The sequence below is a fragment of the Artibeus jamaicensis genome, unplaced genomic scaffold (genome assembly GCF_021234435.1).
Source record: "Artibeus jamaicensis isolate MK-2021 breed Jamaican fruit bat unplaced genomic scaffold, CSHL_Jam_final contig_76, whole genome shotgun sequence".
NCBI classification, from domain to species: Eukaryota; Metazoa; Chordata; class Mammalia; order Chiroptera; family Phyllostomidae; genus Artibeus; species Artibeus jamaicensis.
The window spans coordinates 23,664,227-23,718,380 of NW_026521954.1; the positions used below are offsets into that span (position 1 = coordinate 23,664,227).

Genomic DNA, 54,154 nt, shown 5'->3' on the forward strand with positions numbered 1-54,154 from the left:
TGTGGAGAGAGAACAATCCAGGACTTTCTCTGGTCATTTGAGGAAGGCAGCTTCCCATGTCTGAGCCGCCACCCTGCCTACAGGACCGAGGTGCGCAGCTGCCGTTCCCTGGCAGCCTTGTTCCAACACAGCCTTTCCCTCCCCAGCCCATGATCATCCCACTGGGGATGAATCTCTCAGGAGGTTTCAGTGACAGACTTGGTATGGTCCTTCACCAGTTACTTCCTTGAGAAGTTAAAGGAGAGGGGAGCTGAGGGGTCATGAAGCCCCTCCCTCAAGAAGTCCCCAAGGAGGAGGGGACTTCTTGAGTTCAGCATCCCAACTGGCCTGGTCAGAGAGAGGGTGCGGAGCACACATCAGAGGGCCTAGTCATCAGCACAGTAGGTCTTGTCAGTCTTCTCTGCCAGCCAAGGGACGGAAAGCATGGTGTCAGGCCAAACCACTGCATGGGACACCGGGCACCACGGTGTGGGTGTTTGTCATGCAGTCAGGGTACTCTTCCTGGGTGTCGCCAATGAGCAAGGTGCTCATTCCAGAGCCCGTACCCACACCCAGCACGTGGGTCAGCTCTCAGCCTCCTCCTTCCGCACCAGGTCCAGGGCTGAGTCAGCCACAGTAAGGGACGTCTGGGGAGAAGAACCACTTACAGATCGCCCGGTGAACCTAGCAATTGAAATGTGCCTGTGGGCCACCGGCCACGTTACCAAGGTTCCGTGTGTGCAAAACAGGCTTTGATAGAAGTGTTAGACAGTTAGGGTCATGGACGGTCATTGCTGGCTACCTAACTATTAGTCTTGAAACCAGAATTGTGTAGCTTCTCTCTATGCATTGAACCCTCAAAGACAGAGTTAAACTACAAGGTGGAGCCTGCTGCCTCATGAGTCGCTGCCGTTGGCACGGGAGGCATTTTGAACTTGAATATTGGGCGCCCTGCCCGCTGCTGTGTAACAGGTTTACTTCTGCTTCAGCCAAGGTACATTCTTAAAGCGTGGTCCCCCCCCCCCCCGTGACCTTTCTGCTTATGTCAAATCAAAGTCTCCGAGGCAAAAACTGGTACCTGAGACCACGTGATCACGTCACGTGATACAGGATTTTGTTAAGACCGAAGTTTACCCTCTTTGATGTGCAGGCCCTACCTTGGGAAGTGGAGGGAGGGAGGGGCCTGGGAGAGGTCCAGTTGCCCCTGCTCTGCAAGGGAGCCCTGCAGGAGTGGAAGCACCCAAGTCTGAAGGGGTTGGTGAGCTTGGTCGGGAAGCTGGGGTGAGATGACTACCGAGTATGGATTGCTCTGAGGAAGATAGTGCGAGGAAAGATGCCCCACTGAAGTCTCAGCGCTCACTCTCCTGGACAGAACCTATGCCTCCTTGTTTCCAGGCTGGCAGCTGGCTGGGGGCGTCCTCTGGCACCACCTGGCGGCCCTGAGGGATCATAGCAGCAGACGTGGAAGTTGAACGTTCCGGTTTCAACCCCACCCTGGAGATCCCGGGCACCCTGCAACCCTCGGGACCGTAATCTTTTCAAGGGAACACATCTTCGAGGGAAGCGGCACACGGACATCACCCCGTTAGAAGGGAAACGGGGGAACTAAACTTGAGTTGCAAGAACGAGGCAGGGTGGCCACGCAGAAGCAGCATGAGGCGGCAGGTTCGGCCATGGCTCCTCAGGCTAAGGGGGCAACACCTCGCGTACCCCGGCCACCTCTGGGGCTCCTCTTCCATGGGCTCGGGCCTCGGCCCCGAAAGGGGACGCAGAGTTCGAGTTCAGAGGGCAGCTGTGTGGAACTAAAAGCTCCGCAGTAAGGGGCCGGGCCGGCACCTGCAGAAATCCCACGTAGGGGGGAGCCGGCACTCCAGGGTGGAGCCCCCACCCGCTCCCCGCTTACTGAGAAGGCTCTGGAAGGTGGCCAGCACTGCCTTGCTGAGCAGGTTTCTCTGGGTAGATTCTGTGTTCAGTCCCTGCGTCTCACAGGGTCAACCCTGGAGGCTCTGCTCCCCTACTCCCAGCACTAGTGAGTCTGATCATGTCTGCGTTTCCCCACGGAGCGTGGCCCCAGCAAGAGGCGACTACCCGGAGGCACCACGGAGACGTGAGTCGGTGCAAGGGAGCCAGCTGGGCTCCTCTCTCGGCCACAGACCCCACTGTTGTGTCCTGGCCTCCCAGCCTCCCCAGACCCCAGTACAGAAGCTCTGCTCAGACGGCAGGTGCAGGCGGTGGCTTGATGCAGTAAGACCACGCTTCTTTTCAAACCCAGCTGAAGCCTTTAGTATAGATCGCCATCTTTTACCACCCCACCCCCCAAAAATTTTTTTTCATTTTGCAGGACAAAATCCCTGCCAGGGCGGAGTCAGCCTCCGAGGCTAGAGGCCCCCAGCAGTCGGAGCTCCGCCTGACAGTGTTGTGAGGGAGAACTGGGGCGTTAGACGGCGCTGGGCCAACCTGAATTGAACAGATAGCACAGGTAACTGGTGAGAAGGCCCAGTCTACCTCAATCCTGTGAGTCAGGTGTGCGCTGTGATCCAAAGCATCAGCTAATGACCACAGATAAGGGGGGGATCCAAAAATGGAACTGATAAAAAACTGTGTATTTATTCTCACATATTTAAACTTCAGTCACCTTGAAAGTACTCTCCTTTTGAGACAAAACACCTATCAAGATGTTGATTTCCACTACTCAAAAGTTTTTGAATTCGCTTTGATGCCTCTTTTAGTGCTTCTGCCATTTTTTGTTTCACGTCCTCCTCATCAGCAAAACATTTCCCTTTGAGGACTTTTCCATCTAGGAAAACAAAAGTTGCTCAAGGTGAGAGCCAGTAAATAGGGAGGGCGGGTCACAGGAGTCATGCCATTTTTGTTCCCAAACTGCTAAACACTCAGCGCAGTGTGGAAAGGTGCACTTGTAAACACCATCATGAAATGGGCAAACGCATTGAAGAGTCTTCAAAACAAGTTCCTGAAGCCAAACGCAGCCTCTCACACCACCACCAGCTGGACCACTGATACAGCTGGGTTTCTAGAACATTAACCTGATGGGGGAGCCTATCCTATAAGGGGCCTGCCCTCCAGAAGATAGTTCTGGTGTTTTGGGGGTCCCCTTTGCATATTTTTAGAGCCAAGCTATCCCCCTTAAGTCTCAAGCTTATTTCCCAGTACTAAAGTTCATGTACTATCCCAGCACTACAAACCCAGCTGAGTCCCATAACACAAAGCATAACATACCTCATTGGAGTCATTAACAAGCTAGCCACAGAAAAAGCTACCTAACTCAGACATGGCTCTAGGGAAGTAACTTGGGGACTCTAAGTCCTCTTCAACTTCGACTAGGGCTGAGAGGGTCGGAGAGTCAGCTGTGCTCTCCAAGTCTGGATGGTTTTATCAAGTGGGGATGATGCAAGACAAAGGCGCTGGAGGAGAGATCGTTCTGTAACATGGCTGCTGCTGCATCCGGGCCAGAACACCGTTGCTTGTGCAAGCCCCTCTTACAGACTGATCTTCACATTCCTTCTAACAGACCAGCACCCCTCCTCTTCCCACTAAGTCAGCTACTGACCTGGTCAGCACGTCATTTCCTGTACCTGGTAGCATCCAGGCACTGGGACTGCTGACGATCGCCCCGTGCCCCAATATCAGTCTTGGGTGTCTGCGGAGCACTGTGGGAGCCCCTTCCTCTTGCAGGCACCCGGGACATGCCCTGTTAAGTTTCCCTCAAGGACCAGTTGGTCACCAGACTGAGGGGCCTGTCTCTTGGGTCTTTCTCTGCCCTCCACATAAAAGATGATTTTCAGTCCTGGAGCCTTTCCCTGGGCCTGCGAGTAGGAACACCTGACAGGTGAGCCAGCCGGAGACAAAGAAATGGGCCTCGGGGAAGGAGGCATCTCTGGGAAAAGTCCGGGGTTGGACACCCACATCTTCATGGAGAGGGGTGGCCTGTATGTTGGATACAGGTGGGCTGCGGGAGTATGGGGAGACCCTCACAGCACCAGGTGGTGTCATGCTTTTGAGGGACAACGCATCACACACTGTCACAAAGAAGGGAAGTACACGGGCTGGCCCCGCTTGTGGGTGGTTCAGCCAGCCACCACCGCCCAGAATGAGACAGAAGCAGGGTCAGAAAATAAGAACTGAAATTTCAAGATGAAGTTAAAATGTCTAAAACCCTGTGAGCGTTGGGACTGGCTGAGAGAGCTGAGGAGCAAGACAAGCAGGAAATCTTAGCTTGTCACTTCGCCAGACTGGAAGGGCGCAAGGTGCCTCGACCTCAGGTCTGCATGCTGTGACCCAGCCAGGCTGGGCTGCAAAGCCATGGAATGCACCGGAGGGCGAAGATGCCAAGGGAGAGGACAGTGCAGTGACAGTGAGACGGTGACAACATCCGTGCTATTCAGTCCTGGGTGCAGAAAAAAGCAAAGCCTCAGTCCCTACACGAAGCGCCAGTCTTCACCGGCTAAACTAGTCAACGTAGCTGCCAGGTGTCAGCCCAAAGTCCCTTTGGACACAGAAACCTTTACCTTCGCACACGCACTTCCTTTCAAGTTTGTATTTGAGTCTTCTCTCCCGCAGAACAGGACCCACCCTCCTCACATGAGGGAGGGAGCCGTGGCCCGCAGCTCCATGTGCAACGCCAGTCCCTGCGCAGTGCCCAGCACTCATGAGGCGCTGCTCACTCATCTACAGAAACACAGGTCCCGTACAGCCGGCCGTAGCTGGGTTGTGCTGCTTCCCCAGCATACTAGAGCTGGAGAACACCAGGCCCTGGAGGGCTTCCCCTCGGTGTCTGCCCTCCCGGTGTGTGTACGGGGCACGCGGGGGTGCTTGGGGTCTCCTCCTCGGCCAGGTAAGCAGGACCGAGTGACAGTCCACATAACTGAGGTAGCACCCTGATAGGCTGGGCTTTTCACCCGTTGAAATTATGCGTTGAGAAACTTAACATTTAAGAATGCAAGTCCTTTAAAGTAGTTTACACTTCTGAATGTTAAAATTCCGTAGGTTTCCTATAATACAGCACAGTTTTTAAACAACTCATCAAAGTGACACTGGTTTGAATTCCACAGGACCCTGGACAATTAAAGGTTCCCTATAAGGTGAATTTATTCTCCACAGGCAAAATAGTGAAGTGTGTCTCAGATTTATTTTACTCTCTGGCTAATGTAGGCAAAACTAGTGGTAATTTACAGCATCTTCAAATAAGTAAACCCAACATATCCAAAATGTTAATCACCGCATGCATGATTCTGGGAGAGCAACAGTATTTATCACATTCAAAAAGAAGGGACATTTCACCAGTTATTGGGAGCCGATGTGACCCATTATTCCCCAGGGCACGTCTTCAAGGAGACATGCCAGGTTCCCCCTCAGTCCTGCTAAGCTGGTTTGAGTGGATTTCTACCTCCCAGAAGTACACGATCCAGGGTGAAAGTCAAGCAATGCAGTGGTGTCTGGCCCAGCGGTTTCAAGAAGGCTGATGAAATCGCACCAACTCTGACAATCAATCTCACTGAACGTGGCCAGTAAGGGGAGGAGATCGCCCCTGAGAGTGTGCAAGGCACTGTGGCGGAAAAGGACGGGCTTCCCTCCCACTCACTCTAGGGCCCGGGAACACTGTAGGTTTAGGGGGTTAACAGATTGCTAGCCCAACAGGTTAGTAAAGAGGCATGGGAATTCTATCCCACATAAAAAGATACATTGCACCCAGAGGCACATGTGCCTGGGTGGAAGCTACTGTAAAAGGAGGGGAACCTGTCTTCATTATTAATGTCAATACCACGTCAAACAAAATTGGTGCAAGTTCAAGTACACCATCATTTAATTGTTAAAATGTTTCAAACACTTGATACGAATTTCATAGTCCAAAGACTCCAAAAAGAAAAGTACATTTCTCACCTGCCTGAGCTGAGTCATTTCAAGCACCCTTTGTAATATTCCCTGTCTGGGTGGGGGAACAGGTGGGAGGATGTGAGCGGGAGGTGCCAGCCAACACAGGAGAAAATCGTGGTATTGTAGAACTGTTTTCTTCAAGTTTTCCAGGAGTTTTTGTTCTCTAGGCCCCTAGTGTGGGGGGCCACTTTCCTTGCAAGTTCCCCCATGTACCACGGATGAGGGTGAACATGACTGAGACATGATGTGATCTGCTTGGGGAGGAGAGGTAGCCAGTTTCCCAGAGGAAAAAGGCCTTGAGCAGTGGCCAGTTTCTCAGGGGAAAAAGGCATTGAGTCCCTTCCTCCAAGGACTCTTATTGGGTTGTAATTCACAGGAATACAGGTGGCAAGGATCAAACAGATAACATTTCGAAGAAATCTGAGGGCTTAAGTCTGAGTCAGTGTCTGTCAGGAAGAGAGTTGCAGAAACTTTGGGAGACATACTCATTTCCTCTGGGACCCTTATCATAGGAATGAAAGCACTCTTAGCAGAGCAGATTTCACAGGTTTATCAGCAAGTCTTTGTGATGCCAGATTTTCCCCCAGGACACGCTCTAGCAAGGCAAGGAGCTGCACCCCTCCCCAACAGGTATTCAGGCTTAAGGGGATGAGAGCCAGGAAGTGCTTCCCCCAGAGAACATGGGGACTCGGGCTATGTCAAAGCTGGGGGGGGTGGTGGCGAGAGTCCATTGCTCTTTGTTACAGCACCCCCGAGTCCTTCCATGAAGGCCTCCCAAATGATCGAGTCTGGCTTAGGTTGCCCCACCGCTGTGAGGGGTCTTACCCATCATTGACTTCCGACCAAGCTTTGGGGGCAGGGAGAGGAAACTGAGGCAGCATTTGCTGCCAGAGACAAGCTTTGTCTCCAGCGGTGCTTGAATTTTAGAGGTCACTCGTTCATCCTTAGCCACAGGGGGTGGAGTTACAATTCCTGAAACCAGGCCAAGAGGTCCACAACACCTGAGGTAGTGTGAGCTATAGAATGGCTGGCTGTCAGGAAGTTGCTTCCAGAGACTGAAGTTCAAAGTCTCGTCCAGTCCAATGACCAGCTGAAATTGTGTTTTGCAGATAAAAAGTTCCTGCGGCTTCCTTTTCCAGGTTATCTTCCAATTATATATAAGAAACCTTCTAGCACATCTTGGATTTCAACTGAGATGTCTTTCAAGCAGTCATATAAATTCTGGACTGTGGCATTGTTCTGCTCCTTTCCTGGCCACTTCTGCAGCATCTTACATGGACTAATAGTGTTGATGTTATCCCGAGAGGAAAGATACACTAACACCCAAGTCCAGCTTGGCAGTTGCAGTTTGTAGCCATTCCTTCCCAGCTTCCTGGCAAAGGTACTCAACTGAGCTCCTGTTAAAGGGGAGTTTGCTCCACCTGAAGCATCAGCCAGCTTCATCCTGGTCCCCTAGTCCCCCTCTGCAGGTAGGACGCTGTTCATGTAACATCACCTGTTGTCTCTTGTGCTTTTTGAAATGTTTTAACTGTTGTCATCGTGAACCCAGTCACATTCGCTGTTTCACTTTCTGTACAATCTCATTGGAATCCACTTCCACCAACAGTGGATTCCACTGTTTAATGTAAACTCTGTTGGTTGCTCCAATAAGCTTCGATATAACTTTTCGGGTTTACAAGTGGACCGTCCATCGATTCAATTTCCTCTGGGGTGATATTGGCTCTAGGTTCACCCAGCAGTCTGTATTTCTTCCCATTCTGCAATGCCTTCTAGCCAATAGGCGGCTTGTTGATTTTCACACATTTCTTAGGGGACTGCTTTACAGACGTGAAAATATCCTGGATGAAGGGGTTGTTACTGGTTACCACGTACACACAAAACAGCCAGGACGGATTCTGGTCGGTGACTCTGTACAGAATCACAGCCCAGTGCTGGTGTGTAACCTTCCTCCACTTTGAATAACGGCCCCCCACAGGGGATGGCTCACAGAACGCTCCCCAGCACATTCTAATGGGGCCCCAGAACTTCGAATGTCACATCAGCATCATGGTGACCCAGGAAGAAGAAATGGGGGAACTCAGTGGAGGTAAGAGGTCGGGTCACATCCACCAGGTCTGAATATTGGGTCCGGACAAAACGCAATACTTGATGTCAACTTTTCTGCTAGCCTCAAATGTCAGCCAGTTTCTGTACATTTGTAAATTCCCTGAATCCAGCGCCAGTAAAAACTGTCCCCTGGAAAGAAGTCTGGGGGCCACTTGCTCGCTGTTTATTTTTTCAGCAGTGCAGTGTTCACAGTGAGGTTCCATTCTAGTAAATTCCTGAGTGGAAGCGCCCTCGGCGGAAGGCTCTCCCGGTTCCCCCATCAATCACTTTCGGAGCTGTTCTTAGCACTGCCGTCCTCTCCTGATTCAGAATCCTTCGAAGTTTCTGGGTTGGAGCAGGGGCAGCCTTTTTCTCCTGAACAGGCCACGTGATCACCAGTCCCCAGGCCACCGGCAGCTGGGAGGGAGCACCAAGCACCCCAGGGACGGGCTCGCCCCTCAATCTGCAAGGCTGCACGAGGGCCTCTTGTAACCAAAGGGGGCCGACACTGCCTGGGGATGTGTTGGCTTCACTTCCCCAAGGTCAAGGATGATACTCAAAGTACCGTAATTGTGGAAAGATGTCAAAGCAGAGGATTTCATACAAAATCCCTTTTAAACTGGAGGTAGTGAAGTACACCAAAGAACATGAGAACAGAGCAGCGGAGACACACTTTGGACCACCTCCAACCGAAAAAATGACACAGGACCGGAGGAAACAGGAGGATCAACTGCAAAAAATGGACAAAATGAAACTGTTTTCGTGGGCGTGCTGCGAAAGGGCCACAGTTAGAAGCGGATCTGAAAGTGGATCCACGTCACAGGAACAATGGCTTTTCGGTGTCTACAGAAGTGATTGTATGTGAAGCCAATGTCTTGCTGCAGAGAAAGGCGTTGAGGACGCCACTGGGTCGCCATCGTGGTGCCACAGATTCATGAAAAGATGTGGCCTTGCTGCACACACCAAAGCTAGGGTTGCACAAAAGATGCCCGTGGAATATGAATCCAAGATTGTGTCTTTTCACAAATTTGTACTGGACGCAAGAAAGAAATAGATTTGAAATAAGCCAGATTGAGACGAAGTCCCGTTAACCTTTGATGTTCCACCAAACAAGACTGTTGATGTGCAAGGTGCCCAACCATAACCGTGACAACCTCGGGGCATGATAAAACCCATTACATGGTTGTGTGTCCTGCTGTGCAGATGGCACCAAACTGCCACCAATGCTGATTTTCAAGGGAAGAAACATGCTGAAAGAGGCAATCCCAAGGAGTTATTGTCCGTGTTCATGATGAAGGATGGATGGATGAAAATGGTATGAAGGTATGGATAGAAGAAGTGTGGTTCAAACATTCTGGGGGGCTTCTGAAAAAACCTGCTCTTAGTGCTTGACCAATTTAGGTCACACATCACTGAAGCCACAAAAAAAGATTTAAAAAGTAGAGAAAAACCATCTGGCCGTAATTCCTGTGAGGCTTACCTGCCCGTTGCAACCTTTGGGCATTTGCATCAACAAGCCATCTAAAGTTTTCATGAGAGAAGAGTGGAACAAATAGATGGCTGCAGAGATCATGACCTGACACCAACTGGACGAATGAAAAGGCCCACAATTACCCACGTTTGTGAGTGGGTGAAAACCCCATGCAGTCTGTTAAGGATGAAACCATTGTGAGGGCCTTCAAAAAGTGACATCAGCAATGCCTTAGACGGCTCTGGAGATGACATCCTCTGTGAACAGAGGAACTGAGCTTCATAAATGTGGACAGTGACGAAGGGTTCAAGGGGTTCTTGGGGTTCCCTTACGATTAGAGGAGTTTTCGTACTTAAACTTTAAAGTCAGTAATAATGGTTAATGCTGCTGTTGAGTTCTATTTACACTTACAGTGGTGAAGTATGTTACTTGTGTTATTAGATATTTTACATTTTTTGCTTCAAAAATTTTTTCCTATTTTCCTCCTCTAAAACCTAGGTGCATCTTATCATCCAAAAAAATGCGGTACATAGTAGTGGAGACCGGGGCGGTGGAGGGGCACCCAAGGGAGGCTTTTGTCAACCAGTGCTGAAGTGCTAACAATGAGCTGACACCCACCCAATGGGTGACTCAGTATCAGCGTGGCCAGGATCACGCATTTGCAGTTACTAAGTTTTAGCTTTTATACAAGGACACCACTGAATGTTAATCTTGGCTCCACCGCTCCTGGGAACCACCTCTCCCTGCTGATTTCTTGAGATGCAGAGACTAAGGATCATTTATTCTGTCACCACCACACACCAGGTGGAAACCAGGTGCATGGCTGATGTGCAGATCACACTGCCTGACCTTCGTCACCTCTGCCCTGCAGGGGGAAGTCTGCCCTGAGGACCCACTCTCTCCCCCATGTGTCTGTAGAATCTGTGGCCAACTCTGCAGCATCCCCCACTTTGGGGAATCACTCAGGACACAGACATACCAGCTCCCTGGGAATAGATATTTAGCGCGTCCCTGGGACAGACATGTCCAGAATAAGACTGCAGGAACCTTTTTAAAATTAAAACCAGATGCCAACTGTCCCCAAATGTATGTTAATGGTGCTACTTCATGTTAACTTTGAGTCTCAGCTCATTTGTCTCCTACCTCACACCTCTGCCATCTCTTTGGACTATTGATTTGAAAGTAAACACCCTACAACTCTGATTGTCTGCATCCAGAGGCTCGACGCCATGAGGTAGGGGCCTGGGGCCTGCCCCGCCAGGGGCTTCTGCAGGCCCGATACAAGCAGGGGGGATCAAGGCAGAGCAGGTCTCAGCCGATGCAGCTGCACTTGACAGTCAGAGGTATTTCACATTGGGCTGAGGGGTTATGCCCACAGCCCCATAGGCAGCACCGGAGCCAAGCAGCCGCCAGACGTAACAAAGGTGTTCCAGTGGCTATTTTAAAGAGGCTGTTTATGCTAATCCACTGCACTTGAACATTTTAGAACAGGACTAAGATCTGGGGATGGGCTGGGGAGTAGCTGCTTTATAATCACTTCTTTGGTGAGCCTTTGCTAGGACACCTGCCTGTATTCTCATGTTGTGCCTTGATTTGGGGCTCTCCCAAGAGCAAGCACCCCAGGATGGGTGGTAAACTTATAAAGGGCATCTGTGTCAAAGTGGGAGTCTGCAGGCTCAAATGTCTTGAGTCCTCTCCCTCCAAGGCAGTTAAGAGGACGGCAGGTAGGTAAGAAAGGCAAGCCCCATGGGTTGAGTTGTATTCCCCACATTTAAGTCCCGATACACACACTTCAGAACGGGACCTTCAGAACTAGGGCCCCTGCCAATGTCATTAGTTAAGCTAGGGTCACACTGGAGTAGCGTGGGACCCTGATCCAATATGGCTGGTGTCTTTATAAAGGAGGGACTGGGTTCACAGGCACGCTCAGGGGGAACGTCCTGTGGACAAGGGCAGAGGTTGGGGTGATGCTTCCATAAGCCAGACGGCCAGCAAGCCCCTAGAAGCTGGAGGGAGACTCAGAACTGGTTCTTCCTCATTACCTGCTGAGGGCACCAAACTCTGCTGATGCCTTGACCACAGGACAGCCTGTCGTTGAAGCCACTAAGCTTGCGGTACTAAGTTACAGCAGCCCTAGCAAACAGCTGTCCAGCCACATGCAGGCTCCGACATCAGGCTCCCACTTTGGGGTGGGGGTGTCCACAAACATGTGGCCCATCTGGAGGGAACAGACCCTGACGACTCCACTGCCCGGCCAGTTCCTGGGGCCAGTCTGCCAGTCAGATCACTTCTCCCTGACAGAGGATGCAGAAACAAGTGTGTCCAGGCAAGTGGACATTCCCGTCTCCATGGAAGCAAACAGGCAACAACCCCCTAGGCCAAAATACCCCCGCCCAGTGTTTTCTGTTCTTGGGGCGAAGGACCTGAGCCCTCTGCTCACACTTCAGAGAAGTGGACTACAGAGAAGACCAGGAGTGTGAAGAGGATTTGGAGCTAGAGGCAGTGGTGTGGAGTAGCCAGGGTGAATTTCCAGAACTGTTTGACACTGAGATCCTCAGAGTTACTGGGAAAGGAGCTGGAGGAGTCAGCTCTGCAGAACTGGAGCCTGAACATGCCCTGTGCTGAGTGTGTGGGAATCCAGAAGTTCTCCAAGCCTGAAACACTGAGAAAGATGCACATGCTGACCAAAACCCGAAAGCAAAGGCAGGCCCAGGCTTCCACCAGGATGCTTTCTCCGAGAGCAAAGCACCCTTTGACCCCAGGCTCCAGGGCATCGGCAAGGGCACCAGCATGACCCTCAGGCCTGACCCCACCACACAGCACTGCAAGATGGCAAGGAAGTGAGGCTGCAAGTTTTGACAATACACTTGAGCACCAAGCAGCGAGCAGGTAACCCAGCCTGAGTGCACTGACTATTGGGGGCTTTATGCCTGTAGCCAGCTTCTAGGTTCCCCGTCCTCCTCCCCCTTCTAGACCTCGGGATGAACGCAGTTTCAAAGGCTCTCGTTCCCAGCTAGTGGAAATGATACATACGGTATTTCAAGGGCTTCCCTCCTGCACTGGGGAGTAGCTGGGGGAGAACATCACGTTTTTCCTTGTGATATTCAGAACTCCTGGCAATCTCATCAGACCAGGTTCAGGAATGCTGAATTAATGGGTGAGATGTGTCTCTCTCCTCCCCTCTGCCTTGGTTTACTATCTATCCCACCTAATAGTCATTCTGCCATTTACTAGAACAAGATTTAGTTGCCTGTTCAAGAACACAACTAAGGCTGGCAAAGGTTCAGCCCTCTCTCACGTGTTAACAAAAACAGCTTGGGCTCTGAAAGCAGATTTGAGTTTGAATCCTGGTCGCACCCCAGCTTTTGAACTTAAGCAGGTCATAACCTGACCCAAGGGAGAGCATGTCTCCCAAGGTGCTCGGGCAGATATGTCTCCTGTTCTAGAAAGGGTCCCTTCCTCGGGGAGGCTAAGGACAAGACCACCACCTGTCCCTCGGGCTACCACTTGTAATTAGTTAAAACAGGGTTACAATGGAGCAGGCTGGATCTTAACCCACTATGACTGGTGCCTCTTAAAAAGGGAGCATTTGGTTCAGATGCCCAGGGGCTCAGGCAGCAGGGACTCGTGTTCATTTTACAGCTCATGGGAGGTTTTCTGAGAAGATTTTTTCTAGAGTTTATTGCAGTAACATTGGTTAACAGCAGTCCAGTATCATTCCATCATCATATATATTTGACCCCTTTACCCAATCCACCCTTTTCGCCCCCTCCCTTTCCCCCTGGTAACCACCATTCTGCTGTTTAGGAGTTTGTTTTGTTTGTTATTTACAACAACATGGGTGGATCCTGAGGGTATTATGCTAGTGGAACAAGTCAGATGGAAGAGGACAAAAGCATGACTTCACTCGCTGGAATTCTTTGTGCAAAATAAGAGGCAGGGGACCGGAGTGAGTGGCCCAGACCCACTCTGTGGGAGAGGAGAGAGGAGGAGGGGGGCCACAGCATGCAACGCAGGCTTAGGTCTCTGAAACCAGGGTTGCTGATGGCAGCCAGTTAACCCTCACCCTGACCTCGGAGGGATCAGATAACGCAGGTGTAGCTGCCTATGAAGTGACAGTTTAAAGAAATACACAGGTCAGTAAAACTTGAGGATCTGGTCCCTGGATCATTAAAACTGGTCTGAAGCTATGCAGTCATCCTGAGTTCTCCTCTCAGAGGTCCATCTCCTGCCAATTACCTCCTCAAATGGGGACACACCTGAGGCTCAAGGCAGGCACGGGTCACACGAGTTACACATCCACCTGCTTACAAAGCGTGCCGCCCGGTGGGCCTTGTTAAACACTGCTTGTTTTCAGCTGAGAGGCCCACGAAGCGACCCAGCACTGCATCTACACTCAGGGTTGGAGATACTTCTTGCTCTTGGCCTTGGATTCATACCCAGAGGTTAGCCCTGTTGTATAGGTTTGTACAGGTGGGTCAGGGTTTTGTGTTGTCTTCTGACAAAGCCCACAGGACAAGAGCAGTGAAGCACTTTTGGGGTGACGGCCTAGCCCTCAATAGATCTCCCTTCTAGTAGGAAAGCCCAGAGACCCACCCCAACATTCCAGAGTCACCAGGTGGGTACCGTGTGGCTAGGTGAGCCTCAGGTGACTTTGCCTCTAGCCCCCCCCCTTTGTCGCTAAGACGACCATGAATGGACCCTTGATCTGATCAGGGAAAGCATTTCTGGGAATTTGTGAGTAGGGGGCTGCTTTTGGTGAGCACTGGAGAAGATGGGGGCACCAAGGCCGGCTGGCTGCAGGGGGTGGGGGTGACCTGTTCCAGACACACTTCAGAGATGGCCCTTGAGTGTGGCATACCTGAGCTACAGGGAAGGATCCAGAAAGACAGATTCCTAGACAAGGCAGGGCCCTGCCCTCCCAGGATGTGGACTAGTGCCCCTGGGAGCACCTGAAGAGGGAAGGCTCGCCCCCTCTTGCTCCCGGCACAGAGCCCTTTGTAGGGGGGCCGGACACTCTTGAACAGGAATGAGCAGTTGCCTCTGAGCCTGGACATGAGAATGTGGGGGGTTGCAAGTGAGCAAGTAGGTTTACGGACCTTGGAGAGAAGTTCGGAACTCCTTGTCCCTTCCCTCCTTTCTCTGTTCCTCCCTGAAGCTTGTGAGAGGAGCCCAAAGACGTCTCTTCTGTATATTCCCACTTACAGGAGAGGAAACAGGGCTGAGGCTGAGCGTGCACAGGAAGGGTGAATTCTCAGTCACACATTCCCCAGCCCTCGTTTTACTACAAAGCTTTCACAGAACTGACCTGAAACCCACTTTGCTCCAGCGAGGGGAAGCTGTAAGGCCTACACACACCTGAAGCCAACTCTAAGGGTTTCGTCCAAGTTACCCAGTTCACGTGACTGCAACCAGTTTATCCGAAGCCAGCCTAGGAGGCGCCCTAACAGCACGTTTTCCAGACACACTAGTTTACACTTTGGAATTCAGAGCAAGTTCAGGCAATTCCCTCTAGGACACAACAATCAGCAGCTTCATTTGGCTCACTTGGTGGGCCTTTGGCTAAGTATTGGAAAAACATGTGGTCCCCGTTCCGGTGATGTTTACCAGGCAGAGGGGAGGTGGGCCGATTCACCCAGCAGGCGCAGGAGTGAGTGTAACACATACTTGTCTACTTTGAGAACTCAGTCGAAGAGACTGGCCTCACACATCCCTGCCTGGATGCCAGGGAGACAGTTGGTTACACAAGTGAGACAATGCTCAGAAGTCCTGGGCTGACACGGAGAATTACCGGGTAGAGACCTTTCAAGTCCCCGCTGAAGGCCGAGGGCGTGCTCTGTCAGATCACGTTAATGAAGGTATGGGTGAGGAGGAGGCAAGCCCGAGGAAGTCCTGGAACCACAGCACTTTTGACACCACCCTGGTGTTCCTGAGCCCACCCAACGGAGATCACCCTGCAGAGAAACCAGGGAGATGGCGCCCCGTGCCCTCACCTTTCAATCCCAGCAACTGACTGCCAGCCATATTGTTTTGGAGACATTTACAATTTTTATCACAGTTGGCACCCCTTCCCCTCCTCCCCAAGCTTCTGAGCACCCAGACCAACACAGGACCTTCCACAGAGCCTAGCACCCTGCCAGGACTTGGGAGCGTTTTACCCAAGTTTGCTTTATCGTCTCACATTGAACAGCCCTAAGTCCAACAAGGCTTTTTTATGCACCTACATAAGTGTTATCAGCTTGCAGAAGCTTGATGGTGGTGCCTCAGTTTTATGCCCCTAAGTCAGCCCCTTCCATCACATAAATGCCCTTGGGATGAACTTCAATTGTCACACCTGCTCTAAACCCCAGTCCCATTAAGGTCTGACAATTAAATCCTGGCTTCTCAGAATAGTTAACAGCCCTCACTTGTGGTTTGCGTTTCTGCTGGAAAAATCCCACCATTTGTACCAAGACAACATTTCCAGGGTCATTCAGTTCACAAAGTGACCTTCACCTCTACTGCTTCTTGACTTGCATTTGGGGTGTTAGATCACCCATTTGAGCATCTACGATGTGCTAGGGATCTACTCCAGACCGAAGTCAGGGATGGGAGCATCGGAAGTGTTTGCAAGGGTGGAAGATTGAACTTTAAAGTAGTCAGGGTAGGTGACTTGAGCATTTCAGTACTTTTGGACAAGTAATTCGAGGTAAAGAACAGATATAGAGGCCCCGGGGCAGGAACAACTAGGATATTTTCTGCCGGCCCAGGTCAGCTTAGAGGATAAAAGCGAGGGAGGGAGGGAGTGTACAGTGGAGGACAGTGTAGATGGTGCCTGAGAATCCCAGAGACCCACCCCTGAGGGCCCAGTAGGCCATTCCAGGGACTTTCGGCTTTTAACTTTGAGACCTTTGAGGTCTTGAACCGGGAAAGAGTGAGATTTGTTTTCGATCTAGAGGAAACACCCAGGCAGCAACCTGGAGGACAGATAAAAGCTGGGGGAGGAGAACAAGCCAAGATAACAAAGGGCCACACCTGCAGTAACTAACCCAGGTGAGCCTTCGGAACCTGGTTCTGCAGAACAGCCAAGGAGGCAAAATAAGATTAACCTGGATACACTTTTTTTTTTTGAAGAACAGTGAACAGAATTTCCCATTACACAGAAAGGAGTCGCTCAAACGTTTAAAGCCCAAACAAACAAAACACGTATAAGTACAAGCAAGTACTTTACGTAATCTCAACACGAACCCTTCCCCTCAACTCGGGGGAAAAAGATAGTACCTGCCCCCCATCCCCACAAGCCGAAAGGTAAGGCTCAAAGTAACACTTCGAAACCCTTGCTTTCCCCCTACGAGCCGCTGCTTTAATCTTGTAAAACGAAATTCCCCTTCTGCTTTCTTAATGAGGAAAGAAACCCTGAGTTTCTTAGAACCTACACCCCTCCCCCAGCCCGCGCACTCTTGTTGGCTTCTCTGCTTTTTAAGTTACGAGAAAGCTCGGGCCCAGCATAGGACACCCCTCAAGTTCCTGCGCCTGCAACTGTTTTTGAGGGAAGGGCACTCCCAGTCACCACCCATGATTTTTTAAAAAAGAAATAAAAAGCACCATGCTTGCAAAACCCCAGCGGGCGCCACGCAGCTTCTGCGAACACAGGGCGCCCACAGGGCCGGAAGCTAACGGCTCTGGAACGGCCGCTACGCAAACATAGGCATGGACTTTCCCAGCTTCCCTCCCCTCCACGCGATGAAGCTTCTCAGCGCCCCCAGAGACCAGCCTCGCACAGCCCAACTTCCCTTCCCAAAACCAATTGCACCACCCTTACCGACCCGCACCCAAGAACATTCTGACGAGAAACTCCGCTCGCGCCACCTTTTCATAGGGCCGCCGGGGTGACGCCACTTCCGTAGGCGGGGCCTCCGGGCGGGGGGCGGAGCCGCGGCCGCGGAGGAGGAGGGGCGCGGCCAGGTCCGCGCAGGCTCGCCGGGGCTGCTGCGCCTAGCAGAGCGCTTGACTATATATGGTCAAAGCTGGGGGCGAGCCGCGCGCGGGGCCGCGCTTCCGGGTTCGGCGCGTCCGCAGCGGCTGCGCGCAGGGCAGGGCGCGAGCAGACCTTGGAGACCCGGCCTCGGACCGCCCCCTCTGCGTCCGGCACGCCCGGCGCCGCCTTCGGTCCATTTCCCCGGCTCGGCCTCGGCTAGGTCTGATTCGCAGCTCGGGCAGCCCCTGAGGATAGCGGCGAGCGCGAGGCGGTAACAAGTGGGCGAGGATGCCGTACGAGATCAGTAAGTGCCGCGGCCCGGTGCCCCAGGGGTGGACGCCCGCGCTACCGTACCCCCTCGGCCATCGGTGGGGCGTGGGCGGCTCGGTGGGGTCCACGGGCGCGGGGGAGGGGTGCGGGCGCAGGCTCGTGAGCGCCTTGCCGCCCCCCGGTGCGACATCGATCTCGGGGGCCCCAAAGTTGGAGCTGCGGGCCGAGCCCTGTGGAGCCCCCGCGTCCCCGAAGGGCCTGGAGGGGATAGTGGACCAGGAAGTCGCACGGTCCCCTGCACTCCTTCAAAGTGGCGTCCGCCCCTCCCATGGAGGCAACAGGTGACCGGCTGAGACCGGTCCTGAGCCCCTGCTCTCCTCCCCTCCGTCCTCAGCCAGCAGGGGACCGAGGCGGGGCGCTCCTTAACGTGCGCCGCTGCGTTTGTGTCTCTGCAGAAAAGGTGTTCGCGAGCCTCCCGCAAGTGGAGAGGGGCGTCTCCAAAATCATCGGTGGCGACCCTAAAGGCAATAATTTTCTTTACACCAATGGGAAGTGTGTTATTCTAAGGAACATCGATGTAAGTATCCCCTTCCCCCCACCAGGCACCGGTTCAGTCCTGAGCAACGTAGCTCGTGGTTAATTCTTCCCCTTCCACCCTTTCCTTCCCGGACCGGTGGCCTGCGAAGGAGAGGACACCACGCCCCTCAGCCATGCGACCACACCTCAGAAAGCCCTGGAAGACTGTTTCAAGTTTATCCAGAACCGATTCTCTTCATGGGGAAACTGAGGCTCATATTGGTTCCCATAAGCATAAGGACTCAGGAGTTGGGGATGACACAGGCCCATCAGCTGCTGCTTGATGTTGGGGTGGTGGTGACTTAGGCCTCTCTTGAGTCCCATTTTCCTCTGTGAAATGGAGATGATGAGATGAGGCTCCCCCCACTTTCCCTGGCTGCCCTGCCCAGCCGAACGAGATGAGGTGGCCCTCCAGCCCAGCATGACTGGCACACACCCAGCGCTTGGTAAATGGGCACTTGTGCTTAATCACCGTTAACACCCAGGGTCTCCCAGCATGGCTGGGCCCCACTCGTACCCAGGCCTCTGCACTTCCCTTATGAATCTAAGCCCTAACGCCAAATCAGAAACCAGTTAATTCCCATGAATCACCAGTGGAAGCAGGCCTCCTGTCCCCAGGCTGAGAACGCTTCCAGAGCCAATTCCTTGGGAAATCCTTGCAGATTTCTGCATTGCTCTGTGATTATTGAAATGACCCAGTCTGCTTGTCATTCTCCTCACTGGCAGGATGGCACACTGAAATCTTTCTTCTCCCTAACTCAGTTTGAGTGATGGGGAGGGGGGGCGGCGGGCGTGGAAGCTAGAGATGCTGGCAGGGCCATTTGGGGCTGGAGGGGCTTCTCCTCAGCCAGGCTCAGGCCTTTTACACAGTATGTAGGTGGGTGATTTTTGCTTTTACCAGGGGTGTCTGCTTCACATCTCTGGTAAATAACTGCTCTGTGGGTTGGAATTGTCACTGAGGAACCTCACAGCTGGCTGAGGGAATGAAGGGTGTCTGTGGGCCTCGGTTTCCTTGTCTGTGAAAGGGGAGCCTCTCCAGGGTCGAGGCTGGTTCCCCCCTGCCCTTCTGGGGAAGCCAGCCACCGCTGTTTCTCTGCTGGGAAACGGGATATCTGTTTAGCAGTTTCTGCCCAGGGTTGCTGGGCACCTCGAGTGAGGGGGTGGGTGGGTGTGAATGTGCTTTAAAGGTGCTAAAAGCTAGTCTACTACTCACATGGATTCTTAGAAAGCTGATCTGGTCTCGCTCAGAACTGGGGGAAGTATCACCAGGGACTTCGATCGTAATGACCCAGAGAACTCCAGAGTGAGGGCCTGAAATTTTGAGAAGAGTTGAGATGGCCTTAAGTAGATACTCACTTGTAATTAGCAAATGAAATGGACGAAAGCATCTCAGGGATGCAGACTGTGGACCTCTTGGGCTTGCCCCTGGCAAGGCAGGCACGTGTCATGGCTGGCGGCACTCACTTCCAGACGCCGGCCTCACACGAAGTACCGACTGCATCTGGTACCGTGAACAGTTGTTACACTGCTGCACCTCCTTCAACCGCACAGTGGGCCCATGGCTCTCAGGGCGTCAGACTCAGTTAGGTGAAGGCAGCCAAGAGCTGGAGCTGGTTCCCATGGAGAAGCTGTTCACAGCCACGGACAAGCACCCCCATTGCAAGAGGCGGTCCCTGACTTGGGAAACCCGTGCCGGTCTTTACTTTTACCACCACCCCCAAGTTGACCGTTTTCCTTCGAGGATGCATTTGCTTTTACTTCCCAGCTGTTTGTAAGTTTCTGCAGGGACAGGATGGTGCTGAGGTGTCCCTCCGTGTTCTGGGTGTCAGCCAGGCAACGGAGGCCCTTGTGTGATTGGTGGGCACTCACTGGTTCTCCAGTAGAGCTGGTGTTACTCTCAGGAGGGCAGGTGCTCCTGTGAAAAAGACCAGAGTCCTTGTCAACGTGTAGGGACTGGTGGGAAGACAGCTGGCTGGAGGACAGACAGGCTCAGTGCATGGAGAAGGGGAGGGAAAGGGAGGTGGGGACTGGACGTGGAACATCAGATTAGCATCTCAGCCTCAGTGTGCCCAGACCACACTTGGGTGTCCCATGTGTCCTTCCCCCAGAACAGCAGTGCAGTCCCCCAGGCCTTGGGCTCGATTCCGCCCTTCTCGCCCACACCACCTTTAACTCTTCGAGGAATCCTCCTGATGCTACATTCAGAGTCACTTCAGAGTCTAACAAGTTTTCACTACTTCCGCTTCCATCCTCTCCCAAGCTACCCTCCCCTCCTGGACCGCAGAAACACAAACAGCACCTGGGCCTGCTCTCTGCACCGCACTGGACTGCTTGTGTTAGGCCAGGTTGCTCCTCTGCCTCCCTCGCTGGGGCTGATAAGGCCTCTCCATCTGGCCCCAGGTCGCACCTCACACTGCTCCAGGCAGAGCCTCGGTGCTCGCCGTCTAGCAGGGAAAGCCAACTCGAGTTCTGGAGCCTAGACGGCACGGAGAAAGCAGTGGAGCCGTGTGGCACTCAGTACAGAGCACGGGAGGCTCCGAGCGCCTGCAGGCTCAGGGAAGACACCTAGAGAGTCGGTGGTGCCAGCATGTGGAGCGTGGCTGGCAAGAGGGCTCCACAGGATGGGTGCAGGCTCTGGCAGTGGGTGTCAGGCAGCCCTACTGCGGAGCCCAGCCCTGGTCCAAAGGGCACCAGAATTATTAAAAAGTTACTCAGCCAATAATGAAGTCTGTGGTAGAAGGATTAGATTCTTTTGTATCTGAGATTTGACACAGGGTGACCAGTTAAGAAGCCACCGAAGATGCATGTATCACTTAGCAAGTGCTCCTCAGCTGGTACAGCCAGTCCTTGCTTCTTGGGGTCCCCCCCACACGGCCAGCCCCTGTTCACAGGCTGAGCCCTGCCTGTGGCCACAGTGCCCAAGGTTGAAATCAGTGCTTCTCAGGCCGTTTTGCCCCACCCCCTTCATCCAGCCTAAGATGTCAATCATGGCCATGGAAGAACCCTGCCAGGTAGATTTTAAATCACTCGGTTAAGCGCTTTAGAAGAAGAGTGTGCGGACCTATTTGGGGACAAGAGGGAAGACCCATCGATGCCACAGAGCAACAAGGAAGGCTTCTGGAGAAAGGGTACTTTTGAGTTGGGTTTCAGAGGGTGAGGTTGAGTTCTCCAGGAAGAAGATTGAGGCAGGGGCCACAGGGAAGGGGAGAATCTAGACGGGGATCACCTGTCCATCGAGGCTGGGAGAAGTTTGCCTTGTGTCCTCTCTGTCGTGGACTCCCACTGGGTGGGTGGGGACGTCAGAGCCTTGCAGGAAAAAGAGAAGGGAGCAGCCTCCCGCGTGAAGCCGGTGGAGAGGTGGTCGTGCTTCTGATTGGGTTGTGGACGCTGTCCCTTCCTGCCCCACCTGCTCCGCCCAACAGGGCCATCACCCAACCTTATGGGTAAACTGCGGTGGTGACCTCTGGCCCTAGCTCTGCACCCAAAGTGCAGAAGAGCTTGGGGGCACGGGGGCGGCTCAGGTCCACACTGCTGGTGCACAGCGTATGTGAGTGGTCCTCCTCCCGGGCTGGGGAAGGTCTCGGGTCTGTTGGGTGTGCCGCCCTTGGGAGGGCCCTCTGCACGGGGTGGGGGGGCAGGCAGGGATGGTCTGAGGCTGGGCCCCGAACCCACCTTCCGACGGCGCCGTGGGAGCACCCTCCCCTTGTTCCTGCAGATGGTGCGGTGGGGCGGCCCATGGTCCCGAGTCTTGTCACGTTTGTGACTCCTCTCAAACAGTGTCTTCTGTGTCTTGCCTCCTGTCGGCCCTGAGTTCATCAGGGGGACACCTTGTGGGACAGGGCATGGGGTCAGGCCTCATAGCTGCTGAAGGGAGGGTTTCTAAGGCAGGAATGGGGGACCTGGCGACCACAGTGGATTGTTGGCAGGTAGAGATAAGGGTGGGGGGGGGGCAGGAAGAACTGGGTGGAATCTACTTGGGGTGGAAGGAGGAGGTGGGCTTGGGCGCTGTTAGAAGATGGGGCAGGACTCGGGTACAGGCGAGGCAGCCAGAGGTTTTGGTGGCCCTGTCAGCCCCTGTCCACATCTTCATGGTGCCCCCAGGGCCTTGGTGCCAGGCCTTCTCCTGCCTGAGGCCTCTGACTGCCAGAGCTAGGCAGTACAGCAGGAAGGAAGTCCTGGTGGGGGCGGGAGGAGGGGCGTCCTGCTGGAGCCCCTGCTCTGCGGGTCTCCCGAGGGCGGGAGAGGGGCCCCTGGCCCAGCAGCAGTGCTCCTTGGCCCACCCTGGTTTGCTTTTCCTCCCTCCCCGGCTCCCCACAAGAGCTGCTCGCCCCAATTCTGCTTTTCTGGTCCCCGAGACAACAGGAAGCTCTGGAGCAGGCACTGGGCCTGAGTCCTGGTGCCTCCGGACCCACTGCTGGGGGATGGGCCTGATCGGTGACAGAATATGTTGGGGACAGGGGAGGTGTCACTTGTGCTGCTGGTGGCCAGCCTCCCTGTGTGGGGAGGAGTGGCTGCTGACACAGGCGGTCCTATCCAGCCTGCAGACCGCTGCCCCTTCAGGCTGGTTGTATTTGGAAGAGGAACATCTCGTCCAGCCCAGAATTCTGGGGCTGAGCCTGCCAAGGGCAACCTCAGGAGTTTCCCACGCCCTGCCCTGTGCTTGCCAATGCCTGCCCTTTGGGGCGAAAGGGATTCTCAGGACAGCCTCCTCTCAGGGCCACTGCCCGCTGCTCTTCCTGTCACTCACCCCTCCCCAAAGTCCCCCCATGGAGCCCACCCAGTTCAAGGCAGTGCAGGGTGGTGCACCCACGGGTCACTGGGCTGTGAGCGCCAGCGTGGGTGGGTGGTTGCCCTCACGGCGGCGCTCTCGTCTGTAGAGTGGGCCGGTGGTGCCCACTGTGGGGTATAAGACCTCAGTGGTGGCCCAGGGAACTTGTCTGGGTCAGGACAGGGGAACCAGAGGACTAACCTGGGCAGGAGCAGGCAGGCATTTCATGGACCCCAGGTGTCTTGGTTTCACTGAGGGGTAATATAGCCGGAAGAAGCCCTCCGTTTTAAGTATGGACAACTTGAGTTTTTGTGGACTGTGTATAGTCCTGTAACCACCCCCGTCATCCATAGTCAGAGAACATTCCAGTCATTCCGCCAAGCCCCCCCTCTGCCCCTTGTAGTCAGTCGGCTCCCTCCACCCCCAGCCCCCAGCAGGGACCGATCTGCTTCCTGTCACTTCGGTTTGCCTTTTCTGGCATTTCTGGTGAAAGGAGCCGTGTACCGGGTGTGGGCTCCCTGTGGTGGGGGCTGCTAGTAGCTGGTCCTCTGTGTTGCCAGCTCTGGTCAGTTGGCTCCTGGCGGGAGACCTTTGGGCGGTTTCCATTTTCCAGCCCTTATGGATAAAGAGTCACTGGCCATGACTTTGTGCGGGCTTGTGTGTTTATTTCTCTTGGGTCGATGCCTGGGCGTGGACTGCTGGGTTTCTGCAGGGTGAGTGCGTGCTTAGCTATGACTACCCAGCCTGGCGGTTCTCGATCGCACCACAGTGGGGGAACACCCCCGCGTCCCGCCCCCCACCCCCACGCGTGCTGCTCAGTGGCGCCAGTCTTCAGTTTTACTCGTCCCAGTGAGCGCACAGCCGTGTCTCCTTGTAGTTTTGATTTGCATTTCCCAAAGGGCCAGTGGTGCCGAGCGCCTTTTCATTCACTTATCTGCCATTCGGACTATCTTTTCTGGGTATCTGACATCTTTCTAACTTCATTAGCAAATGTTTATCCCAAGACGAATTAGTTCATGAGTCACGCAGTAATAAGCGATAAGTCTTGGGGTGAAAGAGCAGGATGTGGAACTGTTTCCCTTCGAAAGGCATTTCTTGGGCACCGGCTGGTTGCTGACTGGTGGCCGAGGAGGTGAATGCACGGGAGCAGGTCACAGGAGAGTTGGAGGGTGCGGCAGCACGTGTCATGGCAGCCTGCAGGGGTGCGGAGTGCTTTGGAAGCACAGAGGAGGGGACAGGTCGCCTCGGGGGCTTCGTGGAAGAGGTGGCCCCCAGTGAGATGAGATGTGTTGGCAGTGTCAGCAGCCAGGGAGAGGTACCGCTGGACTGGCCGAGGGACTTGGGGCTGCCAGGATTGGCCGGAGGTGGCCGCTGGTTGGCGGGGCTGGAATTCAGGGTGCGCTGCTCTGGGCTTTGATGGGGAGGAGGGTTGTGGGGCTCCTGTGGCCGGAGGCCGAGCCGAGTGCAGGCCTCTGATCCTGAAAGGAGACGGGGAGGGGGGCTGCCAGGTGGCCAGAGCAGGTCGGGGTCTGTTGGGGGTCAGGCTGGTTGTACCTGCAGCAGCCGAGTCTGTGGGAAGCTGCCTCTTTCAGACAGAGTTTTCAGAGGGTTTCAGGGATGCAGGGGCCGAGTCTTTATTCCCTCCCGAAAGTGAACTCCACCGTGGACACAAATCAAGAGCATCTGTGTGTGTGTACATGTGTGGGGGAGGGGGTGGGCGCCGGCATTTACATTCAGTGAATCACGTGTTAAAACTTGCCTGTCGCACAGTAAAGATGCTTCTGGTCCCGAAGGCCGACCCCGTTCTCCTTGCAGAGTCCGGCCAGCCTTTGGTCTGTGCCAGGCCAGTGGCTGGGAGTCCACCCTTCCCTTCCCACCCGAGGGTTCTGATGAGGAGAGGCTCCCAGCCCCTTGCCCCGCTCTGTTCTCCTGCCTCAAAGCAGAGGCTCCGGCTTGGGTCCTGCCCTGCATGGCAGCTGGGGACAGGGCTGCTTCGGGGGGTGGGGGGTTGCAGGGACAGCTCCAATGTGGAGAACCGGCTGCTGCTTGCACAAACTGGAGAAAATTTGTGCCTGATTTTTAAAAAATGAAACTTCTGTTCCATGTTCATATTTCACAAATACCAGGGAGAGAAAATTGCCTTGACTTCTCTAATTAAACAGACAAGAGATTCACAATTCCCTAGAATTCTGCCTGCCGGAGGCAGGTAGGTATGCTTCTGGGCTTTTCTTTAGGAAGCTTCCGACTCAGTTTTGTGTCACTGCCCATCAAACCCAGCCATTGGGGGAGGGGAAGTGGCTTCTACGTGCCCGTGTTCACTCGTGTCCCCCCTGCAGGACCCGGCCGTCGCCGACATCTACACGGAGCACGCCCATCAGGTGGTGGTGGCCAAGTACGCGCCCAGCGGATTCTACGTCGCCTCTGGAGGTACCTGTGCGCGTGGCTCGTGGACGCACCTGGGGTGGCCGAGGTGGCTTTAGAGCCAGGCTGGGCTCCTGTCTCGGGAGGGTGGGGGTGGAGCCAATGTGATTAGTTTCTTGGGGCTGACAGAAGCATAAAGCCACCAAAAGCCCCATCCCGCTGCCTGTTAGTCTGCAGCTTGCCAGCTGGTCGCCCTCAGAGGTCAGCAGAAACGCTCTGTGAGGCTGGCCAGAGGCCTTCGAGGCGGCCGTGTCATGGTTACTGGAGCTCTCGAGTGTGCACGCACGGGCGCTTCTGAATCGCAGCTTTGTCTTGTGCCACCTTATCTGCTGCTCCTGCCTGGTCCCCTGCGCGGTGCCAGCCGCGGTCTCGGTCAGCGCTCCTCTCACTCTTGGTCTGGGCCCGTGCCCCAGCCGGGCCCTGTGGCTCGGTGGGCAGCTGGGCACAGAGATCTTGCCCTGTGATGGTGTCCTTACTCACCCAGTCCTTCGAGGTAGCTCTTCCGCCATTCACAGGTAAGAAAGGGAGGCACAGTTACAGTGACTCGCCCCGCCCCCGTGTCCCGTTCATTCACACGCTCCGTGGGTGTCTGTGTCTGTTGTCTGCCTTGCCCATGCCCAGCCTGACTCGGGCCCCAGGGAGAGAGCCCGGTGAGGAGCTGACCTGGGCATCCCTGCTGCCCCGGAGAGCAGCAGGTAGAACCAAAGTGATGAAGGAACTAACCAGCTAGTGGGGAGGGCCGGATTCACACACAGTGGTGGCTGTTTTGTCTACCCTGCCCTGGCTCCGGGCGTGGCCGGTGGCACGCAGGGCCTGCCCCTGAAGGGCACACCCTCCTAGCGGTGGGGCCTCCTTGAATCGCCTGTCTTCCTGGGCCTTCGTTTTCTCTGCTGTACACAGGCTGCTAGTACCTGCCAGGTCTGTTTGCGAAGGGTCCCATGCGGCAATGCCTGTAAGATACCCAGGCCGGCTCATGTGGTGGGCACCTGAGGACCACAGTGTCTGTCACCCAAACCAGGCTCACCAGACAGCGGGCCTGCTGGCTGAGCACAGCGCCGGCCAGCCAGGGTTGTGTGTGAAGGGCTTGGCCAGGCGTCTGGCGCATGGTGGGCACTCACTGGTTTTGTGTGTGACCTACTCTGACTCCCTCTGTAAAACCTGCTCTAATTTATCTCCCATGACTTATTTTAGCCCTCCGGATTTTTTTTGTTCTGGCCTAGCTTGCCAGCAACGTGCCTCTTCATTAAAACCCCAGGATTGGCCCTGGGGCCTTGTGAGAGAGTGTCTTCTCCAGAGAGCAGGGTCGGGGGAGGTCCCACTGCCTGCGTGATGTAGCTTCCCTGCCTGGTAGCTTGAGGCCTTGAGCCGGGGGCCCAGCTGCTGAATCACTGGTGAGCCCGGCCTGGGTCCCCGGGCAGGGCGTTCAGCCAGACAAACGTCGCTGGCCTTCAGATGCTGATGCGGAGTCCGTGAGGAGGGCCGGTGCAGAAAGGGTCACAGAGGACAGCCCACACAAGTCAGGGGTCAGCGTGACACTTTCTTCCCAACGCCCCGGTTGAATGGGGGGCCCAGGCAGACTTGGGTGCACGCGGGCGCAGGTGTTTTTGGGTGGAGCTCACATCCACAATTGCAGCGCACTGGTCCTTCGCCCAGATGGAAGTCGGCGATGTGTTCTGCAGAGACGAGAGCCCAGGGCTGAGTTACACTGTGTGTGTATGCGGTTTGCAGTGAGGAGGAGGCGGCTGCGTGAGCGCCCTGTTCTCTGTCTCCGCGCACTGCTCGGTACCTGCTGTGCCCGCCTGGGGTGGGGATCCCAGGGCCTCGAGAAGCCTGCCGCCCACTCCCAGACGGGGCGCCGGCCCTCCACTGGACCTTGCGGGCTCCGTAAGTCTGGCCGGCCCACTTCTGCCGAGTGAGCCCTCGGGAAGGCCTGTTGTGTGCGGAAGCCCGTGCCAGGGCCTGGGCCTCCAGCCCCGAACGAGGCAGTCCGTGTGTCTGCTGTCAGGAGGGGCCCGTGGTGCTGCGGGGCGATGCTTCGCTGGGCGATGCTTCTCGGTGCGGAGCCACCCCCAGGGCAGGCCCTCCCCTCTTTCTAGTGGTGGCTTCCTCGGGTGATTTAGGTGCTGGGGTCTGCACTCCAGGCAGTGATTCCCAGGTGACCCTCAGAAAGCAGGACCCTGGGACCTGAGCCCAGAGGAGGAGGAGGATGTGAGCGCTGCTCCGGCTGTGGGCTGTTGTGAGCCGAGGCCTCTGACTCCGAAGTCACTCTCCCCTGGCTCTGTGGAGCAGCCAGCACGCGGATGGGTATGTGCCCACTGTCTGTTGTCCTTGAGGCCCCAGGCAGCTGCCTGTCCGCTGTGCCCCCAGCACTCGCCCGTGCCGCTCTGTCACTGCCGCTGCCTGGGGTGCCCTGGTCAGGCGGGGCCTGAGTGCCTGGTCTGCAGCTCCGTGGTGGTGTTCTGGCCCCAGCTGCTTCTGAAAGGAACTTGATGAGCAAGCCAAGCCTGATGGGATAGGCCGCTGGGGGTGGGGGTGGGCCGGGAGCAAGGCAGGGAGCCCGAGCTGGCGGGGCACAGGCGGTGCATGCCGAGCCCAGGGAGATGGGAAAGCTGGGCTCACCCATGTGCTGTGGGGTGCCCTGGACCTTGTGCTGTGGGCAGTACAGCCCTGGACGGCCCAGCGCGCATGGGAGCCCTTCCCACACACGTGCCGCTGGCCCCTGCTGCTGCACTGTGTTTCCCTGCTGGCCAGTTTGTTTAGTGAAGGCACTTAACCAAGGTCCAGGTCACCTCCTTGTGACTCCCTTTGGGTGATAGGCCAGGTGGTCTTCCTAGATGTTGCCCAGAGAGGACAGGGGCCCCTGGGGGCCCCTCAGTTAGTGATGTTCTCGTGGAAGGTGTCTCGGTCTGGCCCCCAGCTGGCCTGTGGGTGCCAGGCGTTTGCTCCCCGGGGAAGACCCCCACGGAGCCTGCGGTGTGCTGAGGACGCATCTCGTCTTGGCGACAGCCCTCCAGGTGGCAGTTACTCCCCCTGCAGTCGGTGCATGAGGCCCATTCAGACTCGCTGGAGCTGGCGCTGGCCTCTCCTCTCTTGTACCCCCTGAACAGGACAAAACCTGCTCTCGAGGGACCGCTGTAGAGTTGGTGCTGGGTGCTCAAGCGGCCCAGGGTCCTGGGAGCATGTCCTGCAGGCCCCTTGGGGCTGAGGATTTAAGCCTCAAGTGTTGGTGTTGAGTCCTCTGTTTTTTCTGCTAATTTGGGGGTCAGTACTGGTGTGTGGGGGGAGTGTGCCTGGAACTGGTGTCAGGCTGGTAGCAGGCAGGGAAGGGACTATTACCACTAACCCATGACAGAGGCCGCGAGGCCCGCCCCCAGTTCTGTCCGTAGTATGGCTCCTTCCGGCACCCACCCTGGTTCTCACCGGAGGCTCACCTGGAGCCTCAGTTGGGAGTCGTGGGGTTGTGCTGCTCGGCCACGAGTGGGGCCGCTGACTGCCTGAGGGGCTGTGACGGAGCGGGGTTTGTCCGCACACCGCTGGAGCCCCGTGCACGTCCTAGCACGCCTCTGTTAGGAACGCAGGGACTGCGCGGGAAAGGCGGGTGTCCCCGGTGGACTCACATTGTGTGGGTGAAGAACTGCAGTCCCCCAGTGTTGCGGAAGTTGCCCGAGGCCCACGGGCCATTTCGATCCCCTACAAAGGAAGAGATAAAACGAGGCTGCATCCCAAGACCTTGGGTTTGCCACCTGCGTCCCTGGGTTTGCTGTTGCCTGCGTGACCTTGTGATTCAGTGGTCACCGGCCAGGGGCACAGACTCAGCAGCGTCCTCTGGTCCGTGAGTGGCCAAGTACTGTTATCCTACAAACACGTCCCTCTACCCAGACGGCCTTGGGCCCACGTGGCCTGGACCCGTGGTGACGTGGCTCCCGCCGCCCCATTGTGTCTGCAGATGTGTCTGGGAAGCTGAGGATCTGGGACACCACGCAGAAGGAGCACCTCTTGAAGTACGAGTATCAGCCTTTCGCCGGGAAGATCAAGGACATTGCTTGGACGGAAGACAGTAAGAGGATCGCAGTGGTCGGGGAAGGAAGGGAGAAGTGAGTCTCTGGCCTCGGCCCCTCCCTGCCCATGTCCCTGCTTTGCTGCTTCCTCTGTGCCCCTGGGGGGAGGGGTGCAGTGGCCTAAGCGTGCCAGTGGGGACTAGTATGTGCCAAGTTCCCATAGGTGCCAGGCCCTCGGGCCTTCCTCACAGAGGTGTGACCAGCACAAGCCGCTGGCTCCTTCAGTGTGGGCCTTGGTGACATGTCACAATGGGTGAGCCCTCCGAGTTTGTCTCGGGGCTCAGGCACCTCCTCTCTGTGTTTGAAGTCCTGGAACTCCTCTCGTGCCCACACTGCAGGCAGCAGGAAAGGGGGAGAGTGAGAGACATGGCTCTTAGAGAGCAGGATTGGGGTCCCTCCCAGCAGCCACACGGGGCTGCACCTGGCTGCGCGGGAGGTTGGATGTTCTCCCTAGCTGGGCACATCACCCAAGGTCCCCCTACTACGGGAGACGGGGCAGGGGGACCCTGGGTAGGTGGCCCTTGGTGGCTGCTGCAGTCATGGGCCTGGTGCCCAGGGGGGTCGGTCAGGGCTCCCTCTGGGGCACCACAGCTGCCTTCACGGATTCGAACTGGGCAGGCACGGTCTCTACCCCTCACGGGGAGGCTCCTCTTAGCACGTGTCGTGGTGGGCGTCAGGTCTTCCGTAGCCTTTCAAGTCCTCCTTGGTGGTCCTAACAGGTCCTTTTTCACTTGATTGCATGTAGTAACCAAAACCGCACATCCTCACTGAATGCCAGCCGAGAGCAAGGCAGCCGCTCCTTCGCTAGGAGGGGTGGTAGTAAGTGCTGTGTTCCCTGGTCCTGCCCAGTGAGGAGACCCACGGCACCACGGAGCGGGTCCCCCGGCCGGTGCTTTCTAAGGCACCTTCCGTGCAGGAGGCCCGAGGGCACTGGGCCTCGCAGATACATCTGGAAGGACCTCTGGTCTCTCCCAAAAGGCATGTGTTCTCGGTGCTCCCGACAAACACCATGTAGGGCCAGAACCACAGCGCCTTCAGGGCGTGCTCTTCAGAAAGGCGTGTGTCCTGCATGGTCCCAAGATTGGCCGCTCAGCCGCCCGTGTGTCATCCGGCTTCCCGGGGCTGATTTTTCCCCTTTGGCCCCTCTCGTTGGTGAAGGTTTGGAGCCGTCTTCCTGTGGGACAGTGGCTCTTCTGTGGGCGAGATCACGGGACACAACAAAGTCATCAACAGTGTGGACATCAAGCAGAGCAGGCCATACCGGCTGGCGACAGGCAGCGATGATAACTGCGCTGCATTCTTTGAGGGGCCACCATTCAAGTTCAAGTTTACAATTGGCGTAAGTGGACTTCTCTCTAGGGTGGCTTTGGGTGAACTTGGTGATTTGTATGTGAGGTCGATGGAATCTAAACGTGTTCCATGCTGACGGCAGAGAGGTCATGGCACAGACCAGTGGCATGTGGGCGAAAAGTGGGGCTCATGAGGCGATGTCACCCAGGTGGGACGCGCACCAGTCCGTGTCTCTTGGACGGTTTTAGTTCCAGCAAGAGGGCCCCGCAGGGCTCCGCTCCAGGACAAGGTGTGCATTCTGGGTGGGGGTGGGACGTACCTGTGAGCCATGTGGCCAGCACGCAGCCAGGCATGCCGGCTGCGAGAGGGGCAGCCCAGGGCTGGCATCAGCCTGCTCTCCGGTTGTGCCCCCTTCAGGCCCCCTGAGCCACCAGAGTGGCAGAGGAGGTGAGCTTCCAGTGGCACTGGGACTTGTCTCTGCTGCCTTCCCGGCGAAAGAAGATGGGCGCAGGGACACCCTGTAAAGAGACACTCAAGGATTGATGGGGGCTCTAAGGGTCACAGGTTCAGGGGGTAAATGTCTTTGGGATCTCAGCCCCAGCTCCGAGCATGCCCCTGACTGGCACAAGGGCCTCCCCTTTCCCGTCTGCAAGGTGGGTGTGGGGGCACGGGCCTCAGCAGTTTAACCAGGAGCTCGGCTGTGCTCAGCCTCCCACAGGTCCAGCCTCATCGAGGGTTAAATGAGGTCCTGTCCTTCGGGAGGCTCCTTGAGGACTCCTGTTGACTTTGATGGTAACGCGGTGAACCCTGACCCCTGGACCTGCACCCCAGGTGTAGCTGGAAAGGGCGGAGATGCTGCCTCAGTGTCCCCAGAGGGCAGGCCATGGGCAGCGGGCAGAACTTCCAGCCGCATCTCGGTTTTGGTTGCGAGAGCTCTCCCGAGGCTCCCTGGCGGTAGTGGGGTGTTTTGTGTTTGTTTTGTCGGGGGCCGCTGAGCAGGGCCTGGCCGAGTGGCACTGGGCGTGTGCCGTGCTGGGGGTGTGTTCTCCTCCCAGCCCCAGCACTGCTCTGCTGTCCTCTCCTGGGACCACTGCCTAATTGGGGGGGGGGGGGGCTTTGGTGAAGGCTGGCTCATGGTTGGTGTTTCCCCAGTGGGGACGTGCACCGTAGAAGGCAGGGCGACCTCCTGGCTGCCGTGGCTGTCCCAGTGGAGCAGTGCCTGCGCCCTGAGCTCGCCAGGCACTTTGTCTGGTTTCTGGGCCGTGGGGGGTGGGGCTCCTTCCCCTGCCTGCGGGGGTCGGTTCCTCTCTGCACATGGGGGTTACGCCCAGCCCGCAGGCTCAGGGGTGGGTGAGGGGCCCTGATAGTGGAGCCCAGAGTCCGCTCTGGCCTGTGCCCTCACTGCCCTACCAGCCTTCTCCATGTGCTCCCTTGGCCGGAATATTCTTTCTCCTTCTGTTCTCCTTTCTAGCCGGAGAGCACAGCCCTCCCAGGCCCCGGCCTGGGGGGCATGCGTAGAAAGGTGCGCCCAGCTGGCACCTGTCTCCAGGGTGGGTTGGCAGCTTACCTGCAGTCTTCCCGTGGAGCCCATTGCGCCAGGGTCCCATGCAGGGACCTCGGAGAGATCAGAAGGGACTGTGAGCAAGAGCAGGGTACACTGGGTGTCGGCTCAGCACTGCAGCCCATGGCTCTGCGACCTTCAGGCTGGTCGCCCCTTGGCCCTCCCAGGAAGCAGGGTGACGATGGCCTGCCTCCCCTGTCCCCACACAGCTGAGGGCAGGGCAAGAGAGATGCTGGTGAATGGCCGAGTGTCCCTGTAGAGTTCTTGGGGCTTCCATTGGCACAGATTCTGACAGGCTCAGCCGACCTAGTGTGGGAAGGACAAGGGGCCCTCGAGTCCCCCACACCCTTCCGGAATGCCCAGTGAAGGTGTGGACAACCTCAGGGCTGGACCTGCGACTCTGAGTACAGCTGTGACGTGGACTGGCAGGGGGCTGCCTGTCCACCCAGCTTCCAGCTCCTGCCACCTCCCTCTTGACTGTAGAATAAGCGGCGGGTATGTGAGGCACACAGGTGTCAAGTTCAAGTTACCACCTTGAAAAGGAGCGAGCTGTGTTCTGAGCTCAGTCCATGTTGAAACAAAAGTGTGTGTACCCAGGGGGAGTGAAAGCAGTTTTCTAGACAAGTCAGAGTGACCAGACTCAACACCACCACCACCACCACCACCACACCACCCCCCCCCCCGCAGCTGGAGTGTGGGGTCTTGATGCTGCCCCTTCCTGCTCAGGCCGGCTGCTCCGGTTGTGCAGGGCGAGCATGAACACCTGGCTCCTCCAGAGCTGAGCGGGTCATGGCTCCCCTAGCCTGGCTGCTGGCCCCCTCTTGGGCCCTCCGTCCAGCCTTAGCCCACATTTGCCTGAACCCGAAATGGGCTATTAAGAGGCTGCAGGAGCACAGGATGGAGGGACCTTCCGCCTGGAGTAGGCCCTGGCACCACCCACATTTCAGATGCAGTGGCATCTGGGGAGGTGACTTCCCAGGATCACAGGACACAGGTGTGGACGGAGTTCTTCGGCAGTGTGGGCACGATGCCAGAGTCCCTTCGCTGGTGTTCTGTGGTCAGGGGCTCCCTGTGAGGACCGAAGGGTGGGTTGAAAAGGTGGGGCAGGCGGGACCCTGCCTGCACCTGCCTCACTGGGCGTCTCCACTTGTCTGGCCCGGTGTGAGCTTGGGGGACTTTCTACACCTCTCCAGCCACCCCCCTCCGCATCTGTCAAGTGTGCAAGGTGGCTGCCTGGACGACAGGGACACCCCCCTCTCGCACTTTTGAGAGCTGTGTTCACCTCAGGCCCCGGGTATTGCACTAAGTGGGGTGATTGGTTGAGTGGAGCAATTGCTCAGGCCAGCATTGGGGCCTCATGTGCCCTGGGCCTGCTTGTCCTGGCTGAGGCTGTGGGACCTGGGACTGGGAACTTCCTGCCGATCTGCCTAAGTGTCTGAGAGCAGGGGGAGTGCACCTGCAGTGGAGGGACACCTGGTCTCCTCGGGGCCGGGTGCACGGTTGGACAGCTAGCTGCTCCGGGATAGGCTTTCACCTGCCACCTGGGTGTAGTCTTCTGTGTCACAGCCGCTCCAGGTTGGTGTCACTTCCTGTTACCCAGCCGCAGGTGAGTGAAGCTAGAAACCTCAGTCTGGACTGTCGGTGGAAGTCTTGCTCTCCTTGTCACGTTTGAGCTCTGACACGTAGGGTTTCCTGGTGGTGGTTTTTCCTTCCCCTTTCCCTGCTCACGACTGGGCAGAAGCAGCAGTGTTGGCTCTTCACCCTCATCGCGCGCATGCCAGGTGCCAGCCGCGGCCTCCGCCCCGGTGCCGGCCCTGCCTGCTGCTCCGAGGCCGGGCGTGCATTAGTGCGGTCGCACGTGCATTAGTGCGGTCGTGCTGGGGCTCAGCAGGGCAGGTCTCCTCCACCTCCGGCCTTCTGAGCAGAGCTTGGCTGATGGCAAGGTGAGGGACTGTGGACAGTGGATGGCCCAAGGAGGATTAGAACAAGTCTTCTGTCCCTTTGGTGACAGGAGGGGCAGGCAGATGGCAGAAGAGCTGGTCTCCGTTGTGTTTGTCAGTCCTGCTGAGGCAGGTGATGGGTGTGGTTCTGCCCCTCGAGGCCCTGGACAGGGAGCTGCAGGGTGAGGAGGGAGGCAGTCGGGGTGGGGGTGCTGAAGGTCGGCACAGCAGCACTCCCAGGCCGGGGCAGAGCCCATCCAGAGCCCCAGCCGTGGGGCGCGCGCCCCGCTCTGGGAGGGCGGGAGGTGGAGGGCACGGGGGTCTGCAGCTGTTTCTTTCCAGGAGCTCACGACAGGGAGACGAGGCAGGTGGACACCAGGCGTTTCAGTGCGAGGGTTGGAAGTGGAGGGACAGCACAGGCCGGTGGGACCAGGGAGGGCACCCAGAGGGACACCTGAGCGGCCTGCAGTCTGGTGGCTCTCTGTCCCTATCAGTGATACAGACTTGGATGCATTAATTGTACCTAAGTGCTTTACGCCTCCGTTTTCTAAGCGGCAAGAGGGAGGAGCTGGTGGAGGGGAGCCAGTGGTGGGGGGAGCAGATGATGACGGGGAGGGTCCCTGGGAGCTTCAGTGAGTTTTGGCTGGAACTAAAGGTCAACAGGAGGGGACCCGCCACCCAGGACCCAGGCCCACAGGATCATCCTGAGCCACAGTGATGGGGGAGGGACAGGCCCTCGAGCCCCAGCCTAGTAGGTGGCGGCCAGGTTGGGCAGCCGCAGAAGCCTGAGTCTCAGTCTCCTGCAGTGTTGCCCCAGACAGGGCCTTCTTTGTACCCTGCCCTCACCGTGGAAAAAGCTATTTTTAGCTCTCCCTTTTTCAGTTAATGGGCTGTTCAGGGCGCTTTCCCTTTAAATGGGCTATTTCAGGAGCAGACACCAGTCTTCTCATTTGGGCACTTGGCTCCAATTGCAGGAAAAGCTGACAGGAGTTTCTAAAGCCACTCAGCTCCTGGTAGTTGGTCGGGGCATTTGTCCAGCCCCCACTAAACCTCGTCTAGAAGGGTCCCCTCCAGGAGCTCGGAGGGGCGTGGGGGCAGGGAGATGGGACAACAAGCACATCAGCGCACGGGGGCAGCTGATGCTGGGACTGAGGAGACAGGGACAGGCTTTTCTGTGGGGAGGCGGTGGCATCATAATGGAATCACTGGGTGCTGGGTGGCGTCAGGAGGGGCAGGCGCAGCCCTGGCTGTCCGGTGCTGCCTTCCAGAAGGGCGTCCTGACTCCAGTGGGCCAGGCCGTGGGGGGGTGTTCTGTTCCCTCCAGTCCCACCAGAGATGGGAAGCCCAGGCTTGCCTGTCCCCAAGTTCTGGACCCCACATCTTCTGGCCCAAAACAGTTCAGCCTCAGGGCCTGGGGCCATGACCTGGACCGTGAGTGTGCAGGGGGTGGGGGCTCCTGTGTCCTGCCGACTCTCCCAGCGGACTCCTCAGGGACATGATTCCTTTGATACCTGGCTTGGTGGTGCCCCGCCGGGAACCTCACCCAGATCTCTCTCCTGGTCTGGGTTCCCTCCTCAGTGTGACCAGCACCGCTGACCCGAAGGCTGTCCCGTGAGCATTAGACAGCATTGGTCACCCCTGTGTTCCTTTCCCGGGGCCGCCACAGCAAAGCGCTGCCGCCTGGGCAGCTGCAACGGTGGCAGGAGTCTCGTTCCCCGGAGCCAGGAGTCCAGGGTCACAGTGTGGGCGAGGCCCCCCCAGGTGTGCAGGGCCAGGCCCCCCGCCGGCTTGTGGGAGCGCAGCCCCAGTCCTGCCTCCAACCTCACACATCTCCTTCCCTCTGTGTGTGTCTGTCTGAGTCTCCCTCTTCCAAAAAGGACTCCAGTCAGTGCAGGGTGGCCCCCCCTGGTGACTTCATCTTAACTTAATGTCATCCGCCTAGACCTTATTTCCAGATAAACAGTAATATAAAGTCTGTGCCCCACCTTGGGGAGGAGGAGCAGGTGGTGGTGAACACTGCGTCTGGTGGTTTATCCTGGTGTCTGCCCTGGGCAGGCAGTTAACACCCCTTTGGGGTGGGCGTGCGGCTGCAGCTGGGGTGGAAGGGCGGCGGGGCCCTGGGAGAAGGGGCCAGGCCTGTGTCCGGGCTTTGCGGTTGGGTTTTTGGAGGGTCATTGTTACACAAACGCTTCTTGGTGGAGTAAAGGAGTTTGTACTTTGTCCACATAAGGGAATCACCCCTAGAGGTCATTTTTTTCCTTAAAGATTTTAACTTTTTTAACTTATTTATCTTTAGAAGGGAAGGGAAGGAGAGAAGGAGAGAAACATCAATGTATGGGTTGCCTCTTGTGCGTCCCCTGCTGAGAACTGGCCTGCAACCCAGGCACGTGCCCTGACTGGGAATTGAACAGCGATCCTCTGGTTTGCAGGCCTGCGCTCAATCCACTGAGCTACACCAGCCAGGGCTGGAGGTCATTTCTTCTCCTCACTTAGGTCCTTATTCTTCATGGGGGTCATAAGCATTGTTTAATTTTTTTAAATACCAGTTGATTGCCAACTAAGTACCTGCCTTGTTCCAGGCTTGGGCCAGGCCTGGGGACTGGGGACGAGGCCCTGCCTGTGTGGCCGGCAGGAAGCGGAAGAGGTGGTGCTTGAGCTGACTCTGGGGAGCGGAGGGGAAAGCAGGGAGCGGCTGGGAGGGGAAGGAGTCTCGGCCTGAGGACAGAGGGCCTTCCAAGCAGAGTGATGGGCCTGGGCCCAGGCAGGCGCTCACTGGGACTCGTAAAAGCCTGCGTCGTCCTGTGGGCTGCAGACTCACACTGGCGGCGGCGGCTGTGTGATAAAAGCTGCTTATCACATGGAGACCCTTCCTGAACCTCCATCGTTGGGTGGATAACTGTCCCTTTTCCCGCAGGACCACAGCCGCTTTGTCAACTGTGTGCGATTCTCTCCCGACGGGAACAGATTTGCTACGGCCAGCGCTGATGGCCAGGTGAGGGCCGGGGGGCTGTGCAGGGGGGTGCGCATCCGACTTCCTCCGGGACTGTTTGGAAGAGGCCAGCTCACTAAAGCCAGTCTTGGGGGTCTCCCTCCTTCTCACTGCCTGGAACGCAGCTTCGTCACCAAGCCATCCCCAAAGCCCAGGGACACAGCTGTCTCCTTGTAAATGGAGCAGAACTCAAAGTCTATGAGCACTTTCTAGATTAATTTTGTTTTTGAGCCTCAGTCGGGAGCTCTGACAGCGTTGATGAGAAACAGCACATTTAGCGTGCTCGCTGCTTAGAGACTCGTGCGCAGGGAACCCACACGCCTCTCCCTCTGTTGAAAGATATACATCTACGACGGGAAGACGGGGGAGCAGGTGTGCGCACTGGGAGGCGGCAAGGCTCACGACGGAGGCATTTACGCTGTGAGTATGTGGCTTCGCCTGGGCTCGTGGTCCAGCCGTGCCCACGTTTGTGTTCATCTGAACAGATTGGCCGTTGGAAGCTTCGGAGTCCGGGTGGGGGGCACAGAGCTTCAGGGTCACATCTGGCGGGTGACGTGGCATGGACACTCATCCCAGCCCTGCCCTGGCATGCCCCACTACCTCTGGCTTCACTTCTTCCCTCTCAGAAGTGGGGCCACTCCCCACTGAATTCTCTGACACTCTGCTGTCTTGTTTGAGTAGATTAGCTGGAGTCCTGATAGCACCCATTTGCTCTCTGCTTCTGGAGACAAAACCTCGAAAATTTGGGACGTCAACGTGAACTCCGTCGTCACCACGTTTACTATGGGCTCCAATGTCCTGGACCAGCAGCTGGGCTGCTTGTGGCAGAAGGACCACCTCCTCAGCATCTCCCTGTCTGGGTACATCAACTACCTGGACAAAAACAACCCCAGCAAACCCTTGCGGGTCATCAAGGTAGGGCGGTGCCGGAGTGACCCTGCTTGTGTGGGGCAGCAGGAAGAAAGGTGGGCTCTCGGCCCGGGAAAGGGAGAGACAGGAAGGCCGATGGGAGGCAGGGCCTGGGGCTTTGGTAGAGTAGCAGGGCGTGGGCTGCTTTTGGGGATGTGACTTCAGCCAAGTGGGAGGCCAGGGGCCCTTTCCTTCCTCCTGTCCTGGGGGTTCAGCCTCTCACCCAGAGCCCCAAGACGGGTTAGTGGAGCATCGCCACAAGTGTGGGGAGCCATGAGAACTTCAAGGAGAAGGGCCAGGTGGCCTTAGAGGTGCACATCGTGCAGGGTGTGAACATGGGGGTGCATGTGGGGAGCCCCTTGGGTTCCGGTGTGGTTAGAACAGCAGGCGTGAGGGCCGTGGGAGGAATGGGATTTCGAGGTGATGGGGCCTGAGGGGAGGAGGCCTCAAGTGCCTGGCCAGGAGTTTGGGCACCATGGAGCGATTAGAGGCGTGGGAGGACCCCATCCCCGGCCCTGTCACCCAGAAGCCGTCTGATGACCAGGGGCCGCCCTCCTGCCTTCTCCCACTGTCCGCCCTAGTGATTTTGTTCTGTCCGGAAACTCACTGCCAGACCAGGAGCACCTCAGGCCGACCCTGGTGCCCCCCTCAGCAGACCCTGCCTCTGCCAGAGTAGTGGGGGCACCATCTGAAGTGGGAACTCGGGGTTGGGCAGTCGGTAGAGAGCAGCTGGCAGGCCACAGAGGCAGGCTGGCGTGTCCTCAGCTCACCCTGGCCTGTCTGCCTCCCCCACAGGGTCACAGCAAGTCAATCCAGTGCCTGACAGTGCATAGAAACGGCGGCAAGTCCTACATCTACTCTGGGAGCCACGACGGACACATTAATATCCTTTCACTCACAGGGCTGGCGCCCGGGCCCCTGGTGGGAGCAGTGGGAGCGTCTCGCTGCACAGTGCCAGAGGCAGGGCCAGCCAGCTGGCAGCAGCCCCTCTGAGCAGCCATGGCCTTGACCTGACAGGTCATTTCCCACTTTGTAGCTTCCAGTGGTGCTCTCCTGGATGCGACTTTTGTGCTGGCCTTGTCTCTGCCAAGCAGTAGTCACCGCCTCTGAGGTTGGAAGGGATGTGGGATCCCCACGCAGAGCCTCTCGTTTTGTGAACGGGAAGATGAGCCGAGGTTGCGGAAGTGCCCTGTCCTAGCGCCTGTTGGCGGCAGGATCGGAACCAGAGCCAGCTCTCCCTCTTGCTGGTCAGGGCTTTGCGGTCTCTCTGAGATGGTCCTGGAGGCCTGTGTGCACCACCAGACCTCACCCCCACATCTGTGGCCGGTCACCCCATATCCCAGGACCGTCCTGAACCCCACAGGACCCCGTGGGGCTCTAGCCACAGGTGCCCGCCCCAGCCTGGTTCCCCGCAGGGGCATCGCTGGGCTGCCCCTGCCGCCGCACCCTCTGCAGGGGGCTGTCGGAGAACCCTGCTCCTCACGCCTCCGCAGACCTCTGTGTTCTGTTTTTCTTTAAAGGGTTTTATTCATTTAATCTTAGAGTGGGTACAGGGGTGGAGAAAGGGGGAGAGAACATTATTTGAGAGATACATCCATCTGTTGCCTCTCTTACACCCCCAACTAGGGACCTGGCCCACAGTGCAGGCATGTGCCCTGACCAGGAATCAAACTGGAAACCTTGTGGTTCACAGGCCCACAATCAATCCACTGAGCCCCACCAGCCAGGGGTGACCTCTGTTTGCATGAAATCCACGGAGTCTGCCCACGGTCCCAAGAGAGGAGGGCAGATAAGCCACTCTCAGTTCTATTAAATGGAAGGAGACACAGGGTAAGGGGTGACTGTCCTTATTGGGGGAGAGAAGGTGTTAGAGTCTGCCTCTCCCCAGGAAGTATGCAAGCCTGCACAGCCACACGGCCTCCGGCCCACAGCCCCCGCTCCTGGTGCCCCCGACAACAACTTCTCTCAATTCATCCCCACCCCCAGTGCTGATGCCCCAGGACGTCAACCTCAGATACTGAAATAGTTTAAAACACACCTCCCACCGGGCACCTGGAGCTCACAGTTCACAACCCAGCCCCACCGAGAGAGGTCAGCCCAGGCTTCACCTGGAGGCCTCAGGCGCCCATCCTCGGAGCAGCGGGGCCCGGCCAGCCTCCTGCCTTGGGTCCCAGGCTCAGCAGCAGCCTCTGGGAACAGCAGGATGCAGCCTCGGCTCAGGCACACGGCAGTGTCCTTCTGGAGCCCCCGAGAGGCTGGTCCTCACTGCCAGGCCCGCCGTGGTCGGGTTGTGGCCCATGCACTGCCAACCACAGAGGCCAGCATAGTTCTGTGATCTGCTCAGCTGGCCTGTGCGCCACTGTCACCGGGCATGTTGGGTTGTAAGTGTCCCTGTGGATTTGCGGTCGAGCTGGCCAGCTTGCTGGTTTACCAGGACATCGCTCTCTGAAATTCAGACTTGGGTGTGCACCAGGAGCTCACCCCAGGCCCAGTGAGCTCTGTCCTGTCCCTCACGTGCCACCCCAGACGAGCGCTTGGCCCTCGCCCTTCAAGGCGGGGGGCACCCCTCCATTCTGGAGTTGGGCTTTTCCATAACTGGGCCCCACATTACTGGGACTCCGAGACCGGGGAGAACGACTCCTTCACGGGGAAGGGCCACACGAACCAGGTGTCCAGGATGACTGTGGACGAGTCCGGGCAGCTGGTCAGCTGCAGCATGGACGACACTGTGCGCTACACCAACCTCGCGCTGCGGGACTACAGGTGAGCCCCTGTCATGGGTACCACTCTCCGCAGTGTCTTCTCTGCTCGCCGCCTCTTGTCCTGAGCACTCATCCTCCTTGCCAGGCCTGCGGCCAGGAGCCGAGGTGAAGTCCGGGTGAGCGGCAGGCGCATGGCCAGGTGTAGGCTGCCGGAGGGGCCGCGTGGCACAGATGTCACCCCTGCCCCCCTTGGCTCTGTCCCGTCAGGTGAGGTGCCTGTGAGCGACGCCTGGCGTGTGGCAGGTGCCCCACGAGGGCAGGCGGGCGCCCAGGAGATGGGAGTGAAAGGCAGTCACACTGGGTCTGCTCCTCGCTGTTGGTTGACAGTCCCTGGAGCTGCCGTGGCTACTGTGACAGTCACACTGTGGTTTTCAGTGCAGGGCAAGGAGGTGGGAGAGGGCTGGGTCCCTGCTCCTGGGCCGAGTCCACCCCCAGCGCCCACACCCAACTGGCCCTTCCCTGGCCGCTCTCTTCAATTGTGCAGATGGCGGCTCTGGGAGGGTGACTTGGTGGCCCTCACGCTGCACAACACCCGACCATAGAGAACACGCGTGCCTGCGTCTGCTCAGTTGGGCCTCGGGGTGGGTGCAGACGCCACCCTGCAACCCCGCTGTGTGGGCCCACCTTTCTGCTGCCCCGCGGTGGCTGCGGCTCTGTCTTCCCTCGGGTGCCCTGAGCCTCAGCCAATGAGAGGACCCAGGGCAGAGCCGTGGCCCACCCACCTTGTCACAGGCTGGTCACGGAGCCTTCGGGACCTGCACATGGAACTTCCCTCAGTTTGACATTTTCCGAAACGTTTGGAGATTTTCCTAGGGTGTATCAGTATCAGTATCAGCTAAAAGATAACACAGTTTTCACCCTTTAAAAGTATTGGATTATTTTTCTAAGTGGTCTCCTGAGAAGACTGGTTTTGACCTGGGGCAGGGGCAGCAGAGTTCAGCTCTGTCTGCACCCAGGAGATGCCCGGGAATGGGGGGCAGAGGAGGAGACCCAGCAGTGGTGGGTGTGGCCGGGCAGTGACTCCCTGGGTTCCTGTCACCTCCCCGTTCCCAGGCCCAGCTCCCGCTCAGTGACTTTCTCCCAGTCCAAGCCCCTTCCCTGTGGGTTGCAGCAGAATCTCCTCTGAACAGCCGGGGCAGCTGTGGCCTTGCGGTCAGTGTGTTCTGCCCACCCGAGCCCACAGAGGCGGGAATGACTCACTCTCCGTCTCTCTCACAGCGGACAGGGGGTCGTGAAGCTGGACGTGCAGCCGAAGTGCGTGGCTGTCGGCCCTGGAGGATACGCGGTGGTTGTGTGCATCGGGCAGGTACGGGGCGGGTGGGTGCGTGGCGTCCGGGCTCTGAGTCCCCTGCCATCCCCCGCATGCAGCTCAAGCAAACCTCTTTACTGCGCGCCACAGGCCTTCCCTGGGACGGCCTTCACACACACTCCCTATCGGTCTTCATCAGTCCTGTTCACTCCAGGCAACATCGCCTCATTCTAGACGGGGAATGGAGAGAGGACAAGCTGCTGGCCCAGGGCAGCGCTGGGTTTGAACCCAGGCAGCTGGGCAGATCCTGCACCCCAAGTCAGGCCACCCAGGTGTTTGTCCTGCGGGGCCTGCCAGTGGCCCGGCAGGGGGTCGTGCCCACCTCCCGTCGTTCCTGCCCCAGCCCTCTAGTGGCGGGGCTGTGTCACTTCAGGCCTTCTCGCCTCCCGAGCTTCCGTTTCCTCATCTCAACAGCCTGCAGCGAGCTCCTTGTATCTGAGCTGCTTTCTTAGAGGAGGAGGTTAAAGCTTAGTGATGTGAGGACTTCCGCAGGCTGCCCGCAGGCAGGGCGCCGGACCAGACTGGGTTTCGTGTTCAGCCCCACCACCTGGTCTCACTCAGTGTGGCTCGGGCCCCTGCATGGCTTCCCTTTCCGAATTTCTGCAGTGAAGTGCCCTTGACAGACCCCAGCCTGACCCACTTTATCCAGCATCCTGCTGTCGCAGGAGCCATCTGTCAGCCTGGGGTCCCAGCCTGTGCATCGGAGGCAGGTATGACGGACCCCACAGGCAGGAGAAATGAACCCCACTAAAGAAAGCTGCCATTCAGCACCCACAGCCCCTCCTCCCCCATCCTGCGAACTTAATTGCTTCGGGCAAATGGATTCTGCGTCCTAGATAACACAGACTTCCTGCCAGGCAAGCCTTGCACGCAGCCTGGATGGTCAGTGGAGGCCCAGAGGAGTCAGTGGCTTGCAGCACCTGAGTGGCGTAGGGGCAGGGACTGGAAGGGGACATTCTGGGACAGGCGGACGGGTACTCCGAGCAGGGGGCACTTCCTAGCCTCTGTCTGAACACTTGTCCTTTGCAGGTGAGGTCTGAGCTGTAGGTCTTTGGATACGTGGTAGGTGCTCTCTCTGCCCTGTTTCCTCCTCTGTACGACGGGGAGGTGATCCTGCCGACTCCGGGGGCGCCATTCTGGCCATACTCCCGCGGCACGGTGCGGGGCTCGAGTTGAGTGGACACAGACGCCGGTTTCGCTTGCTTGTATTAGGAGCTTCATCCTGGGCCTGGATTCATCCTCACAGGGCCTGGGTTCCACTGGGCTCTTGTCCCCTGGGAGGCTGAGACTTGCACGAGCTGTCTCTAGAGGCCGTGGTGGCTGAGGTGGGATCCAGCCCGTTGATAGGGCCCAGACTCCCGGACCCTTGGGCCTGCCTTGAGGACTCAGCCTGTCCCCACCAGGGCTGGGGGGCATGCAGGAGAGGTGCCTGCGTGGGAGCGCAGAGAGCCTGTGGGCCGGGGGCTCCCGTTCCCCGCGAGATGGGTGGGCACTGTCACCCCGGATGTGGAGGCGCGCACCGACCACATCGGTGTTTCACAGGTGGCAGGTCGGGGTCACAAAGGGTGTGTCCTCGGGTCCGAGAGACCAGGACCGAGAATGCTCACGCCTCATGCTGGTCCCCAGGCTGGTTCGGAGCCCCGTCACTCCCAAGTGCCTCTGTCCTCATGCACCTCGGGGAGCTGGTCCAGCAGAGGGCACTTGGGGTGCAGCCGGGGACGTGAGTTCAGATGTCAGTCAGCTTCTCGAGGAGTCGGTGCTAGCAGTGGTGATAGGGGCAGTGAGGGGGTGACAGGGTGACAGTGGCAGCCCGAGTTCACTGTGGTCTCGGTACTAAGATCTGTCACCATTGCGTTCACTGATGAGGGAGGACGTCATTCAGGGCACAGGGCTGGGCCTGGCCCCCGCCCAGCCTGGGCTGCGCATCCCCGGGCCCCCAGGTCTGACCGGCTGCTGCGTTTTCCCAGATCGTCCTGCTGAAGAATCAGAAGAAGTGCTCCAGCATCGACAACCTCAGCTACGAGCCCGAGGTGGTGGCGGTGCACCCCGGCGGGGACATGGTGGCTGTCGGGGGCGCGGTAAGACTCCCCCCACCCTGCCCTCTGCCTTGGGTGTTTGGCTGTGGGGCTGTCTTGGGTAAACAGGAGAGAGGTGGGCCTCGGCCCCTGGAAGCCAGCTTGGGGTACCTCCTGCTGCCCAAGCGGCAGCCTCTGTGGTGACCCCCAGTCCTTGGGGGTGGCCCAGCCCCTGGCGATGCTCGTTCTGGTCCTGTGCACACGGCACAGGACACCAAGGATGGGGCATTTGGGACCTCGCCAGGAGCCCCTGAGCTGTCTCTGGCACACGGGCAGCTCGGCTGTCTTAAGGTTGCGGCTGGTCCCTGGTGTGCTCCTGGGCAGCCTTGGGCGGCTGGCTGCAGGGACACCACCTACCCTGTCACTGCTCTTCCCTTCTCGCTCCATCCTGTGTGGTAGACTGCTTGGTGCCAGGCCCCGGGGCCGTGAAATCGAGGGCTCCCTGCCTGGAAGGGGGCGTGCTCAAGGTGCACCCACCCTGGTCAGGCTCCCTCACCACAGATGGAACCATCAACATTGGTCCCTCTGGAGGCTACAGCCGATGGGAGCTGGGCAGAGGTCGGCCATGGGCATGCCTGACCCAGGTTCCCTGGTGGCTTGGGGACAGCCACTGGGCGGAGTGGCAGCATAAGCCCTTTGAAAGAGCCGGTGTGCCTTCTCTGAGAAGAGGTGGCTGGGCCAGCACAAGGATGGGCGACTGACTTGCAGGACGGAGGGAGGTTCCTCCAGAGGCAGCCAGGTGTCCTGGGGGCAGGGTACAGAGAGCTGGTGAGTGTAGATGTTTCTCAAAGCTTGGCCTGGGAGCCCCTGCACCAGAACTTTCTGGACTGTTTGTAAGATATGCAGAGTCCAGAGCACCCAGACAGACAGAATCAGAATCAGAGGTACCCGGCGTCCCTCACTTGGCTCATCTCCCTAAGCTCTGTGTGTGTGCGCGCGAGTATACATTAAGTGCCAGGGGAGTGGCTCACTGCCCCTGCCCCCATCGCTGTCCCCTGCAGGACGGGAACGTCCGCCTGTACTCCATCCTGGGCACCACGCTGAAGGACGAGGGCAAGCTCCTGGAGGCCAAGGGCCCCGTGACTGATGTGGCGTATTCCCATGATGGCGCCTTCCTCGCCGTGTGCGACGCCAGCAAGGTGGTCACGGTCTTCAGCGTTGCTGATGGCTACTCGGTGAGTGGGCCGTCTGTCCCTGTCTGTCCCCATTCCAGGCTGTGCAGGTGGCCAGTGGAGGCCGTGGCTTTTCCTTCTGTTGTCACTGATCAGGTGGAAGCAGGAGACCACGTGACTTCCTTGCTCTTAGAGCATGAATGACATGGAACACAACCCTTCTGCCCAGGAGCTAGAGGTCTGGTTGGAGAGCTCGGTCATGGTTGCCAGAAATTCGGGGAGCTGCCGACAGTGGCTGAGGAGCTGAGCCAGCAGAGGGGCTCGGCCGGGAGGCCTGCTTCTCTGGGCCCTGTTTCTCTTTGGGCAAAGGGCTGGGCTCGATCTTGGTCCTCTTTGCTGTGTGAAGTCCCGGACGGGAGAGCGTGGGTCGTCCATCACCTTGCGGCTGGGGCACTCTGCGAGGCGGCTCGGGGAGGGAGGGCCCAGGGACCGAGGCACCTGGGGGCTGACTTGCTCCGAGTGGGCGTGGGAAGCAGCCGCACACACGTGAGGGCAGGAGCTGTGCACTTGGCAGGGTTCAGTCCTGAGCCCGCTGAGGGACAGGCGCAGGCAGTGCAAGACAGGGATGGTCTCCAGTCCGTCCCCCCCCACCAGTGGTTGTGACAGGTGTGAACCCTGCAGCAGAGTCGAAGGAACGCACCATCCAGGTGCTCCCGTTGGCGATGCCATATCACCTCATCCAGTAACCTGGATTCTGGTGTGTCCACCGTGAGTTTCAGGCCATCTGTGTTTCCTCTCAACACGTCAGCCTGCGGGCGGTGGACCAGAGCTCAGTAGCTGCCTCTGGCTGTAGAATTCACGTCAGGTGACAAGCGCCGTGAATGCGAGCACACGTTCACTCGAGTTTGCCTGTAGCCCAGACCTCCTGGCTCTGTACGGGTGGGTCACACTTAAGTGGTTCCATTTTCCTGTGATGAGCCTCGTTCTAAGACATACTGAGCCATCTTCAAGCATAGGATGCACCAGGGCTGGAACAGGCAGACTGGAGAGAGACCGCCGTGGCCAAGCTGACCTTTTCTGGGGGTGAAGAATGAGAAACCCCTCAGAGACAGAGCTTCCAGGCTGGGGCGCACTCTGTGTGGCCATGTGCAGAGCCTAGGGCTGGGCCCAGGCCACCCAGTCCCCCTGCGGAGGGAGGACAGGAGGGACCTCCTCGCACTGCCCCATCTCCATGCTTCCGTGGTCAGCATTTCCGTCCGTCCTCTCACTAGACTGAGAGGTCTGAGGGCGGCCAGCGTGGTCAGCACTGTCCAGGGGACTCTGGGGGGTGGGGGCTGGTTCTTGATGCCAGGCCACACCTTTGAGTAGCAGGGGCCTCCTGGGCTTTTAGGGGAAGCTGGGGGTGGGGGGCATTGCCTGGCACACACTGTCAGTCAGCAAGGGGGTTGGCGAGAGGGCGCGTCTCCCTGGGCTGAGTCTGACCCGCCACCCCTGCTGTCACCCACGACCAGGAGACCAACGTGTTTTACGGGCACCACGCCAAGATCGTCTGCCTGGCCTGGTCCCCAGACAACGAGCACTTCGCCTCCGGTGGCATGGACATGATGGTGTACGTCTGGACCCTGAGTGACCCCGAGACCAGGGTCAAGATCCAAGGTGACTCTCTTACACCTGTCTTGGCTTCCAGGCAGCTTGGCCCCAGGGCCGCAGGGACCTTTCTGTCTTTCGGGGAGGCCACCCGGTGAAGGCGTGTGTCTGTCTTCTTCATCACACCCCAGGCTCTGTAGCTCCATGCTGGGCCCTTGCAGGGATTGAGGGGTCCCAGTGCAAGAGCAGGTGGTCTCCGTACACGGGACATGAAGGGGCTACTCTTGACCTCTCTGTCTGTCCATTCTGCCCCTTGTGACAGAATCCCATGCACAAGGTGGCTTACATGGGACAGAAATTAGTTGCTCATAGTCCTAGAGGCTGGAAGGCATCAGGGTCAGAGTGCCAGCGTGGTTAGTGAGTGATGTGGACTCTGGCCAGCGGTGTCCACTGTGTTGTGGGTGCAGCAAAGAATTTCACACGGACTGCAGAAAAAGGGACGGCATAGTCACTCTGAGTGAGAGAGGACCCCCGACCCCTGCCTGGACAGGCTTTTACTGCTTTTCTGGGCACGTTTCATCCAGGATGATCCTCATTTCTTATGCACAGGTTTGCTGTAGGTGATTACCTTTTACAGATAACAGAAAAGGATGTTGCTGATTATTTCAAAGAAAAGAACGTTGCAAATTTGAGGGGGAAATCGGTGAAGCTGGTTGCACTCAGTCCTTGGAGGATTAGCACAGACTTTAGGAAGTTACTTTAAAGACATGGAGTAAACATTTTCTGCAATTCACAGTGAGGGAGTTTTAGCAAAAGCAAACCTCAAAGCAGCCTGGGTACAAAGCAGGCCTGGTTCCCCCCGGGAGAGCCAATCTGTGGGCCTGGGTCCTGTGTGCCGCCTCGCTCCCCCTGGCTTTCCTAATCCAGTCGGACTGCATTCCCCACTGCCACGTGGATCGGTTCCCTGTCAGTGAGGGCCTCCTCCACATTGCAGACTCCTCAGGTATCCGCACGGCGTCAGGGGGTCTATGGGATCTCCTTCACAAGAGCACTGCTCCTGTCCATGACCTGAACTTCTCAGTGTCCCCTTGTGCTAAATTGGGTTTTCAACCAACTTTGGGAGAGCAGTAACATTCATTCCGACCTTGGCCGTCTGGCCTCTCAGCTGTAGCAGCGTCTAGATGCCGCGTGCAAGCCACACGTGGACTCGATGTTTCTCTAGCAGCCACGTTTGAAAAAGAAGTGGTCAGTTTTCTTTAACCCAGCATGTCATTTTCACACCGTGGCAGTAGCTCTTGTCACAGGCTGTGTTGTTCCCCGTGGCTTCTGCCCTGGGTGGGACTGTCCTGTGGAGGACAGGGCCCCGTGTGGCCAGTGCCAGCGCAGAGCACACCTGCCTTCACCTCTCGTGCCCGACTCTGGTCCTTCTGTGAAGAGGAAATGGGGCCGCCTAACAGCAGCTGGGTTTGGCGGCCTGGGGCCGGCCAGTTTCGGCACAGGTCACTCCACTGTCCCTGTCCACGGCGGGGGGGAAGGAGCAGAAAAGCCGGGTTTTCCTAAAAAGTGTCTCTCCTCCGCAGATGCACACCGGCTCCACCACGTCAGCAGCCTGGCCTGGCTGGACGAGCACACGCTGGTCACCACCTCGCACGACGCCTCTGTCAAAGAGTGGACAATCTCCTACTGAGGACCCGCCGTCAGACGGACCGAATCAGGGACTAGTTTTCACCGCAGCAGAACACAGCGTTCCTCTAAATGTTTCTGTAACGCCCCCGCCCCCTGCCCCACTCGAGGGGGGGCCCTAACTCCCGACAGCCCCCGTCTCTGCAGGGTGTTCGTATCTATCCACGTCCTTCTGAAAGCTTTAGACAGTGACAGTTTGCACATGAAAAATAAAGTGAGCACTTAAACAGTGTGTGGAGCATAACTCAAACCCAGCCCCAGCGCAGCCCGAGTGCGGAACATTCCAGAGGCAGAGCCTCAAAAGCACACAGACCGCTCCCGTGGCTCCTGCCATCTGTCGACGGAGGTGGGCTCTCCCAGGCCCACCTGCAGGCGGAGGCCGCGCGGGGAGGGGAGGGCACACCTGCAGCTCAGTGAGGCCCGGGCTCAGTGTGGCCTGTGTCACGTGGTCCCGGAGCGTGAGCCACGCCCCATGGTCACCTCCAGAAAGCCTCAGAGCAGACGGGCACACGTGTGACCGTGTGTTTCACTGTTAGTTTTTGTGCTTGGTTTGAAGAATGGAACCGTGAGGGGTTTTTTTTCTTTTTAATGTGTCTTAACTGTTGCTCGTCATTGTTTACAAGCTACTGGGTTGCGGGCACTGTCTCCAGGGTGTTTGAGCCCCTGTTAGCCAGACTGAGGTGTCCTGTCCCCATTTTACCGTCACCCTTTGGTGTTTTTCTGTCTTACCCCTCCTGTCCCCAAGAGCAGAGGTTAATTTAAAGGTAAAGAAGCCACTGTAACCTGTCATTTTCACCTTTTCGTTTTCAGTGCAGAAATTAAAAGTAAGTATAAAGCACGGTGATCTGGAGTTTTCTTGCGTGTGTCGGAATCACTGGTCGGTGCCGGCGGAGAGCAGCCCCCCGCACTTGGGAACACACTTTGAGCGCTTTACAGGATCAGACCGAGATGATTAAATATCTTTTCTCTTTACTGGGGATGGCTGACTGGTGGGGCACCTGGGGGCTGGGCGTGTGGTCCAGGAGACATTCGGGCACTGGGGTGGTGAGGTCTGCCTTTCCATGCGAGAGGCCCTGGGGAAGGGCCCGAGACTCCTGGGTCTTGTTCCCATGCCAGCAGCCACCAAATCCCTGCGTCACCTGGGCCGCCTCGCCTCAGCCTTTGTGATCTCTTCCGTCGGTCCACCGAGATTTGTCGATTGGTACAGTTGGAGCCTTTCCTGACAGTCACGTGGGTGTAGAGAGAGTGGGCAGAGCGCTGCGATGTCTGTATCTGAGGGGGAGGATGATGGCGCGGCTCATCAGACTGCGAGGAGGGCAGGGGATGCTCCGGGGAAGCCCTGAGACAGGCTGGCCCACAATAAACGGAATGAGCCATTATCCCACTTACATTAGTGCATTATACTACATTGTAGTGTAAGAGGCTATTGGCAAATTACACGTGCACGTGACAGCTACCACTGTGGTGGAGGATACCGTGACTACCCACCTAGCAGTGACACGCCACAAATGGTGGTCCCAACAGGAGCCGGGTGGGGGGAACTGGAGGAAAATCAGGGTAGGCCCCCTGGAGCAGGCAGCCCTCCAGGCTGGAGAGGCAAAGCGGACTTGGGTTGTACCAGCCTGGAACATACCCAAGGCCAGGTCCACTGTCACCCGGGGTTCTTTCAGAGACTCCTTCCTTCTGTGGGGGTGAACAGTTGCAACCTGATGTTCTGATATAAAAACCTGTATTTTCCACAAAGTCTTGGACTTCTGTGAGTGCAGTTTTCTGACCGACCCCCCTGGCTGCCACTTCCTCACATCAGGCTCCGACCCCTCAGCCCCAGTGGTGATGGGTGGGATGACCCTCTGCTGTGGCAGCTGCCTCTTGCACGTGGTTGGGCTGTGCCCATGTCTTCTGCACATTTCAGTGCCAGGAGTACCTGCTGCCCCATGGTGACCGCCAGAAGTATCCCCAGGCACTGGCAGTTCAGACCAGAGGGCCCTTTTATTTGGATGGTGGCGGGGGGGGGGGGGCTGTGCTGGAAGAAGGTTACAACTGAGATCCTTCCAGCATTGTTCTCTTGAGTAAAGATGAGTTACCTGCCTTTTTCATATGATTCAACAAAGCCCACTCCAATCATTTATTCACTCGTATTCATCGATTCTCTATGAACCAGACACCCCAGTCCGCTTGGGGTCTGTGCTGCCCTTGGAGAGGAGATAGGCGGGACATGTTTCCTGGCGTCCGTTGAGTACTGGGGAAGCACCTAGCCAGGGATTCCGTCCATCCAACACAGTCGGGTTGTGCAGAGCAAGCTGGGGAAGCTGAGTGACGGAGCCTGGGGTGGGTGGGGTGGGGGGGTGACAGCCCCCCTTTCAGGGTTCTAGAGCTCCTCGAGGTAACCCCGCCTCCCTCCACGTGGGAGGCCGCCTCCTATTTCCCAGGCCCTGCCGAGGGCCAGTTGCTGAGGCACCAGTTGCTGAGGTGCCCGTTGTAGTGCTCACCTGACAACAGCAGAAGTTGTAGTACTCACCTGAAAACAGCAGAGAGCAGCGGGCAGCCAGGCTGGGCGGTGCGGCTGGGTGGAGGCCGAACCAGGGGCCTGGACGCACTGGGAGCTGGAAGGGTGACTGGCTGCTGCCAGCCTGCACAGCAGGGCGGCAGAGGTGAGCAGGGCGAGTGCCTGGGGGATGATGCTGGGGCATTGGCAGTGTGGGCAGTGGTATGTTATCTATTGGGCAGTTACAATATTACAAAAAACCTGGCAGCTTAAAAAAATGCATGGTTATGTCTCCTGGTTTCTGTGGCTCAGGACTCTGGGCCGCTTGGCTGTGTCCTGTGCATGGTGAGGGTCAAGGCTGGAGGCTCAGCCGGGGCAGGCTGTGTCCCTGACTGCGTCACGTGGCTGCAGGCAGCACGCAGGACGGAGGGCCTTGGGCCGGACTCGGGGCCCTGTCCCCCAGGAGCTCCCGGCAGGGCACGTTGCAGGTGCTCCACGCTTACACGAGGTCGCTGCACATGTGCAATCACGTGCAGCCCTCCCCTTCACTGTATTCTCTGTGTCCAGAAGCAGGTCACGGGCTCTGCCCACACAGCACAGGAAAGCCAGGTCCTGGGGCCTCCTGAACAGTGTGCCAAGGTAGTTACACGGGTGTTTATTCAATTATCTGTTAGTGTGTGTGTGTGTGTGTGTGTAAAGATCAGATTACATATAAATTATAATTACATAACATGTAAATGTTTTTGTAAAATATGATAGCTACATAAATGTATAATATTGTACAGTATATAACTAATATTATAGAATAAATGTAAACATTTCTGTAGAATAGTTATAGAACATATAATACAAATATGTGTTTACATGATACAGGGCCCGACCTTTTTTATTACAAAATCATAAGCATGTAACTCTGTAACATAACAATGTCACACTTAAGCACGCCCTATGACATTATAGGTGACATGTTCACATTAAAACTGTAACATTACACCCATGTTATTACCCTACCCACCACACTCAAGCAGCTTACTTCTGCTGGACCCTGGATCTATATGTTTTATAGATATTTAAAAACCTATGGTATGTTTCACCATTAAAAAATTTTAAACCATGAAGCCATTTTTTTTCCTTTTGGATAAATTAGCTTGATGATGGATGTGCCCAGGTGCCGCCCAGTGGAAAGGCTCTCGCTGCCCGCGGCGGTGGAGGCGGTGGAGTCCGTGATGAGTGCTGCGCCCGACTCGGAGCCCGGGAGCACCGCCTGACTTCTCAGGTATTGGAAGTGACTCGGAAGTCACTGTGTGTATTACACACTGAACTTTTTGAAAGTGTTTAGAAATCACTTCAACGCCTGATCTTGATTTGAAAAACGGAAGGACTCATTTAAACCTATAACCGCTTTGCAAAGAATCCGCGTTTTTGTAGCGCCTGCCACGTGCGCCCTGCGTCCCTGCAATGGCCACGTCCTCCGTGAAGCTTGCGGGCCACGCCCCCACACCGCACTTCCGGTGCCAAGTGCGGTCCCAGGAGTTGCGTGCGCATCTGCGCGTTGTGAACGAGTTCTTCACTCTCAAACACGACTTCCACTGGCTGGCTCTTCTCTAGGCACGTGACTGAGTTTGGGACACGGGCCAAGTCTTTCCTAAACTCCCAGACTAATTCTTAGCCATGTATTTTCATTGAGGTTGTCCAGGTGCACAACGGTGACATCTGGACACGGGCATTGGGGGCTTCCTCCCTCCCTGCGGCCATAACTCTGGCTTTGTCTTCAGGAAGCAAGGTACTGAAAAAGCTTTAACCTTCCCCGGCATCTGGCAAATCCCAGGCTGTCGGCATCCGCCTGGGGCAAGTCTCTTAACTCGTCTGGGCCTCCGCTTTTTTATTTCGAGCCCGGAGCTGGCACAGACTGTTGCTCATCGGGTCGTGGTGAAGAGGAAATAATGCCTGCTTTTAGCACCGTGTCTGTCTCACGGCTCAATGAGGAGGAGGTGAAGCAGAGTTGTTATTAGCGTTTGATGGGAACCAGAAACGACAGGGCAGGGGCACCAGGTGGTTCATTCCGTGTGGGCGGTGGGAACAGGCACGTGTTCACATGTGACATGTGCTGTGTCACCTCCCTCCCGTGCTGGGTGCTTTCCAAGTGTTTTCTGTTCACCCCGCTCCGCAGGCTGAGGGAGGCAGAGGCAGCCCCAACACCCCACAACTTACTGGAAGGGAGGCGGGGCTCCAGCCCAGTCCGCCCCCTGCGAGGCCTGGGCTCATCACGCTGGTCAGTCCTCAGCCTGGAGGCTCTCAACCCAGCGGCAGGGGAGGACTCCCCAAGGGTCTCTGACAGTGCCTCAGTGCCTGAGCCCACCTCACACCAAATGGAGCTGCCTCTTCAAGGGTGTCTGTGACACCCATATCTCTTCAAGGTCATTGTTATGACCAGGGCAGAGAGCCACTGCGGGTGGCATCGGCAGCATGGACCTTTCAGACAACAACCACAGAAGCCAGGCCTCACCTCCTCCTCGTCATCATACATTCGTTGTCACTGCCCGTGGTGATTCACTGTATGTGTCAGCTTGGCTGGGCACGGTTCCATAGGTATTTGCTCGAACATTATTCTGGGCGTTTTGGCAGAGGTGTTTTGTGGATGCGATCAACATTTAAATCTGTGCGCTTCGAGTAAAGCAGATTGCCTTCCCTAATGTGGGTGGGCCTCGTCTAATCAGTTGATGTCCAGAACAGAAAAACAACTAGCTTTCCTGAATCAAGAAGGAATTCCCCTGCAGACAGCCTTTGGACTCACTGCGCCTCTGCCCTGGGTCTTAGGCCTGCGGCCCTGCCCTGCATATTTTGGGACTTGTGTCACCATGAATTATGTGAGCCAACTCCTTAAAATAAATCTCTTTTTATACATTCACACATCCTATGAGTTCCATTCTTCTGGAGATCCCTAATACAAAGCCATGGTCAAAACCAGCCCCTTG

General features: G+C 57.0%; 1 protein-coding gene across 1 annotated transcript; it reads left to right on the plus strand.

Annotated features, from left to right (window-relative positions):
* Positions 1-17,470: 17,470 nt before the first annotated feature.
* Positions 17,471-48,926, plus strand: WDR1 (WD repeat domain 1). The gene is made up of 15 exons (XM_053672376.1): positions 17,471-17,688; positions 18,110-18,231; positions 25,335-25,425; positions 29,366-29,513; positions 30,636-30,816; positions 37,183-37,260; positions 37,597-37,677; positions 37,939-38,172; positions 38,962-39,054; positions 40,778-40,929; positions 42,147-42,234; positions 44,205-44,315; positions 45,314-45,487; positions 46,936-47,080; positions 48,592-48,926. Exons 1-15 carry the CDS (start codon positions 17,673-17,675, stop codon positions 48,696-48,698), a joined length of 1,821 nt encoding a protein of 606 aa, XP_053528351.1. The 5' UTR covers positions 17,471-17,672; the 3' UTR covers positions 48,699-48,926.
* The last annotated feature ends 5,228 nt before the right edge of the window (positions 48,927-54,154 follow it).

Coding starts and splice junctions, on each gene's coding strand:
- WDR1 (XM_053672376.1), top strand. Junction 29,514..30,635: donor GTCGGGGAAGGAAGGGAGAA/GTGAGTCTCTGG, acceptor TCGTTGGTGAAG/GTTTGGAGCCGTCTTCCTGT. Junction 44,316..45,313: donor TGGTGGCTGTCGGGGGCGCG/GTAAGACTCCCC, acceptor TGTCCCCTGCAG/GACGGGAACGTCCGCCTGTA.